At 38.3% G+C, this 71,536-nt stretch overlaps 1 protein-coding gene across 1 annotated transcript; it reads right to left on the bottom strand.

Annotated features, from left to right (window-relative positions):
* Window positions 1-31,048: 31,048 nt before the first annotated feature.
* Window positions 31,049-51,565, bottom strand: LOC102915637 (arylacetamide deacetylase). The gene is made up of 5 exons (XM_076574147.1): window positions 51,390-51,565; window positions 42,171-42,393; window positions 35,381-35,450; window positions 34,233-34,404; window positions 31,049-32,672 (listed from the first exon to the last, which is right to left on the bottom strand). Exons 1-5 carry the CDS (start codon window positions 51,522-51,524, stop codon window positions 32,076-32,078), a joined length of 1,197 nt encoding a protein of 398 aa, XP_076430262.1. The 5' UTR covers window positions 51,525-51,565; the 3' UTR covers window positions 31,049-32,075.
* Between the last annotated feature and the right edge of the window lie 19,971 nt (window positions 51,566-71,536).

Here is a 71,536-nt window from a genome sequence, read left to right as displayed (position 1 = left end):
CTGGAGAACATTTCTTTAGGACTCATTTTTTTTTGGGGGGGGGGAGGCGGGTAATACTGTAATTGCTTTTCACATTGATTTTGGTTTTGTTAGGTGGTATGGCCGTATGAACTCTTTCATTGTGTGTCTGATATGAGATACAAGCCTGCTTCCATTGAGTAAAAATTTGATTCTGTTTTTGCTGTTGCTCAAGCTTGGTTGATTTCAGATCAAGTATGAAGAGTTAGTAGGTCAGTCTTTAGATGCTCAATGTTGTTTTTTTATCAGAGTGATGAGTGTGATTCCAATTCAATGGAAATCAAGAAAGGTTCTGAATGTGGAACTCCTGCCTCGGTGTGCCGGGGCTAATACAGATGTGCTATCTGGGTGTGAGTCACAGTTTCCTTAGAGATTAAAACCTTGCATCTTCAATATAAAATTAAGACACAAGATGTTAAAGGGGAGGTCAAAATTACATTTTAAGACAATTTTACATGGAAGAGAAACAACAGAATACCCTAAGGGGAGATGAAACATCCCATTCTGAAGAGAAACTCTAAGAAACTCATGAAAACTCAGTGGCTTCAGGAAGTCCCTGAAACTAACCACATTCACTAAGTTTCTTCCTCCCAAACATGTGTACGCAGTAACGAGTGTTGAAAAACACTAATACAAGCTGAATTGTCTGAAAGAAGCTGAGACCAGTAGATGAAGCTAGAAGAGGCAGAAATGAGATGAGCTTCCTGGGACCTCAGGCCACCTGAGTTATATGGAAAGAATGTTTTGCATGTTGGGGTACCTGAAGATTGTGCAGTGAGCTTCAGGTTTCTAGCTTTCATCAGTTGTCACCCATGCTGGGGTGTGCTTTGATGATGCAACTGCCTTTGAGTCATTTCTGCTCCTGTAAGTAGCCTCTCAGCTATTTTTCTGTAAGTAGCTCTGAAAAGCTCATTGGTTCCCCAAGTTGAATTTTAGTGATATCTTTACATTTGTTTCTCTATTTGAAGTGAATCGACATTTGTTTACATTTCCCCAGGAATGGTGTCACATAACACCTAGCTAGAATTGGAAATGTGAAGTTTTCATCAGGGATCTTGGACACACTTCTCTGGACTAGCTCCATGGCCTAAGCTAGGCTTTCTGGGAGTGTGGGGGCATCTTGAGTAGATGGGAGCCTGGGTCACTCACCAGGCTGTGCTGGTGGGCATAACCTGAGCTAAACCTGAGACAATGTATACACTCAAGAAATTGAGTAAATTTTCTCACTAAAAAGTACCACAAGACCATCTCAGAGTAGTGGGTAAACAGACAACCCACACACAGCTCACCTCTATAAGGATATTTGCCCAGTTTCTGTGGTCCTTTACAGGGTAATTGTGATCCAAAATATTTCTTGTTTTTTTTTTTGTTTTTTTTTTTTTTTTCTGGTTTACAAGACAGGGTTTCTCTGTGTAGCTTTGCACCTTTGCTGGAACTCACTTTGGAGACCAGGCTGGCCTGGAACTCACAGAGATCTGCCTGCCTCTGCCTCCCAAGTGCTGGGATTAAAGGTGTGCGCCACCACCGACCGTCGATCCAAAATATTTCAATTAGTTCATTTTAATGTCTGAATACTGTTTATTGCAAATAACTCTGTTTCAGAAAAACATGTGTCTTAGCTCTACCTTTTCTGTTTTTTTTCAAAATTTTTCTTTCAATGTTAAATTTCCATAGAACACAATATAAGGGGGTTTTGTTGTTTGTTTATTTTAGCTAATATGTTGTTTATTAATACAAATTGAAAAGTCAAGTGACTAGAATTTCTCCATATATATCCTCTTAGATATGTGCATTAAAAAATAGTTAAATTGGTCGGGCATTATTCTCAGTGTATTGCACTTGCTTAGCACAAGCAAAGTCTTGAGTTTAATCTCTAGTGAATATGTCCATACACACACACACACACACACACACACACACAGAGAGAGAGAGAGAGAGAGAGAGAGAGAGAGAGAGAGAGAGAGAGAGAGAGAGAGAAGAACCAGCAAACTTCAATATAAAATTTTCAAGGCAATAGAAATTTAAAATAAATTACTAAATATTCAGAATTGACAAAACTCTAAACTTATAAAATATTTTACTGTTTTTGATAATGGTTCCTCCACTTGAAGTTCCAAGGTTCCCCAGCACTGTTGAGGAGATATAGTATGCCCAAATAACTCTTGGGAAACAGAGGCTGGCAGATCTCTGTGAGTCTGAGGCCAGCCTGGTCTAAAGAGCAAGATCCAGGACAGGCACCAAAGCTCCAAAGAGAAACCCTGTCTCAAAAAACAAAAAACAACAACAAAAAATCACTCTACACTAAGGAGTAAAAGAGTCTTTCTGTCTGAGTTGCTCCCTCTGTCCTTTGTATGTTGGCAATATAAACAGATGCCCTTTGAAACATTGATGTCTAGCTTTTAGTTTCATAAAGTCTCTATCATAAAACATTGCGCAATTACTCAGTACACATTTCACTGCTCACTTTGAATTTTCTTAGGAAGCACAGGAAAATTCTACTTCACAGATATACAAGGAAGAACTTTGCATAGGAAATAGCTCTTATCTGCAAGCTCTAACACACCAACAGCCTTATTATGTTGCTAGGCAGTTAATAAACAGACTGTGTGTGTGTGTGTGTGTGTGTGTGTGTGTGTGTGTGTTATCATTGGGAAGTCAGGAAGACCAGTATACACATCTAATAACAACATGTAAAAGATAATTTATATTTGCATGTAGAGCTACATTCCAAATATTATTCACTATTAATATTGCTTGAGATTTTTTTTTAACAAATGATCATATTCTACTAGAAAAGTTTAACTTTCCCTTTCTTAATTCAGAGACTTTGGTATTTTTGTCATCATGTGTATTGTGTGTGGTTCTCAGTATAATAATAAATGGAAATAATGACACATTTTTTTCAACCTTAAAAGAAAGCATTCAAATTTTACTACTTTGCATAATTTCATTTGATATTCTCCATAGACACTCTTATCAAGTTCTGAAAGTCTGGAAAATATTCAATATAATTTTGTTTTGAATTTGATCACTTTTTATAGTAAAGGAGAAAATTAGCTTTGCTTTAGAATTTTAACATGATTTTAGAAGATTCATTTATTTTTGTATGCAAACTAAAATTTGAATTATCTAAGGTAATTGCTAGTTGGTCAACATTTATTTCAAGTTTTTTAAATATGATTTGATGAGCTCATTTTTAATATATTTTGGTGCTCATATTTATTATTAATTTCTAATTTTCTTCATTATAACATTTTTGCGTGGTCATATTGTTGTGATATATTGAATGACAATGATTTGTGATTTAGGATTTGTTTTGTTTTTGTGTTTTACAGCTGTTTTTTCTTAATGTGAATCTGCATTATGTGATAGTAATATAACTGACCAAATTTTTTTCTGGTTAGTCTTTGACTCATGGGTCTATATTCATTTTTATATCATTGTCCCCATACTTTTGTACTTGAAGTGTTTCTCTTGAGGTGAAGAGTTGGTTCACCAATTAAGAGTGTTTGCTGCTCTTACAAAGGACCTGAGTTCAGTTCCCAAAAATCAAGTTGGGTGGCCCAGACCACCTGTAATTCTAGATCCAGAGGACTGGATGCATTGTGACCTCAGGAGGCACTCACACATTTGCATACACCCACACACAGGAACACTATGTACAAATAATTAAAAATAAAATCTTTTTTCTTTTTTCTTCTTATTTATTCTTTCATATAATACTTCCCAACCACAGCCTCCTCTTCTTCCACTCATCCCAGTCTTTCTCCACCTCCCCTCTCCCCCAGATCCACTTTTCTTTTGTTTCCCGTCAGAAAAGAGGGGGGGCAGGGATATCAACAGAACAGGGCATAACAAGATGCAATAAGACTATGACCAAATCCTCATATCAAAGCTGAATGAGGCAACCCAGTAGGAGGGAAAGGCATCTTTTGTCTCTGACAAAAGAGTCAGAGACACCCGCCCCCCAACTCCCAATGTTAAGAGCTCTTCCCACAAAAAGCTCAAGCTACCCAACCACAAAGTATATGCAGAGGACCTAGCCCAGACCCATGCAGGATCTCTGATTGTCACTTAAGGCTCTGTGATCCCCTATTAGCCCTGCTTAGTTGATACTATGGGCCATGTTCTCCTTATGTCATCTACCCCTCTGGGTCCTACAATTCTTCTTCCTACTCTTCCATGTGACTCCCTGATTTCCACTTAATGTTTGACTGTGGGTCTTTGCATCTCCTCCCATCAACTGCTGGAGAAAGTCGAGGGCTATGGGCTAGGCACAGATCTATGAGAATAGCAGAATATCATTAGAATATCTCTTTTTTTTCTATCCTAGGTCTCTAAGCTATATTTCCACTGGAATTCACTCATTTGTATTGATGGAAATTCCACTTACTGTCATATTTCTTCCATCTAACCACTTATCTGTGAGTGTTCAGCTGTAGATAGGCCATACATGAAACTCCCACAAGCCTCGGGGAATAGAATGAGAGGAAGGGTATAAGAGCTGACAAATGGGAAGGATGCTGTGAAATGCTGTCTTCTGGATATGACATGACTGTTGCACAAATGAAATCATATAAGCTTGGTTACCCTGCACAAGAGCAGCACAAGAACAATCTACTCAAAATTTTCAGCATGGATGGACAGGGGAATCCAAGGAGCTCAGCTTTGAGGTGGTATGGGTAACTGATGGCTGCTTGTGATAGGAGAGTCACTTTACTTTTGAGGTCGATACAGGATTGGTAGGTTTTCCATGTCCAGTAGAAGAATCTCTACGTAGTCTCCACCCATGTGTACAGAGGCAACACTATTCAAATTGAATGGGTTGCTTAAAAAAATACTTTTAGGGGGTTGGGTATTTAGCTCAGTGGTAGAGTGCTTGCTTAGCAAGCACAAGGCCCTGGGTTCGGTCCTCAGCTCCAGAAAAAAAATACTTTTAGGAAAGGAGATGTGTTTGAGAGTGTCCAGAGAGTGGGATAGATAGTGTATACGGGTAAGAAAAATTTCAAAAAACAACAATAAAAATATGAATATGAAGGAGGAGAAGGAAGAGAAGAAGCGAAGGAAGGAAGAAAGGGAGGGAGGGAGGGAGGATGGAAGGAAGGAAGGAAGGAAGGAAGGAAGGAAGGAAGGAAGGAAGGAAGAAGGAAGAAAGGAAGTAAGGAAAGAAAGAATGAAAGGGAGTAAGAGGCCTCAGTTGAGTGAATGCTCAGGAACATGCACAATTTTCATGTATTTGTATAGTTTCCAAAGCTTGTATTGTTACAAAATTTTAATTTTATGACAATGTAAACAGAAAAATTGATATGTGGTTTCTATTTTTTTCAAACTACTAACATTGATTACTCTTTTGTGGCCTAGACAATAGAGTGTCACCTCATACTGATGAAGATGGGTGAGGATGGGTCTTCAGCGATAATATAACACAATGGTCTGGATTAATTAATAGGTTTCATTATTGTATGTAAAAAAGAACTTTGCTTTAGTTGATCTTCCTCCTAGATTTCTATTCCCATTCCATCTTCCTTTCCTCACCAGTCGTCCTTCAGGTACATGTGTCCTATTACTCTGCACACTTGTCCTTCATAAAACTTCTTTCCCCTTCTCACTGTCCCTTCCTATTTTTATGTCTTATATACATATTCACATCCATATTAATATATGTATATAAAAGCTAGGCTTCACATGCAATGTAGAATCTTCATTGTCAATTTTTCTGGATTTGTGAGTATCCTCAGTTAGCTTTTACCTTCATGGTTTTTGGTATTGTTTCACTATTTTATTTTTGACATCTTGATTGTGATATGTGTAGAGAAATTTTCTATTTGGAGTTGTAAATTCCTCTAGTATTGGTATTTCCATCTCTTTATGTTTGGGAACTTTTAGGCTATAATTTCACTGAATAAATTGTCTCAGCTTTTAGACATCATCTTGGGTAAGGTTTCTATTGATGTGATGAAACAGCATAACCAAACTAAGTTGAGGAGAAAATCATTTATGTTGGCTTAAAACTCTCAAGTTACATTCCATCTATGAGGCAAATCCAGGCAGTAACTCAAGGCAGGAACCCAAAGGCAGGAACTGAAGCAGAGGCCATGGAAAGGTGCTGTTTACAGGCTTGCTCCCCATGGAATGCTCATCCTGCTTTCTAATACCATCCAGGATCATCCACCTGGGTGATCATTGCCCTTAAAGAGCTGAGTCCTCACAATTCAGTCATCAATCAAGAAAATATTTCACAGGCTTGTCCAGAAGCCAATATAGAGGCCTTTCTTCAGTTGTGTTCCCTCTTCTCAGATGACTCTAGCTTGTGTCAAGCTGACAAAATCTAGCCAGCACAAACATCTATCTTAGTTCTATGTTCTATTCTGATTCTTTGATTTTTCTCTTGAACGTATCTCAGAGTATTGTGAAGTTTGGGTCATGTTTGTACATTTTTAATGTATGTTTATATGTAATATTGCATCTATCTTGTTCTTCATTCTTGAAATTTATTCTTCTATTGTATTATGTTTGTTGGTGGTGCTTTTATTTTATCAATTGATTCTTATTTTGAGAATTTTTGTTTGAGGCTGTTTAAGCATCTGAATTTCTTGTACATTTTTTTCCAAGTTACTGTTTTGTCCACTTGGATTATTTTCTTATCTCAGTTCTGAATTGACTTCTAGCTTTCTTTTTTAAAACTTTATTGCCTTGCTCCATTCATTTGATTTTCCTCTATATACCATTTATAATTTTCAAGTAGGACTCTGAAATACTTTTCTGCCATTTCAGCTATCTTTGTTTTCAGTACTGAGAAGTTAATGAGCTTCTGGGAATGTCACAATAGAGGGCTGTCTCATTAAAAATGAATGTTTTTATATTGTTGTGTGCATCTGACAGTGTATATTTTCCAAGTGTTTGTAGGTTTTATTCCTTTCCCAGTGCTTTTTAAATTTTATTTTACTTGAGACCCTTAATAAGTTGTTTTCACTTGGATTTATGCTCAAAAGAATGATGATTCAACACACACACACACACACACACACACACACACACACACACACACACACACTTCATTTGTGTCCCTAACAAGTTTCAGAGGGAGCAGCATTAGCTTCCTGTCTGAAGTAAAAGTACTTCCGATGTTACTAGGGATAGGATGTTTAATCAGTGAAGTTGTTGAAGTCTAAGATGAGCATTTCCAAGTTCTTGGCTCTTACGGAAGAATGAAATAAAGCCCAAATTTATTGCAAAATATCAAAGAAATTTTATCCATAGCAAAGTTGTTGAAAGGGTCAGAATACATTGCAAGCGGGCTGCAGGCCACATAATGAATAGTTGCAAGGACTCCAGCTTACTATCCAGTGTCTTTGTACAACCACTTTGGAAATCAATATGGCTCTTTCTTAGAATATTGGGAATTGCCTGGTCTACCAAGTGAGTTCCAGGAAAGGCGCAAAGCTACACAGAGAAACCCTGTCTCGAAAAAACCAAAAAAAAAAGAAAATTGGGAATCAATCTCCCCAAGATCCAGCTATACCACTTTTGGGCATATACCCAAGAAATGCTCAATCATACCACATGAGCACTTGCTCAGCTATGTTCATATCAGCATTGTTTGTAATAGCCAAAACCTGGAAACAACCTAGATGCCCTTCAACTGAAGAATGGATAAATAAATTGTGGCACATATACACAATGGAATACTACTCAGCAGAGAAAAACAATGACATCATACGGTTTGCAGACAAATGGATCGATCTAGAAAAAATCATCCTGAATGAGGTGACCCAGACTCAGAAAGACAAATATGGTATGTACTCACTCATAGGAAGATGCTAGATGTGGAACAAGGATGACTGGACTGCTACTCACATCACCAGTGAGGCTACCTGGAAAACGAGACCCCAAAAAAAAACACGGAGAAATGGATGAGATCTACATGAACAACCTGGTCATGAGTGGGAATAATGAAGGGCAACGGTCGAGGGAAAGAGAGTGGGAGATCCTAGCTGGATCAAGAAAAGAGAGGGAGAACAAGAAATAGGAGACCATGTTAAATGAAGACCACATGAGAAGGGGAGGAAGCAGAGAGCTAGGGAGGCCCACGAAGATCCACAAAGATACTCCCACAAAAGACTGCTGGCAATGGTCGAGAGACGGCAGGAACTGACCTACTCTGGTGATGGGATGGCCAGACACCCTGTTAATTGTGCCATAAACCCCATCCAAGGAAGGTCTGAGGAATCTGGATGCAGACATCCACGGCTGGGCCCCTGGTGGAGCACTGGGATTCTAATTAGTGAGAAAGAAGAGGGTTTATATGAGGGAGAATTGTTGAAGCCAAGGTTGGATAAAGCACAGGGACAAATAACCAAATGAATGGAAGCACAGGATCTATGAACCAAGGGCTGAGGGGCCCCCAACTGGATCAGGCCCCCTGAACGGGTGAGACAGTCATTTGGCTTGATCTGTTTGGGAGGCAGCTGTGTGTTGGTACCGGGTCCTGGGCTTGTTGCATGAGTTGGCTGTTTGAATCCTGGGACCTATGCAGGGACGCTTGGCTCGGTCTGGGAGCGGGGGACTGGACCTGGCTGGACTGAGTCTACCAGGTCGATCCCAGTCCTCGGGGGAGACCTTGATCTGGAGGAGGTGGGAATGGGGGGTGGGGTGGGGGGAGGGGGAAGGGGGCGAGAGTGGGAGAACAGGGGACTCTGTGGCTATTATGTTGAACTAAATGATGTTGTAAAATAAATTTACAAAAAAAAAAAAAAGGAAAAGAGGATGATTACAAAGGGTGAAGTTTGATAGTTATTATTTTAATTACTAGATTAAGTTACATAAGCAGAGGCTTTTCTGTCCCACCTGATCAAAATAATCACTCAGAGGCTTAATATTAACTACAAATTGTTTGGCCTATTGTTCAGGCTTATTACTAACTAGCTCTCACAATTTAAATTAACCCATCTCTATTAATCTATGTTTTGCCACGTGTCTCATGGCTTTACCTGTCTTCTAATACATCTTGCTCCTCCAGCAGCTGCCTGTTGTCTACTCCTGACTCTGCCACTCTTTGCTTCCTTAGTTTGGTTGTCCTGCCCATACTTCCTGCCTGGCTACCAGCCAATCATCTTTATTATTAACAATAAGAGCAACATACATTCACAGCATACAGGAAAACATCCCACAGCAAAGTTATATAATCATTCCTCTACTGTACATGTTTCCTTTCATTATGCATCTGATATTAACTATATGCAAGTTTACGTATGCATATCATAAGATGGTAAACAGAGGATTCCCCTTAAGCACTAACTCAAGGTCACACTCATTCTTATTGTGCATTGTAGATGTACCCAAAACAAGTTCAGGATGGACTGGACTTTTTGGTCTCGTATCATACAGATGATATGATTTAATAGAATTTAAATTTGGTGGTCATTATACAATGGAAGAGAAACTTGTTCCATTGTTTATAGAGGGGTGTGTTTGCAGCCAGCTGCAGGTGAGAGTATTATGTTGCCAACAGGTTGCTAGCTATAAAGTGGAGTGTGCATACATAGTTTATGTAGGTGAGAATCTCAGCCAACCAATAAATGCTTTATTATCTGGAAAAAAAACACATTATCTGTGTGTTTAGTCTCAAATCAGGTGGTGTCCTCAAATCAGTTAACTAAATTATATGCTTATCATCATCAAAGTGGTAAGGGAATAGAAAACAGGAAGTGAAGACATGAAGTAAGACCTCAGACTCCATACACCTCTTCAGGTGGTTTGTCTTTGCTTTCCTCTTGGGAGACACTGAATGCAGCCTCAGATTTGGGTTTATGGTAGCATAAACTATGGCTGGCTCTCAGAGTACCCAGGCTCAGAGTCACTGAACATGCTTCCATTAGCAAGACCCAGCTCAGCTCTAGCACCTAGGCAAGGACACTAGCTAGCTGCTTTGGAGAAAAAAAAAATCCCATCCAGTCTTATTTCTGTTTTCTTAGTTTTTCTCTTATTTCTGCGTTTGTGGCTTTTTATCTTTACTTCCCCCCATGCGTTTTCATAGATTTGCCTTCTCATGTGCTATCTTCCAGAAGAGACCCCCACATGATGAATTTCATGCTGCTGTTGCTTGGTGGCTTTTCTCCCTGGGTCATTAACACAAGAGAGGTGCTAGAGTCTCTTCACAATTACTGTATTGATGTCTATTGCTCTCTTTTGCTTATTAATACTTTTATGTATTTAGGTACTCTGATGTTGAACATATATGCATTTATAACTGCTTTATTTTGCAAACATGACATCTTATATAATGAATTTCTTTACTTTTTATAGTTATATTTTATTTAAATTCTATTTCATTTTATATCAGCACAGGTGTTTGTGATATGTGTTAGATTCTGTTTGCTTAAAAAATATTGTTTCAGTCTCCTGCTTTCAGTGTGTGGTGCTTTTCACAGTAGACTTTCACAAATTCACAAGGTGAGTTTCTTGTCATTCATGCCTGTTTTCTTTCTCTTTTAAAAATGTGCTGAGTCACTGCATGTCTTTTAAGTGGATGACTCAATTCATACTTACTGCTGTGTAAGGCATTGCTATTGCCATTCCATCCCTCTTCATCCCTCCTCTCACCCTCCCCTCCCCATTTTGTTTCCTTCTTTCCTTTCTTCTCTCTCTTACTTTTTCTTGTGTAAATGATTTTTCTCTGGTGTTTTTTCTTGATTATTACTTTTAGATTTTCTGTTACTAAATTTTGCTTTTTGGTTGCCATGAGGCTTACAGAAATGCTTTTTTTTTTTTTGTATAACAAGTTATTTTAAGATGATGATATCTTAACATTAATCATAAAACCAAATACAAAGGACAAAAGTAACCAATAATAATAATAGAAATACCAATGCTTGATTTTTATCATTACATTTTTACATTTAACATTTGACATCCCATTTTACATATTCTATATTGCTAATGCATAGACCTACTTATATAGCTAATTTTAATTGATTTATTTTACTGTTCACACTAAAAATATAATAGAACTATGCATCATGTTTGTGTTAAAGCATCCTGAATTTGTTTGAATGGTTACTTTTCCAGGAAACCTTTTTTCTTTTTATGTTTCCCTGTCATTCTTGTAATCTCTTTCTCTCAGATGTCTTTTACCATTTCTTTGTATATGTGTATAATTTATTATTATTTGAGAATTTCATACTAAGGTGTTTTGCTCATATTTGCCCTCCTGTACCTCCTCCCTAATTCTACCCAGACCCAATACCAGTTTCTTACTCATCCAACTTTCTGTTCCCCTTTTCCAATAAAGGCTAATTTGTGCTGTCAAATAGTCTTGTATTTATGACCTTCTACTGGAGCATGCTGGCTTATAAAACGCTACGTTCTTAGAGGGTGTGGGGGAAGATCGTCCCTCTCCCAGCTGCTGCTAATTGCCTACAGCTCTTTGGATATGGGTGGGACTTAGGGCCCAACTCCTCTCTCAGTAGTGAGGTTTGGTCTGGCTTGCACTTGCTCAGGTCTTCTGCATGGTTTCATAACACCGGTGAGTTCATACATGTAGCTGTCCCGCTGTATCAAGAAGATACTTGCAATTATCCACCACCAATGGGGTTTACATCCTTTCCACCCCTTCTTCTGCAATGATCCCTGAGCTCTGGAGGAGGGTATGGTATGTATGTTCTATTAATGACTGAGAATCCCACAGTCTCCTACTCTCTGCACTTTGGCTAGTTGTGGGTTTCTGTCTTAATGGTCACCTGCTCCAAATAGAAGCTTCTCAGGTAAGGTTTATTGATTTAATAAATAAGGTAAATCTCTCAGGTTGAGAGACTCATTGATCTATGGGTATAATGATGTCATTAGGTGTCTGTTTAACATTATGTCAGTTTATCAGAATGATAGTAATTAGTTCTCTCCTAGGGCCTGTGACCTGTCTAGCCACAGATTCTTGGCCAAATAATGGTGCCAGGTAAGGGGTTTATCTTTGGAGTGGGCCTTAAATCCAAACAGAATTTGATTGGTTACTCCTATCACATTCTTAATTGTTTCATCACTGGGTGTGTCTTGTCAGGCCAGTCACTGTGACTGGTGTTCACAGGTGAGTAAGTCTGATGATTACTTTTCTCCTGTGTTGCAAGGCATTTGCTGGCTGGTAGAGGCCGCAGTCTGCCATAGCCTGGAAGCTTTCTCTGAGCTGGGCTCCCTCCCTCCCCAGCAAAGCTTCCTGCTCTCTACCTAGCTTTATCTGGAGGATATGGCTGGGCCTGGAGGCCTGACCTTATCTGAAAGCTGTCTCTAAACCAGATGCCTGATTTGTCTTTAGCTTGAACCCTGGACCAGATTCATGCTAGAAGACTCCCTTGCTGCACACACTAGGAGCCTTATTATAGGAACATGCCTCTTAATGCAAATTAGGTGATGCTCCTGCCACTTTCCCCAGCTTTTATATTCCCCGTTCTTCCTGGAATAAAGAGAGTTGTGACACTTAACCACTAGGAAGCCATGGGACCCTGCTCACTCGCCTTGGCTCTCCCCAAGCGGAGGCAGCCAGTGATCCCAAGGAAAAAGTGTGGAACCCCACTTCTGCAATGTGCATAGCACCTTGCAGCATTATGGAGGTTAGCCTGTAGGCATGAAGCTTTAAAGTCAGCACCAGTTATAGGACATGGAATACCCAAGCTGGTACTGACTTTAATAGAGCAGCAATGAGTTTGATTGAGTAGGTATCTTATTAGTAGAGTATAAACTCCTTTGAGTATATGCACAAGACTGGTATAGCTGGGTCATATGGTAGATTAGTTCTCAGCATTTTTGGGGGGGGACAACAATATTAATTTCCATGGTGTCTTCAAAATGTTTCATTCCCAATATCAATAAATAAGTGTTTCCCTTTCTCCACATCCACTCCAGCATTTGTTGTCATTTATTTTTGTTGTTATTTTTCAGTTGTTGTTTGTTTTTCTTAGTCTTAGTCATTCCAACTGGAGTAAGATGAATCTCAAACTAGTGTTAACTCACATTTCCCTTATGGATAAGAACATCAAACTTTATTTTTAATGTTTCTGAGCCGTTTTTATTACTTCCTTTGAGAAACTGTTTACTTCTATGTCCTTTTTTTTTTTTAAATTGGATTGTTTTCTTGATGATTAACATTTTGAGTTCTTTATTTAGTGTGTGTTATAACCAGGCATGTTGATAATAAGATATTTTTCTCATTTTGTAAGCTGCCTCTTTACTCAAATGATGGTGCACTTTACAAGTTTTGTAGTTTTCTATTTATTAATTGTGCTATAGAATCATGTTTAGAAAATCCTTGCCCATGGCCTTGAATCTAAGCATATTCCCTATTTTCTTCTCTATTCAATTCAAGACAACAGGTCTTATGTTGAGGTCCTTGATCATTTGGAGTTGATCTTCATGAAAGGTTAGATATAGAGATTGACTCTCTTTCTTCTATAAGTAGGCAGTACCATTTGTTGAAGATGTTCTTTTTGTTTTTCCAGTGTGTAGTAATAGCTTCTTTGTCATACATCATGTGGCTATAGGAGTGTGGGGATTTATGTGGACACTCCATACCATTCAATTGACCAATGAGTGTTTTTGTGCCAGTACCAAACTGTCTTTTTTACTATATAGGTCTGTAGCTCCATAAAATAATTTCAAATCTGGGAGAGTGATATGTCTAGAAGGTTTTTGTTGTTATTGTTCAAGGTTTTTTGGATATCTTTTTATTATTATTATTATTATTATTATTATTATTATTATTATTATTTTACAACACCATTCAGTTCAACATAATAGCCACAGAATCCCCTGTTCTCCCCCTCTCGCCCACCCCTCCCCCCAGCCCACCCCCCATTCCCACCTCCTCCAGATCAAGGTCTCCCCCCAGGACCGGGGTTGACCTGGTAGACTCAGTCCAGGCAGGTCCATTCCCCCCTCCCAGACCGAGCCAAGTGTCCCTGCATAAGTCCCAGGATTCAAACAGCCAACTCATGCAACAAGCCCAGGACCTGGCACCAATGCACAGCTGCCTCCCAAACAGATCAAGCCAAATGACTGTCTCACCCGTTCAGGGGGCCTGATCCAGTTGGGGGCCCCTCAGCCTTTGGTTCATAGATCCTGTTCTTCCATTCATTTGGTTATTTGTCCCGGTGCTTTATCCAACCTTGGCTTCAACAATTTTCGCTCATATAAACCCTCTTCTTACTCACTAATTAGACTCCCAGTGCTCCACCAGGGGCCCAGCCGTGGATGTCTGCCTTCAGATTCCTCAGTCCTTGGATGGGGTTTATGGCACCACTATCTGGGTGTCTGGCCATCCCATCACCAGAGTAGGTCAGTTCCTGCCGTCTCGCGACCATTGCCAGCAGTCTTTTGAGGGGGTATCTTTGTGGATCTCCGTGGGCCTCCCTAGCTCTCTGCTTCCTCCCCTTCTCACCTTCTCATGTGGTCTTCATATACCATGGTCTCCTATTCCTTGTTCTCCCTCTCTTTTCTTGATCCAGCTAGGATCTCCCACTCTTTCCCTCGACTGTCGCCCTTCATTGTTCCCACTCATGACCAGGCTATTCATGTAGATCTCGTCCATTTCTCCGTGTCTTTTTTTGGGGTCCCGTTTTGCAGGTAGCCTCACTGGTGATGTGAGTAGCAGTCCAGTCATCCTTGTTCCACATCTAGCATCTTCCTATGAGTGAGTACATACCATATTTGTCTTTCTGAGTCTGGGTTACCTCACTCAGGATGATTTTTTCTAGATCCATCCATTTGCCTGCAAACCGTGTGATGTCGTTGTTTTTCTCTGCTGAGTAGTATTCCATTGTGTATATGTGCCACAATTTATTTATCCATTCTTCAGTTGAAGGGCATCTAGGTTGTTTCCAGGTTTTGGCTATTACAAACAATGCTGATATGAACATAGCTGAGCAAGTGCTCTTGTGGTATGATTGAGCATTTCTTGGGTATATGCCCAGGAGTGGTATAGCTGGATCTTGGGGGAGATTGATTCCCAATTTTCTAAGAAAGCGCCATATTGATTTCCAAAGTGGTTGTACAAGCTTGCATTCCCACCAGCAGTGGAGGAGAGTTCCCCTAGTTCCACATCCTCTCCAGCATAAAGTGTCTTCAGTGTTTTTGATCTTAGCCACTCTGACAGGCGTAAGGTGGTATCTCAGAGTTGTCTTGATTTGCATTTCCCTGATGATTAGGGAAGTTGAGCAATTCCTTAAATGTCTTTCAGCCATTTGGGATTCCTCTGTTGAGAATTCTCTGTTTAGTTCTAAAGCCCATTTCTCAATTGGACTGTTGGTCCTTTTGATGTCTAATTTCTTGAGTTCCTTATATATTCTGGATATCAGTCCTCTGTCAGATGTGGGGTTGGTGAAGATCTTTTCCCATTCTGTAGGCTGTCGCTTTGCCTTGTTGACCGTATCCTTTGCTCTACAAAAGCTTCTCAGTTTCAAGAGGTCCCATTGATTGATTGTTTGTCTCAGTGTCTGCGCTACTGGTGTTATATTTAGGAAGTGATCTCCTATGCCAAGGCGTTCAAGACTATTTCCTACTTTCTCTTCTAGCAGGTTCAGAGTAGCTGGATTTATGTTGAGGTCTTTGATCCACTTGGACTTAAGTTTTGTGCATGGTGACAGATATGGATCTATTTGCAGCCTTCTACACGCTGATATCCAGTTATGCCAGCACCATTTGTTGAAGATGCTTTCTTTTTTCCATTGTACACTTTTGGCTTCTCTGTCAAAAATTATATGTCCATAGGTGTGTGGGTTAATGTCAGGGTCTTCAATTCGATTCCATTGGTCCACATGTCGGTTTTTATGCCAATACCAGGCTGTTTTTATTACTGTAGCTCTATAGTAGAGCTTGAAGTCGGGGATTGTGATGCCCCCAGAAGTTGTTTTATTGTACAGGTTTCTTTTAGCTATCCTGGGTTTTTTGTTTTTCCATATGAAGTTGAGTATTGTTCTTTCCAGATCTGTGAAGAATTGTGTTGGTATTTTGATGGGGATTGCATTGAATCTGTAAATTGCTTTTGGTAAGATTGCCATTTTTACTATGTTAACCCTGCCTATCCATGAGCATGGGAGATCTTTCCATTTTCTGAGATCTTCTTCAATTTCTTTTTTCAGGGACTTAAAGTTCTTGTCATATAGGTCCTTCACTTGCTTGGTTAGTGTTACCCCAAGGTATTTTATGTCATTTTTGGCTATTGTAAAGGGTGATGTATCTCTAATTGCCTTCTCAGCTTCTTTGTCCATTGTATATAGGAGGGCTACTGATTTTTTTGAGTTGATCTTGTATCCTGCTATGTTGCTGAAGGTGTTTATAAGCTTTATCAATTCCTGGGTGGAATCTTTGGGGTCACTGAAGTATACTATCATGTCGTCTGCAAATAGGGAAAGCTTGACTTCTTCCTTTCCAATTTGAATCCCCTTAATCTCCTTATGTTGTCTTATTGCTCTGGCTAGAACTTCAAGTACTATATTGAATAAGTATGGGGAGAGTGGACAGCCTTGTCTCGTTCCTGATTTTAGTGGAATTGCTTTGAGTTTCTCTCCATTTAATTTGATGTTGGCTGTTGGTTTGCTATATATTGCCTTTATTATGTTTAGGTATGTTCCCTGTATTCCTGATCGCTCCAAGACTTTTATCATGAAGGGGTGTTGGATTTTGTCAAATGCCTTTTCTGCATCTAGTGAGATGATCATGTGGTTTTTTTCTTTGAGTTTGTTTATATGGTGTATTACATTGATGGACTTTCGTATGTTGAACCACCCTTGCATCCCTGGAATGAAGCCTACTTGATCATGGTGGATAATTGTTCTGATGTGTTCTTGGAGTCTGTTTGCCAGTATTTTATTGAGTATTTTTGCATCAATGTTCATGAGGGAGATCGGTCTGTAGTTCTCTTTCTTTGTTGCATCCTTGTTTGGTTTAGGAATCAGGGTAATTGTAGCCTCATAGAAGGAGTTTGGTAATGTTCCTTCTGTTTCTATTATGTGGAACAATTTAGAGAGTATTGGTATTAACTCTTCTTTGAAGATCTGGTAGAATTCTGCGCTGAAACCATCTGGTCCTGGGCTTTTTTTGGTTGGGAGACCTTTAATGATTGTTTCTATTTCCTTAGGGGTTATTGGACTATTTAAATAGTTTATCTGGTCTTGATTAAACTTAGGTATGTGGTATCTATCCAGAAAAATGTCCATTTCTTTTGGTTTTCCAGTTTTGTGGAGTAGAGGTTTTTGAAATATGACCTTATAATTCTCTGGATTTCCTCAATGTCTGTTGTTATGTCCCCATTTTCATTTCTGATTTTGTTGATTTGGATTCTCTCTCTCTGTCTTTTGGTTAGTTTGGATAAGGGCTTGTCTATCTTGTTGATTTTCTCAAAGAACCAACTCTTTGTTTCATTAATTTTTTGTATTATTCTCTTAGTTTCTAATTTATTAATTTCACGTCTCACTTTGATAATTTCCTGGCGTCTATTCTTCCTGGGAGACTTTGCTTCTTCTTGTTCTAGAGCTTTCAGATGTGCTGTTAATTCACTAGTGTGCGATTTCTCCAACTTCTCTATGTGGGCATTTAGTGCTATGAATTTCCCTCTTAACACTGCTTTCATAGTGTCCCATAAGTTTGGGTATGTGGTGTCTTCATTTTCATTGATCTCTAGGAAGTCTTTAATTTCTTTCTTTAATTCTTCCTTAACCCATTGGTGATTCAGTTGAGCATTATTCAGTTTCCATGAGGTTGTAGGTTTTCTGTAGTTTTTGTTGTTGTGGAAATCTAGCTTTAAACCATGGTGGTCTGATAGAACACAGGAGGTTATTCTGATTGTTTTGTATCTGTTGAGATTTGCTTTATGGCCAAGTATGTGGTCGATTTTAGAGAAAGTTCCATGGGGTACTGAGAAGAAAGTATATTCTTTCTTGTTAGGATGGAATGTTCTGTAGATATCTATTAGGTCCAATTGGGTCATGACATCGGTTAAGTCCTTTATTTCTCTGTTAAGTTTCGATTTGGGAGATCTGTCCAGTGGTGAAAGTGGGGTGTTGAGATCTCCCACTATTAATGTGTGGGGTTTTATATGTGGTTTAACCTTTAGTAATGTTTCTTTTACATATGTGGGTGCCCTTGTGTTTGGGGCATATATGTTCAGAATTGAAACTTCATCTTGGTCGATCTTTCCTGTGACGAGGATGTAATGTCCTTCTTGATCTCTTTTGATTGATTTTAGTTTGAAGTCTATTTTGTTGGATATCAGGATGGCTACCCCTGCTTGTTTCTTAAGACCATTTGATTGAAAAGTCTTTTCCAAGCCTTTTATTCTTAGGTAGTGTCTGTCTTTGAATTTGAGATGTGTTTCTTGTATGCAGCAGAAAGATGGGTCCTGCTTTCGTATCCATTCTGTAAGTCTATGTCTTTTTATAGGTGAATTAAGTCCGTTGATATTAAGGGATATTAATGACCAGTGATTCTTCATCCCTGTTATTTTTGGTGGTAGTGTGTGTGTACTTCTCTTCTTTGGGGTTTACTGTTGTGGCTTTATCTATTGCCTGTGTTTTCAAGTGTGTATCTGACTTCCCTCGGTTGGAATTTTCCTTCTAGTGCTTTCTGTAGGGCTGGGTTTGTGGATAGGTATTGTTTAAATCTGGCTTTGTCTTCGAATGTCTTGTTCCTTCCGTCTATGATGATTGAAAGTTTTGCTGGGTATATTAGTCTGGGCTGACATCCATGGTCTCTTAGTGTCTGCATTACATCTGTCCAGGTCCTTCTGGCTTTCAAAGTCTCCATTGAGAAATCGGGTGTTATTCTGATGGGTTTACCTTTATAGGTCACTTGGCCTTTTTCCTTGGCTGCTCTTAATATTCTTTCTTTATTCTGTACATTTAGTTGTTTAATTATTATGTGCCGAGGGGACTTTTTTGGGGGGGTCTAGTCTGTTTGGTGTTCTATAGGCTTCTTGTATCTTCATAGGCATTTCCTTCCTTAAGTTGGGAAAGTTTTCTTCTATAATTTTGTTGAATATATTTTCTGTGCCTTTGAGTTGGTATTCTTCACCTTCTTCTATCCCTATAATTCGTAGGTTTGGTCTTTTTATGGTGTCCCAGATTTCTTGGACATTTTGGTTCATGACTTTGTTGGCTTTAGTGTTTCCTTCGACTGATGGAACTATTTCTTCTACTGTATCTTCAATGCCAGAAATCCTCTCTTCCATCTCTTGCATTCTGTTGGTTATACTTGCATCCGAAGTTCCTGATCTTTTACTCAGGTTTTCTATTTCCAGCATTCCCTCTGTTTGTGTCTTTTTTATTTTTTCAATTTCCCTTTTCAGTTCTTGGACTGTTTCCTTTGTTTGTTTCATTGCTTTTTCATGACTTTCTTTCAGTGCTTTATTGTTTTCTTCCAGGACTTTATTGTTTTCTTGGAGGGCTTTATTGTTTTCTTCTAATTTGTTTGCCCTTTCCTCTAGTTGTTTACAGCGTTCTTCCAATTTTCTTGTCTTTTCCTCTACACAAGCCTCTACCTTCTTCATGAAGTTACTCATAAGGCTACTTTCTTCTGCTTCTTCCAATTTTTGGTGTTCAGGTCTAGATGTTGGAGGCGAGCTAGGTTCTGGTGATGCTGTATTGCTCTTCATTTTGCTGTATGTACTTCTGCCTTGACGTCTGCCCATCTCCTTGTGGTTCCTTCTTGGTCTTATCAGTGTACTTGTTTCACAAAGAGCTGACAGATTCAGGAAGACTCTCTCTCTTGTCCAAAAGGGAGTTCTCTTGTCCAACTCTTTGGTCCAGAAGGGAAGTCAGGGGCAAGCTCTGGTCCAGAATGGCAGTCGGGGACAGGCTGGGAGCTGGGGGCCGGTCTCTAAGTCTCAGGAAGTGGCTGGGGTCTTGGGCAGATGGGCGTGGGAGCAGGGCGCGGATATTGCAGGGGCTTCCGGGGGGGCTGGAAAAGGAGATCCCTCCCGGTGGGGCTAGAAGGGGAGCTGTCCGGTGGCCAGAACCCGGCGCCAAGCTGTGCAGGCCTCCCCGGAGTGGCTGGTGCCCAGGGATGGGGTCCGGGTTGGACCCGGGTACTCACCTCTGGTCCAGAAAAGAAGTCGGGGGCAGGCTGGGTGCTGGAGGCCGGTCTCTAAGTCTCAGGAAGTGGCTGGGGTCTCGGGCAGATGGGCGTGGGGGCAGGGCGCGGAGACTGCAGGGGCTGTCGGGGGGCTTGGAAAAGGGGATCCCTCCCGGTGGGGCTAGAAGGGGAGCTGCCCGGTGGCCAGAACCCGGCGCCAAACTGTGCAGGCCTCCCCGGAGTGGCTGGTGCCCAGGGATGGGGTCCGGGCTGGACCCGGGTACTCACCTCTGGTCCAGAAGGGAAGTCGGGGGCAGGCTGGGAGCTGGGGGCCGGTCTCTAAGTCTCAGGAAGTGGCTGGGGTCTAGGGCAGATGGGCGTGGGGGCAGGGCGCGGAGACTGCAGGGGCTGTCGGGGGGCTTGGAAAAGGGGATCCCTCCCGGTGGGGCTAGAAGGGGAGCTGCCCAGTGGCCAGAACCCGGCGCCAAACTGTGCAGGCCTCCCCGGAGTGCGGTTTTTTGGATATCTTAAGTCTTTTATATTTCTATATATAATTTAAAATTGTTTTCTCAACTTCTGTGAAACTGAATTGGAACTTTTATGGGGGTTATATTTAACCATATATTGCTTTTGAAGAATGGCCATTTTCACAATCCTGCCTGTGGGGCATTTACCCACCACCCCCACAGCTCCCCAGAGTTGTCTTGAGTGCGAGCAGCAGGAAATATTAGATGGAAGGATTTATTGCGAATACTCTTGTGGAGATAAACAGATAGAAAATAAAGGATAGCCTCGAGAGGGCCTGGAACCTTTTCTAAAGGGCCCCAACTGTCTCTGCCCCAGAGTATTTATAGAGATGCCAAGGGGTAGAGCAAAAGACCTCCTCCCCCAGCACAGCCAAGTGCAGACCATCTCAGACACCTGCACTCAGGCCCGTGGTCCGAATCATCCTCTATGCGGACCTGCTGGATAAAGCCACAAGGAACCCAGAAATGGGCTCTCACAGCTACCCATTCATGAACATGGGAAACATGGGAAATCTTTTCACCTTTTGGTATCTTCTTCAATTTTTTTTTCAGTGTTTAAAGTTTTCATGTAAAAGCCTTTTACTTGGTTGGCTAGATTTATTCTTTTTTTTTGAGGCTCTTGTGCTTTCTATTTTGATGTGTTTGTCATTTGTATATATAAAGGCTATTGACTTTTCTGTGTTAATTTTGTTTACTGCTATTTGATGAATGTATTTATCAGCTGTAGGTGTTTTCTGAAGGGTGGATTCTTTATATATATATGTGTGTGTGTGTGTGTGTGTGTGTGTGTGTGTGTGTTACAGATTTATTTACAGATAATATACATTTATAAGTATCTTTATAGATAAGATAATTATTTTTATATATAATTTGAATAAAGATACTTAAACTTCTTTCTTTCCTCTTTGTATTCCATTTTTTTCTTTAGTTGTTTTATTGCTCTAGATAAGACTTCAAGTACTATGTTGAAGAGGTGAGAGAGTAGACATCCTTGTTTTGTTCTTAATTTTTGTGGAAATATTTTCAGTTTTTCTTTGTTTAGAATGACATTGGCTGTGGGCTTCTTATATATTGTACCTGCATTGCTATTTTCTCCATGAATCTTATCATCAATAGTTGTTGGATGTTGGATTTTGCCAAAGGCCCCTTTGTATCTAGTAAGAATCATGTGCTTTCTGTCATTTAGTGTATGTGGAAGATTATACTATCGATTTATATTTGCTGTGTGATCCCTGAATGTCTGTGATGAAGCTGCTGCATTTGTGGTGGATAATCTTTTTGAAATTTTATTGAATTTGGTTTGCATGTATTTTATTGAAAAATTTTGTGTCTAAGTCCAGTATAGATCAGAGATATTAACCTATAATTTTCTTTTCTTCTTGGTCTTTTTGGGGGCTCATGGGCTTTGGTTTTGCAGTCAGGGATAATGCTGCTTCATAAAAGGAATTTGGAAATGTTCTCTGTTTTTCTATGTTGCATAAGCATTAAGGAGCATTGCATTTAGTTCTTTGAGGGCCTAACAGAATTCTGCCCTGAATCCATCTGGTCCCAGACCTTATTTAATTGGGAGAATTTTAATTACCATTTTTTATATTACTGGATATTATGAATCTATTTACATAATTAAATTCATCCTGATTTTATGTTGGTACATTATATACATATGTAGACATTTATTTCTATCTTTTAGACTTTCCCAGTTTGGTGGAATATAGACTTTTTTTTAAAAAAAATTAATTTAAATATTTGTTTTACATTCCAGCCACAATTTCCCTCCTTCTCCTCCCAATCCAACCCCAACCCCCACATACCTAGCCTCTGTTCCCACCCCACCCCCAGTCCACTTCTCCTCTGTTTCTGTTTAGGAAATGGCAGGTCTCCCAAGAGTATCAGCAAAACATGTCATATCAAGTTGCAGTAAGACTAAGCACCTCCCCATGTATTAAGGCTAGGCAAGGTGACCCAGTATGAGGAGTGGGGTACAAAAAGCCAGTAAAAGTGTCAGAGATGACCCATGTTTCCATTGTTAGGAGTCCCACAAGAGGACCAAGCTCCTTGAGAAAAGAAAAAGTGTCTCAAAAAAAAATAAGAGAAAAGAAGAAATGGAATAGATAGGTATAAGATATTATGGTAGATTATTGTATATACTAGTAAACAAATTTAGCAAAATAGCAGCCTTAGATAATTTGCACTGTAATTTGCACTGTTGTGCATTCTTATATGTTGATACAAATGTAAACTATTTTTATATTCCTGTTTAAGATAATTTGCATAATGATACAAATACAGAACTATATTTGTTATAATGTACATATATTTCTGCTCTTATTTGAAATATTTGTATATTGATGCAAATGTAAATTTATATCTGTCATACTTTATGTGTGCTCTACTTCTGTTTAGGATATTCTGTATATTGATATGTATTTAAGATTATTGTCATATTGCATATTGCACTATATATCCCTACCTCTGTTATAAATATCTTGTGTATTGTCACAATTTTGAAGTCATCATTCTTTACCATACATTTGCTTATAGACTGTTTTCTTTGTTTACATGAAGCCTTAGTCCATAGGTTATTTCGGTAGATAAGACTTATAGATTTATAGTCACCTATGCTGTCATCTCTATAGTTACATTAGTTAGGTTATCTGGATTTACAGATACATAGGTCAGATGGACAGGTAATCTTCAAACACTTCATAGACCTAGAGAATATGGCATTTAAACAACTTAGAATTCTGTTGATGTGAGACACAATTGCTCCTGGCAGCACCAATTTGATCCCAAGAGAATGTTGGGCTTCTAAGACATTTCCATTTGGAAGTTTGTCTTCTTGGCACAAAATGCCCTACTGGGCAAAGAACTGCCCTTGCCTCAACTGCTAACAGTATGAATGCTGTCCTTTCTGGACAAGCAGGACACAAGGAAAGCGACCACTGTACTCTGCCAAGACAGGGTAAGATGGTCTTTGAGAATTCCTGCTTCTGAAAATGGTCTGTCAGATACTCTAGGCCTGTAGCCAATTTGAATACACCAACAATGCTAAGAAACATTAGGTGACTGTCCAGGCTGCCAGCTGTCTCTGTCTACTCTTGCAAGATTCCCAAAAGTTGCTTGCATCCATCTTCCATTTCTCAGGTACCATTATATTCCTTCTCAGGTCTTTGATGGGACTGAAGACTAGCAGTTATAGTTACAACTTCATATATATATATATATATATATATATATATATATATATATATATATATATTATTAGATAAAACATATTAGGTATTAGATTCAGTTTCTTTAGGATAGGACACCTTTTGGAATGATCTTTGTAACATACCATTTACCTACGCTCTAGACTTCTCTGGATTTTAGTGTGTGTTTCTTGCTTGATATTGTTCACATTGATTGTAGTTCCATCTTATCTAGGTCATTATCCCTCATTACTCCTGGACAATATTTGATAACCATTCCTTTGTATATAATCTTGTATTAAGTTAGAACCTTCTTATTTGGACAGAAGGGGGAGATGTAGTGAGTAGCCATTTCAGCTTTGATCTGGACGTTCCAACCTCCATTTTGGCTTCGGTAACTGTCACACCTACAAGGCGGGCCAAGAGAGGACCTTGAAGACCCGAGATCCAGATGTGGTGCCTTCTCTTTGTTCCTGGACCCTGAACGCTAGAGGTAGACCAAGCAGAGTTCTCCAGAGAACACTGCCGGACGGCGCTATGTCTTCCCCAGACCCTGCAACCTACCTATCCCTTCATTTGTAAGTTACACCACTAAATAAACCTCCCTTTTAACTACATGGAGTGGCCTTAATAATTTCACCAATAGAGGGAAGAAATTAAGTGGAAATTAAAACATTCCCAGAATTAAAAGGAAAATGAAAACACAATGTTCTAATTTTAGTTAACTTGACACAAGATAGACTTACCTGAGAAGGAATTTCCAATGTTCCCTTCCGACTGGCCTATAGTCAAGCCTGTGGAGCATTTTCTTGATTGATGATTGATATGAAAGAATCCAGCCCACTGGAAAAAAAAAATGTTTGCTGAGGAAAAAAATGGCTGCTCAGTAAAGCTTTTTACCTCTGAGCATAACAATCTTCCTTTGCTATTTGTAACATTTTGTCTTTCTCCTTATATTTCTTTTGTTTGGTTATGGTGTGCCTTCATTTCCCTTCTGATTATCTTGGTTCAGACATATGGAGTTTCCTAGATTGTGATTAAATACTTTTCATGAATCTTGTGAAAAGCATTCGGATGTTTATACAAATTGTGAGAGTTCTAGTATATTTTCAGTTAAGAGATCCCAGTTGTCATTTACCTCTTGCCAAGGACCTATAGTTTACTGACATAAACTATAATGTGTAATGTGCTCACACTTCGGTTCAATGCTCACTTCCACTCTCTCTTGATTTGCATTTAAATCTGGGTCCAAATCCTAAAGACACTGACATGCACCAGCACTTACCAAAGAAAGCATCTACGAGAGTCCGAGTAGTGATCAGTCTCCAAACCATCCCTTCAAGAATGATTTTTAAAGTTAATTTTAAACGATGGTTTTAATTTTGTCATTTTTTTTGCATATTTCTGTATCAGCATATTTTGTCTGCCATTCTTTCTCAATCGCTGCTATTCTACATCTTCCACTCAAATCGTCCTTTCTTTTGCTTTAAGGTCACATATATTCCACTACCCTCCCTTGTTTTTCCTTCCCCTACTTTTAGCTAGATTTTCCCCATTCATTTTCATGTCTTATGAACATGTGCACACCCATGTACCCATGATGTGTAACCATTTATCTGAAATTAAATCCAGACTTCTTTATTTGTCCGTAACTAAGACTTTGACGTTTTGCAAGAACATGATTGTAGCTGAAAATTCTTATACAAAGTAAAATGAAACAGACACAAAAAGATAAATATTGAATATTGTCTCTCGTATGCTTGGCTTGTTTTATACCTTTTTCATGTTCATAAATGTTTCTAATAATTCAGTGTAGAGAAGTGATTTGGGCACTTCCCTTGACATATATCCAATGGCAAACAGGCTGCACACCTGCGCTTCTGTAGTTGCACAATGGACACAATCATTTGGCCCATACATTAATGGAATATATAGTCTGCACTAAGCTATATTTAGAAATATTGTTGATTATTCTATTTCTTATAATATTATTATATTTCTTGTAATAATATTGTTGATTATTCTATTATTCTATTTCTTATAGTTTAAATAATTAGAATTTCCATCCCCTTGACAATCATTTGAATCAATATAGTCATTTTTTTTGAAATCTGACCAGTTTTTTCCCCCATAAATTTTATTATTAAGGAAGCTTTTTTCTTTTTTAAGGTTTATTTATTTATTATGTATACAGTGTTCTGCCAGAAGAGGGCGCCAGATGTCATTATAGATGTTTATGAGCCACCACATGGTTGCTGGGAATTGAACTCAGGACCTCTGGAAGAGCAGCCAGTGCTCTTAACCTCTGAGCCATCTCTCCAGCCCCCAATATAGTCTTTTGTTTCCTCCTCAGAGGAAAATTATTCTATTATTGCTAACATGAAAAACCAAATTTCTGGAACCTACAGAGCTTATAAAGGACCTGTGTTTAGTTTCCAGTACCCACATCAACAGTTCATAGCAGCCTATAACTCCAGCTTGAAATGTATCAAATGCATCTGGCCATGGTGGACATTGGCACATGCATGCATACACCCTCACACACATACACATAATTAAAAAATAAATTTTAAATAAAACCCACTATTTTCTTCATGCTCACCAAGTCAAAATTGTCCTTAACACAGTGGCAACAATGTGCTACCAGGCTCCTATTTCCCTGAGGTCTTCTATAATCAGATAGCTGAATCCTGTCCAATGAAAACAAGCCAACAGAAATTTGCCTAGTTGGAAAACCAAAACCAAAATGCTATGGGATGGTCTTTCTGTACACTGTGAATATGTGTTGCTTACATTGTTTAAGAAAGAAGCTGTGTTGGTCTTCTGCTCAGGCTTATAACTACTTGGTTCTTACATTTAAATTAACCAATAATTCTTGTCCATGTTTAAACATGTAGCTTGGTATCCTTTCTCAGTCCAACGTTCTCATATTACTTCCTGTGCCTCTCTTCTTCCCAGCTTTCTCTTAGTCTGGTCACCCTGCCTACACTTCCTGCCCAGCTACTGTCCAATCAGAGTTTTATTAAACCAATAGGAGTGACTAATCATTACAGTGTACAAGAGCATTATCTTACAGCATTCCCCCTTTTTTTCTTTTCAGAAAAAAAAATTCTGAAGCTAATCTCCTTTGTTTAGTTGTCTTCCTGACCATTATCCATAACAACTTATAACCAACTTTCTAAACAAAGACAAACATCCATAATCCATTTTTTGTGAACATGGATGTAGTTTTCCAGGTTACTTTCTGCTGATTGGGGGCACTGGTAATCTTATGAGGACCCAAAGAAAATTTAGGATTTTGGTCAAGTCCTGACTAGAATAGTCTGTGAGGCTGGATCATCTCAGCCAGCAGCTTTGAAGCCTTTCTGGATGCAGAATTCAAAGGAAACTGCAATAGAGGTGCCCTGAAATGTTGGATCATCTGGGCCATCTGTTCCCATTGGAGATTTTTCAGAGGGGTCTTGCTTGATCAAGTCATATTAACCTGGAAGCAATCCCAGGTTCTTATCTTCTGTGGAAACAAAAACAGAACCTCTTTTCCAAAGTAACATATCCTGGTTTCCATTCTGAGGTCAACACATCTTTGAAGTACACAGGCTGATTTAGCTCAGTAGTTTTTTTTCTATAGTTCAATGTCTCTCCACAGCTGTTGTTCCTTTCTCATTAGCATAAGAAAATTCAACGTTAATAAGGCATTATGCATGCTATATTTGGGGGTTTTATTTCTTCCTTTCTGTTTATTAAGCATTTCTTTTAAAGTGTGGTTAGATCTTTCAACAATAGCTTGTCCTGTAGAATTGTGTGGTATGCCTATAACATGTTTTATATTATAACATGCAAAAAGGTCATTTTACTGAAGGCATATGCTGGAGCATTGTCAGTCTTATTTTGTACAGGTATACCCATTATGGTCATGACTTCCAATAGGTATGTAATTATAGAGTCAGTCTTTTCAGAACTCAAAGCAGTTGCCCATTGAAATCTTGAAAATGTATCTATTGTATGGTGTTCACATCCTAATTTTACAAATTTTGCAAAATGAAACACATCCATCTGCCAAATTTCATTTCTCTGTATACCTTTAGGATTACTTCAAGCAGGTAAAGGAATTTGGTTATAGAAGGAACAAGTAGGACATTTTTTCACTGTTTCCTTAGCTTGTTACCAAGTAATGAAGAAAACTCTTTTTTAACCTTAGCTATTGACATGATGTTTTTTATGAAATGATGAAGCTTCCAGCACCCTTCCTATTAATAATTGATCCATTTCATCATTACCTTGTGCTAGAGGACCTAGCAGACCTATATGGGATCTGATGATATATATCCCTATTTCTGATCATTTACTATAATTGTATAAAGAACTAAGCTAATTCTGCTTTATCAGGAATAAATTCAGCAGTTTGAATATGTAAAATAACTTTCTGCATACTAAGAGTCAGTAACTATGTTAAGAGGTTCTGTGAAGTCCATTAGTACCATAAGAATGGTATATGGATTCTGACTTTTATACAGAATTGTAAGGGCTTTGAACCACTTTAATTAAATCTCCTCATTTATATCCTGCCTCTCCTGATTTATTTGCATCCTTATAGAATGCAGGGACTCCAGAGATTGATGTTCTCCACACAATGTGAGGAAGGACCCAACTGATTTTTTTTTTTTTTATGAATTTGATTCTCCCAAAATCTAGGGACTATTGTTGTCAAAATTATATTTTTCCCCATACTTATTCTTGAGTCTTTGGAACAACCTTTCTTTAGATATAGTGATATCCTAAAATTTAAACTTTCCATTTTGATATTAATAATGTTTAACTTTTCCACAGTGAACAAAAATTTTCCTAACAGTGATCTCTGAAGTCTTCAGAAGGAAGATGGGGCACCAAAGAACAATTCTACCTGGTTCATAATAATGCTGTTGAGCCGATAAACACCACTAAAAGATTGGCTATGGACTACCAATTGTTCAGGACAGTTATAAGGTGGCTAACTAAGATAATCCATCATCTTACACCTCTAGCCAGAACTTCAGATAAGCTTTACCTATTACTCTAAGACTGGCACTACAAATGTTACAGCTAGTCCTTATGAGATTTAACCATTGTTTTAGCTTTCTTTCTTTGTTTCTTTCTTTGTTTCTTTTTTCTTTCTTTCTTTCTTTCTTTCTTTCTTTCTTTCTTTCTTTCTTTCTTTCTTTCTTTCTTTCTTCCTTCCTTCCTTCCTTCCTTCCTTCCTTCCTTCCTTCCTTCCTTCCTTTCTTTCTTTCTGTGTGTTGAGACATGGTTTCTCTGTGTAGCTTTTGGAGCCTATCCTGGAACTCGCTCTGTAGACCAGGCTGGCCCCAAACTCACAGAGATCCGCCTGCCTCTGCCTCCCTAGTGCTCAAATTAAAGGCGTGCGCCACCATCCCACAAAGATAACACTGCCCCCTAGGCAGCAGGAAGCAATTTTAAGAAAATGACACCTCCTCTCCCATACGAAGTTTGTCTTCTTGGCAAAAAATGGCCTGTTGGGTAAAGAAGTGCCCTTGCCTCAGCTGCTTACAGTAAGTACTCTGTCCATTCCATACAAGCAGTACACAAGGTGACTATTAACCTGTAATTCTTATCAACCTAAATAAAACTTAAAGACTAAGCCTTCACATTATAAAAAATAAACAATCTGGAAACAGATGTATAGTATAAGGTTATTGTTTTTATATTGTTCCCAAACTCTGCTAATCTGTTTATGTATTTTCATAAATCTATCAACCTTTACTGAGTGATCAAATTCTTTTTTATTTAAATTTCTTTCATTTTACATACTAACCACAGTTCCTTCCCCTCCCCTCCTCCTGCTCTTCCCCCTATCCATTCCAGAGAGAGTAAGGCCTTGCATGGGAAGTCAACAAAGCCTGGCACATCAAGTTGAGGCAGGACCAAGACCCTCCCTACTCCATCAAGGCTGAGCAAGGTATCCCATCATAGGGAATGGGCTCCAAAAAGCCAGTTCATGCACCAGGGATAAATTTTAGTCCCACTGCCAAGGGCCCCACACACAGACCAAGCCATACCCTGTCACCATATGTAGAGGGCCTAGTTTGGTCCCATGCAGGCTGCCCAGCCATCAGTCCAGAGTCCTTGAGCTTCCACTAGCTCATGTCAGCTGTCTCTGTGAGTATCCCCATCATGATCTTGACCCCCTTGCTCATATAATCCCTTCTCCCTCTCTTCAGCTGGACTCAGGAGCTCAGCCCAGTGCTTGGCTGTGGATCTTTGCATATGCTTCCATCAGTAAGTGGATGAAGGTTCTATGATGACAATTAGGGTGGTCACTAATCCGATTACAAGAGAAGGCCAGTTCAGGCACCCTCTCCACTATTACTAGGGGTCTTAGCTGGGGTCATCCTTGTGGATTCCTGGGAATTTCCCTAGCACCAGGCTTCTCCCTAATCCCTTATAGTTATTTCTTTCATTGCTATCCCTCTCTGTCCCTCTCTGTACTAGACCATCTCCTCCCCTCTATACTTCCCCCGGTTTACCCAGGATTTCTTATCTATTTCCCTTTCCTAGGCAAATCCATGCATGTCCTTCTTAGGGTCCTCCTTGTTACCTAGCTTCTTTGGGGCTATGGATTGTGCTTTACATCTAATATACCCTTTTGAATGAGTAAATACCATGTTTGTCTTTCTGGGTCTGGGTTACCTGAGTGATCCCGTTCTTCTGCATTTTCTTCTAGCTATAACACTCTGCTTTCTACATGACACACTGTATTTTTGAGGCTTCCTACTGAGGTTTGTATTTGGCTTCCTGAGTTTTTCATTTCCAGCATCAGTTCAGTTTGGATTTTCTGTAGTACTTCTCTTTATTGAATTCTACTTTTGCATCTTGGATTGACTTCCTTGTTTATTTCAGTTCTACATTTTTGTTCTTTTTGGCCATAGTTAAACCTCTCTTGAGCTGTTTAAACACAGTTACAATCATTATTTTCAATTATTTTTCTGATTATTTTTCCAGGTCATACTCATCAGATCCCTTATTATCAGATTTTGAAGGAGTCATGGCACCTTGAATTTTCATGTTGTTATTGTTTATGGGCTAGGATTGAATGTCTAAAGTTAACTGGTTGAGTAAAGGTGTAGGTTAGGTGTTGGAGGTCTGTGGACTTGAGGCTTGTCATCCTCAGAGCTAAGTGTTCTGAGAAAATGTAGATTTGGGTCTCAGGGTCCAGGGACCTCCTTACCTGAAATACATTTTTATAGTTTTGAATATATTACACAATAATTTCTCATTCAAAACTTGATTTAATTTATTTGCCACCTAATCCTATTACTGGTGCATCACTGCAGCCATTTTACTGGTGCAGGAAATAGATATGTATACAAGCTCATACAACCAGTAGAGAAGAAAGTCAAGAGTACAAGAGATTAGTACAATGTATTGAACTTAACCACATATACAGAGCATTTTCATTGACTCAATGGAAACAGAAATCAGAGATATCAGAAATTAAAGTTACTGTTTTGTCCTGAGAAAAAGAATGCCACATGCAAAATCTCATTCTCTAAAGTATAAGAGTAGAAACACATTTGCTACAAGCACATGGATTTTGAACTAATAAGATGAGGTTCTCCTCAGTATTAATGAATTGTTAGAATGTTATCAACATTAAAATAATTTAAAGTAAGCAACAGGTGGCATGATACTTCAGAAACTATATACATTTATACTATACTTGTGTTTTCTTTTGAAACATAGTTTAAAGTATATATCAAGAGCAAAGGGCAATTATGATGAAATTTAATGACCATGATGAAGTATAAAATGAAGTTTAGTTTCCCAAATATAAATCCACTGGTGTTGACATACCATGTACTTGAGTATCAGTCTTGCAATTGGTATCTAGATTTAGAACACATGTTATTATTTCACTTCTTTAAGCCCGAATTTTCTTATATGTGTAATAATAATGCATAGTAAAAGTATACTGTAGAATTGTGATGAATTCTGGCCTGGAGACATAGCTCAGCTGATAAAGTACTTGCTTCACAAGCATGGGGACATGAATTTGTCAGCACCCACATAAAGTGCTGGTTTGGAGGTGGGTGTGTGTCTGTAGGTAAATAAAGGAAGAGTGATAACATAGAAAAGTGTCTGTTAATAATAAATAACAAGAACAAAAGATAAAGGCTACCAGCTCCTTAGGAACAACAGAAGTTTAAACAGTATACATACGAAACATCAAAACCATGATTTTTTTTTTACTAGTTTATTTCTTATATATCTTTAACAGATCATTGTATAGGATTTGCTATAGATTTTTCATAAGCCAACTCAAGTACTGATTTTGCATCTTGTCTGCAATTTTAAAACGATGAAGGGTGAATGCTCCATGGAATCCATCCTCAAAGTGGTGATGAGTCACATGAACTCCAACATTCTGAAGCCGCCTGACATACATGAGTCCATCATCTCTTAGGACATCATACTGACAAGTGATGATATAGGTCAGAGGTAAATGACTCAATGTGTTGTCATTGGCCAACAGAGGGCATGCCTTCACATCTAGAAACCCTGGGTATTTTTTAGCAAGCTCAGAACTACCAGGAGTGGGGCTCTCATAAAAGTGACCTGTCTTATATCTCTCAGGGAGCAAGGAACTCCAGTTCACAAATTGGAACAGATGGCTGAATTCCATAGGTACATGTTGGTTGAGAAGCATGGCTTTCTCCAGAGTTCGATCAGTACTAAAGTATTCACTCCAAAGCCTGCCCATCAATGAGGTGGTTAAAAATGGAAAATTTGAACCTTCTTGGTATGAAGGTAACTTCAAATCAAGAGCCTGAAGGGCAGGATATACTAAGGCCTGGACCTTAAGTTTGGTCTTGACATCTGGATCCTGTATGACCTGAAAAGAAATTAAAATTACATTTGAATACATATTTTAATTAGTAGTTCTATTTTCTGCTGTAGAAATTAGATAAATTCAGATAATCAGATACAACAAAAATATCTCACAGAATTTTCCAATTTTCTATATTATCAGTGTCTACTCTCTAATACAATTATTGTCATCATGTAGACGTGTTTTACAGAATACTCAAGATTGAATTTCAAAAAAACCAGTGGAAATAATATGCCATATTTCTCCTGAAAGGGCTTTTATAATTTTGGTAAGTCATGTATTATTAAACATACTAACTTCAGCCAAAATCAAGGAAGATGATTAGAAGCATAGCTTTAACTGTTATGAACATTGTTTTGCTCTGACACTGAGAGCTGATCATTTCAGCATATTACAGAGGGGGTAGTTTATGCATGTCCTCCTATCCAGGAGCATGAATGAGGGGAGGTTCTTCAATTTAGCCTCACAGCTGTAACCCTGAGAGGGTACCAACACTCATCTCAGACAAAAGGGTTCCTTTAAGTATTGCATATATTATGGAAGATAAGACAACAAATGTTAAGGTTTACTACATGGAGCTTTTTTTGTCTTGAAAATGTCTTGGTCTAGGAATGTTCTGTTTCTTTTTAGTCTGTGATGGTCCATAGCATATTATATGGTATTTTATACAGATATTAAATAATTATGGATCAGAATTGTTTAAAAACTACAGAAGCTCTAACATATAAAAGAAGGGTTTATAATATAACAGGGAAAACAAATGTGTGCTTAGAGAAATTAGGAGAAAATGGCAAGCCCATAGTCAGATACTGATTTAGTTCCAAAAGTTCTTGACTCTTGAGGTGTATCTCATGTTTACCATGCTGCCTTCCAGAGAAGTAAGACACAATCAGTGTAAAATTCAAACTCTGGAATATACTGTACATTTGTTTTACAGGATATTAGAACAAACCACAGAATGTGTAGCTTCTTTTCTCTGGGAATAAAAAAGGTACCTTAAATGTAGCAGTGTGTGGCAAATGAAATGTACTCATAGTAGCTAAATACCCTGAAATTTTATGAACAATTCAGATCTGAAAATTATCAATCCTTTCTCAAACAAAAGGTTGCTATAAACCTACTAATTACTTTCATAGTTTTCTGGAATAACTTTTTCCTTTGGAAAATTTCATTATTCTGATACCAAGAAATATTATATCAGTTTTGGCATCCTCCAATTGTGTATACTACAGTTACCATGTTCTCAGTTAGGATAATCAGTTTCATTGATCAACTTTACTAGTACAACCCCTAATATAACAATAAAGGATATTACATAACTGATTATAATAATCATATTCAAGCAACAGTCTAGAAAATGTGTTCTGTCATAGTGTATATAAAAAAGAAAATGTTGACATAGAACAATCTTAGAAAAACTATATAGACAAAATGTTTTCTGACATCAGTCCAGGTGTTTCTGTAATATTTTAACTTGGTACTAAAATAGCATGTTTTCACTGATCTTTCAAATGTTGAAGCAAATGTAATTACATATAGGGTGTTTTAAGCTCCCAAACAAACCTGTTGGGTCACAGCTGCAGCTAAGTTCCCACCAGCACTGTCCCCAGATACACCAACTCTTCTAGGGTCTACGCCATATCTTTCAAGAATATTTTCTTGTAAGAACCATCGCAAGGCACTGTACACATCTTCAAACTGATGTGGAAAGTGATATTTGGGGGCTAAGCCATAGCTGTGTGAAGAAGAATTATTTCAAATGAATGAAATTAAAATTTATATGGTATCTCTCTAAAATAAAAGTCTAATTTTACTTTAATAAACAAATATTATTGCTAGCTATATACCTGCAGACATATTCCATCCCAAAACCTTGTCTGATTTCATTATTATACTAGTAAATACTTGAGTAAACCAATTGAATTCACCTCGAGGCAAAAATAAAAGAATGAAAAATATAGCAGATAATACATTTCCCAGCTATTGGAAATTAATCAATGACAAAAAATCTTATTAATTTCGTGTTTGAACCTTACCTAGTATCAAATCGGTATGTGATCACTATGTTTTATTAGTTACTTCATTTTTTCTTTTCATTCCGATTGAATTAATTGTTTATCAGTTATTGGCTTAGTATGCTATTTGCCTGTTTCCACATGTAGCTTGAGGACTAATTGTTTTCATTGATGATTATGCCATGACATACAGTAACCTTAAGTACAGTTTACCATGTAATCTTCAGAAAGACCATATTGTGTAGAAAATATATGATTCTCAGTTCACATATGGATAGATTAGACTGAATTAATAATATATGACATGTATAGAGACTCAAGACAAAATTTCAAACCTTATTTGCCTGTGATTCTCTAAGTACTCACTCTGCTGGAAGAAGCTAAGCTATGATTTCCATGCAGGTCATTGATGTGTGTATTGCACCAGTGTTAATGTGTTCTAATGACTTCAGAACTTTCTATTTTGGTTCCTGGTTGATTTAAGTGTTTTGTTCAGCTTTCTTGTTTTGTTATCTCTGATTCCATTCTCTCCAACTCAAGTTCACTTTCTCTTTGCTCACACTCTTAATTTCAGCTGAAATATTCCAGGAGTTACCAAAACAAACCAAAACAAACCAATCCAAATGGCCAAGAGTGTTGGCTTCTTTCCACACAAAGCACATGACTGAACACGGAAGAAGCAAACCATAGTCTTACTTGGTTGACACGACAACAGCATCCAGTCTATCAGCTATCTGTCTTGTCAGAAGGTCATAGTTAACAGAAGCTGAAATTGAGAAAACAGAGTGAGAGAGCTGCAAGCCACCTGCTGGAGAAGCTTGCCAGCAAAGGCACAACAACGCACATTGCTCCTCGCAGAGAAGACGGTTTGCAATGGCTTCTGCTGTTAGCAGCCCATCATCATCAATGTAGAGAACACATCCTGAGTGGTTTCACATAGACACAGTCAAGGGGCTTGCTCTCTTAGCTTCACACTGCCTGGTCTAAACCACTGTCATTCTCTTCGAGATCCATGTGTTTCCCTCACATTTAGCAGATTTCAGGTGTTGAAAGTACACATGACTATTCCCCGACTTGGAAACAGAAATGGGTTGATGTCTTTGTCTCTACCGTCTCCCTTGTCTCTGCAGTCACCACCCTTATGGTCAGACCTCAGAATATACCTCTGAGCTCTCTGGTCACAGATTTGTGTTAACAAATGTTTAGGTGTCCTTTTGGTGCAGAAAACATTGAAGATGTTTTTTGGTGTTCTGTTTTATTCAAAAGCTGTTTCTAGAGTTGGGGTCTGGCTCTCTCCATCTCTAGATTCCAGCACGTTTAGAAGTTTCCTCTATGCCCTGTGTCTGGTTGAATCTCCTGGCACAGAGAACAAAACAGAACGACCAAAAAAATTAGACTTGATTTATGTAAACATTCTATACTTCAAGATTCACTTTATTGGATGTGGCTAAAATTCTGTTAAACCTATAAAAGGGGTTAACTTAAAATTAGTAATACATGGTTGATAGTTAAACTTCTATACATAGGTAATCTTAAAAGAGACCATGTGCCTTGATCCCATTCTAGCATATAACTAACACGTGGCTTGCTGACATCTCTAAAGAACCACGTGAGTGGTCATCATTTTTTGCTAGGGTTGGAGAAGATGAATGCCATGTGGCCTTACCACCATATAATTTTTAAGTGACCACATGGAGAGGGCCTACAAAGGAGACTATAATAGATCTCCAACCTATTTTATATTAGCATAGATTTTTTTGTATGACAATTCCTGTCCTAAAAATAAAGTTTATAAATAAATCTCAAATACTAAATAATCTACGTTCTTAGAGCTTGTTTTTACCTTATGTGGATTATGGTTGAGCCCTGCTTTTTCCCTCTTGAAGTAAAAAAGGATACCTTGTTTTTGAAAGATCTCAAACCTTTTTAAGAAAGAAATTTAAAATTTTACATTTAAATTACAAAAATGCTAGATATGCTTTAAAAAACAGCTTTTAAAAATATTTACTATTTTTAAGGCTGTAGAACATCTTAAGTTCATGAAAGGTTTTATTATAATACAATCTTGATAAATAAGTGGACTTAACAACAAGCTTCCATTTCTTTTCCCAATGCTTCAGCTTCCTTCTGTCATCTTTGTGTGTAAAATTCAGGCCACAGGCCTCAATTTCCTAGAGCTACTACTAGGTCTAGACATGGTTTACATTGTTATCAGACTCAGAGATATGAGATTAATTAACAAAACAGGCATCAATGTAAATTTTTCCTATTCTTTTATTTAAAAAAATTTACTCTACTATACCTTCCCTTAGCAATCAATCACCTGTGTCTCCTGGTAAATGATTAGATAGGGAAAAAAGGGTGTGATGTTTAAACTTTAAGTTGTAAGGATCTATAAAAATGTTTTAGAGTCTAAGAAGATGCATTAATGTGTGTAAATGCAAGTTACAGAAGTCTGAGAACATTAAGACCTGGGTTGTGAGGATCTAAAAGTTGTTTTAAGATAAATGGGGGATACAATTTGTAAAGATATAAAGATGGCTAAAGGCATATAAAAATGTTTCAGAATTCTTTTCCCTTCTATGCTATTGTTACACTAACATTCCAAAATTTCAGAGTTTTACCATTAACCAGTGGATTTCTGACAAGCTATAATTCTAGCTCTAAAATTAGTCACAAGCTTGAGATTTTGTTTCCTTTGGTTGTCCTCTAAATACAGATGTAAGGGTGCTTCCCATCAAACTGAAGACATTTCTGTCTAATCTATAACTCAACTGGTTTCTACTTGGTTGACAGTCACCATCTAGGGAGCACCTGCAAACTTCAAACTGCTGAGCTCTGGACTTGCTGAAAATTGGTATGAACCAGTCCAGCCAATATGAATGTTCCTTGTCCCTCCACCGGGAGCAGATAATCCGATGCTTCTGACAAACACCCATTGCCCAGCCTTTGATTAGCCTTCCTGGAGCTTGACAACCCATTTCCCAGCTTAGCTGGGAGGAGCTGCAGAAGAGACGACATCATCCCTGCCCTGGTAAAAGTTGCTAAATAAGGCTAAGTCAAAAGAAAACTCCCTGACATAGGGGACAAAATGACTACTTATAATGTTGATGGATATATAAAAATGGGCTCAGGTTTATCAACAGGTAGATTCACTAATTAAAATGGTTCTATAATATGATAGAACACCTGGTCTGCTTTATGCAGAACAAAGAGATATTGTCAATCACGGGGCCTTTGGCCATTCTGTTTTGTTAATTACTATTGGCTCTTACATCATTAATGTAATAACTAAATGATAGTTTCTGTCTTGGTGTCATTAACCTGATTGTTATTAGATCCTAAAGTAAACCACTTCCCATCATAAAGTCAAATATTTGACCCAAGATACTGCTGCACAGGGGGAATGTTAGACCTGAAGTAACCTATCAGCCCCACCTGCCCAAAGACAGGGTAACTTCCTGGAATTCTGGGACTTGTACTTCTTAAAAAGATAGCACCTGTTAAGAGATTAAGTAACTTCCTGGGATTGTGGGAATTATAGTTTTTAGAAAAATAACACCTGCCCAAGGTCAGATAACTTCCCGGGATTCTGAAATTTGCAGTTCTTAAAAAAGCAACAACAAAGCCTTATAAAAAGGTATGTGGCATATGGTCTCGTCCATACAAGTCCCAACAACACACATCTTAGGGCCACACAGCAGATGGTGGTCCTGACCAAATTCCATCTTGGTCAGTATTTAAAAAATTTAAGCTAATTTTTAGCTTTACTTTTTTAATTTTTATCTTTAACACACACACATACACACACACACACACACACACACACACACACACACCTGGGACAAAAGGCTGAGGTGCCTATTTAACATATCAAACCTGGATTTGGCTGCCATGTTCTCCCAGTGTCCCTCAGTCCCTACCAGTTACAGGCATGGCTCACATACCCTGTCCTAAATTAAAAAAAAAAAAAATCTAACAATGGTCCTACTTTTGCCAGTTCCCAATTCAAGGCCTTTGCTTATAATGGGAGATTGCCTACCACATGGGGATTTCTTACAATCCTCAAGGCTAAAGGATCATAGAAAAAAACACATCAAACTCCAAAATGCTCAACTTAACAACAACAACAAAAAATGAACATCTACACCTCTAACATGCATTTGGCAATGGCCCTGGTTACCCTAAATATATTAATATCTACAAAAACTCCAAATACCTTTCCATCTTGGTATGATGGAGTTACACCACAGATGGAATGTGGAAAGGACCTAACCCCTTCCTCACAACGGGAAGAAGTTTTTTGCTTGTGTTTCTTCCACAAAAAGGACCAACTGAGGCCTATTTGGGTCCCATCCAGAAATGTCTGACATCACCTGATGACCAGAAAGATTGCCAACTTCTCACTGACCAATCAGGGACAGTGGATATGGGAAAAGTGCCACCTCTTAAAAAACAACTAAAATCTCCTGAAAGGACATCCATGACCTGATAGCCACTGTCAACGCCATATGTTCCTCTCCCAAGCATCCCTCTCTGCTCTTTTAAAAACAATTTCTGGTCTCTTTTATATTACAGGCCTGTCCTGCCTATGCTCAGCCCCCTAATTACCAACACAACACCCACTACTGGCATTTTTTCCCTTCAGGAAATCTATGAGGGCAAAAATCCAGAAGGTTGGGTCCTTGGACTGCCCCAACCAAGGATGCCATTTCTGTTTCAAAACCTAAATAAACATCTCACCATTATCACTCCTGGAATGGAAGATGAAAAACAGGAGTCGTGGGAAAACCATTTCCCGCAGGTTATGCTGAGCATCCCTCTGCTGATATTCATATTTCTTATCAGCTGCTGTGGACCTTTTCATCCACACTAGCCCGCAAAATATTCTTAAAACAGGAGACACAACTCAGAAGCATTGCTCAGTCCATGCTGGCCACAGTATGCTCAATATGTTATTGACTTTTGCCCTTTCACTACCCACCCTAATGCCTCTAACTGTTTCTTTTGTGCATCCAGCAATAGACCTCTGCTGACAGCTGTACTGCTCAATACTGCTGTGGATATCGTTCTATATAAATAAAACACTGATGGCCAGTGACCAGGCAGGAAGTAGGTGGCCAGGCAGGAAGTAGGTGGGACAAGGAGAGAGGAGAATTCTGGGAAGCGGAAGGCTGAGGGGAGACACTGCAGCCACCGCCAGGACAAGCAGCATGTGAAGACTCTGGTAAGCCACCAGCCACGTGGCAAGGTATAGATTTATAAAAATGGGTTAATTTAAGATAAAAGAACAGTTAGCAAGAAGCCTCCCACGGCCATACAGTTTATAAGTGATATAAGCGTCTGAGTGATTATTTTATAAGTGGATTGTGGGACTGCGGGGCTTGAGGAACCTGGAGAGAAGCCCTCCAGCAACACAATACCACTCTCCTTTCCCCCAGGACCACAAAAGATTCCACTGGCTCTTGCCCATCCAATAGTCTCCTATTTGACTAGCTGTCCAGTTTGCACGTCCAGTCTGGACAAGCCTACTCATTACCAATGTCTCACTACCATCACTCTTTCCAGGCTAACACGTGCCGCCCCTCTCCTTCTTTGGAGTAAGGGAAAGATAGCCTGCAAAGACACACCTCTGCCAGCGTTTTGCACCCCCACTGTGATTGTTCCCCAGGTCTATCCTTACAAGGAGGAAGAAGCAACACTGCTGCTACAAACCAAAGATGAGAGCTAGTCCTTCCTTTACTGGTAGGAATAGGAATTGTCATCTCCCTTGGATCTGCTGGGGCTGCAACAACTGCCATGCTCCAGACACAACATTTGTCTTGGGACTTCAGAAACAGACATAATCAGGCGATGACATCCATGACTGACAGCCTTGAATCCCTCTAGCAACAGATGCACTCTCTTACTGGGCTTGTGCTCCAAAGAGAAGAGCACTGGATCTCATAACATGTTGAACATGGGGGGACTTGTTTGGTTCAGGGGGAAGAATGTTGCTTCTACATAAATGAATCAGATGTTGAAACTAATGACAACACCCTCAAAGACCTGCTCTCAAAATTCTAACCCATAGAGCAACTTAGCTGGTTCCATAAACCCCTTATTTTCCTGGCTCCTACTCTTTATCAGTCCCCTGATTATACTGTGTTTTATTTTAAAGCTTGTCCCTTGCCTTATTCAATTCCCCCTGTGATAGACTACTACCATTGCAAAAATTATCACCAATCAGGTCATGCTTCACTACCAGGCTGTGGACCCTTCTCATTCAGATGACAGGTTCCTCAGAGCTTACAATGACACCTCTCCATTGTAAAAAAAGAACTGGGGGAGATGTTGGGAGGTTCTACTGATAAGAGGTCGCAGTCTATCATGGCCTGGCAGCTTTCTCCAAGCTTGGCAACATGAAGGACTGCCTCCCCAGCAAGGTTTCCTGCTCTCTACCTGCCCTTATTTGGAGGATGTCTCTAGGCCCAAATGCCTGATTTGACTATCTCAAGGATGACCCTTAACTGAATTCCCTGCAAATGCTCTTCCCCTTCTGACCACATAGTAATTTAATAGCATGCTCTGGGTTTTATCATAGGGCCATGCTTCCACTAACCCGGATTTATGATAGGAGTACGCTGTTTACTGTAAATTAGGTGATTCCTCAACTACTGTCCCCAAACCTACATATTCCATACACTCTAGAATAAAGTTGAGTTGTCTCACAAAGTCACATCTTTGAGGGCTATCTCCATCATATCCACAGCTGTCTGAACCCTGTTCCCCACTTCTGCTGCCTCCAACCTCATGGACCAGTGGCTGATGATCCCCAAGGAAGAAAGAGAAGCACAATTACCTCCCATTGTCCAGGCCAAATGTACTTAATCCCTTAATCACAACTCAAATTCCAGAATACCTCATATGCCACTATCTAAAAATCAACTTATAAAATTTTCATAGCCTCCTCATGTTATTATGAAATGTATACATTATAAAATATATAAGATATATTGGGTATATTATTTATATTTTATATATTTAAATTCAGTAAAGCAAAATTATAATAAATATAATTATATGTGGTAAATATTATATTATATAATCCATATGTAATAAGGGAAATATATAATATCAAATAAAAATAGCACGTTCAGTTCTGTGCTTTTCACACCTAACATCTTTGTTCTTTTTTCCCTCATTATAAAAGAGCACAGTCACCATCTCTACTTGCTGCTAGCTCACCCCACCTCTGTTCTCCCAGCATTCTGCAATAATAAAGCCCAGGGTTCTAGAGGCCCTTTCTCTTCTTACCTGAGATTTTCTACAGTTCTTAGTAATCAATCCCCTTTTCAGAGGAGAATACATTTCAAACAATCAAAGCATTATTACTTCTTATATATCACTTACTTATGTTATTATTACTAACATATATGAGCTTTTAATGTGAAGCAAATATCACATTTTATCAGACAAACAAGAATGCTCAACAAAGAGGACATACCAGCACTCCCCAAACACCAACCACCGCCATGAATAAAAAACAGGCCCCTCCGGAGCGCCTCTGACTTCCTTTTGGGCATGTAGATGCGAACAGGAACACCGTCAAAAGTTGTCTCAGTCACAGTGACATTTTCATCAGAAGTGGCTGGGACTTCTTGAAATCTCATAAGGAACTGTACTGAGTCCATCAAATGATTGATTCCCAAAAGCTCAGTAAAAGAAAACTAAGTGAAGAGGAGAAAAATGATTAAAATGTGTATGAGAGAGAGAGAGAGAGAGAGAGAGAGAGAGAGAGAGAGAGAGAGTGTGTAAATACAGCCTGCTGAACTCCTTTAGTGTTGTTCCTGTGTATATGTTTTAGGGCTCACTGCTCGTGATTGCATAACCTATCAGAGTCTCTTCCCTTGAGACAACTGATTCTCCATCTCTCATCAGACTTAATTCCCTGTAACTCTTCAGCTCTGGTTGGGGTCTTGTGAATTTTTGCCATCCTCACTGGAATGTGAGCTGGAATTGCCAGTGTGCTTGTCTTGCTTAGGTCACCGATTTTTGAGATTTCCTAGGTGCAGTTTCCATGGTCACCTCAGACATCCTGGTCCTCTGGCGCTTACAATCTTTCTGCCCCCTGTGTGTGATATTCTCTCAGCCTCAGGTATAGGGAATGTGTTGTAGACTTATCAATTGATGTTGACACCCACATAGTTAATTTATGTATTTTAATAATTGTACGTCTTTTAATTTTTTGACTTATGTGCATTAGTGTTTTGTCTGCATTCATGTTTGTATGAGGATGCCAGGTACCCTGCAACTGGAGTTACAGACAGTTGTCAGCTTTTATGTAGATGCTGGCAATTGAAACCAGGTCCTCTGGAAGAGTGGCCAGTGCTTTTAACTACTGAGCCATCTCTTCAGCTCCTAATTTTTAGTTAATTTTAATTTTGTCATTTGTTTCTTTGAATTATTTTATATTCTAGATCTCAACCTTCTATCAAATATATACCTGGCAAAGATTCTCTCCCTCTAAGAGATTCCTCTTCACTCAACTGAGAGTTTTCTTTGCTATTTTCTTCAATTGTTGACCTTAATTTCTGGGTAAAAGGTGTCCCATTCAGAGAGTCCTCTCTACATCTATATTCATGTAGGGTACTGCCTGTATTTCTTTATAGCCATTTCAGCATTTCAGGTTTCACATTGAGATATTTGATCGATTTGGAGTTGGTTTTGGGGCAGTATGATAGATATAGCTTTCTTTTACATGTTCACATGCAGTTGTCCCAGTAGAATTTGTTGAAGATCCTGTCTTTTTTCTAGTATGTGCATTGGCATCTTTGTGAAATATGAAATAGCTTTACAATGTTAATTTACATTTGGGTCTTCTCTTCTATTGGTTTACACGCCAGTCTGTGCTACTACCATCTAAAACACTTTGTGCTTTTATAATTTTGTCATCAAATCATAGCACACATTCTTTTAATATTTTTCATATATGGAACTTCATATTAGTTAGAATGTTTTACTTTTAATAATCATATTGGAATTTTTATTTAAAAGTGTTTTTCATATACTGTATTTTGATTATGTTTTTCCCTCCTCCAACTCAAAATCCTCCCCAACTCCCTACCCACCCAACTTTATGTTCTCTCTCAAAAGAAAAAAAAAGCACACTAAGACAAAAATCAAAAACTATCAAGCAAACAATTAATAAGATAGTAAAATGCCAAAACAAAACATAATTATACTCTTAACAAAGGCCCAGGAATAAGGTAACATTAAATTGACCCCTACACACTGTAATCTATCAAAACATGTTTGTTAATTGTCCCAGATACATATATGACAAAATTTTAATTTATTTATGTCATAATAAAACACCCACATTATCTGCATATTCATATGGTTAGACACCAGGATCATTTTGACAGCCTTGAATCCTTAAATACTGGCTTAGTACCAAAATGAAGTTACTTTTTCAATCCCAGGTTTTAGAATTCATTCTTAAATGCATGCATTTCATTTAGGCCCAGTTAAGGAAAGGATGTTTAATAGCCAATTTTTCAAAAACAGCAGAAACGGAGCAAGACAGAAACAATGAAAGAAAGGAGCAGTAGAAAAAGAGGGGAGGAAAGAAAAAAGAGAAGAGGGGACAGAACTTAGGCTCAGAAGGGAGGGAGGAATTATGCAAAGGAGGATACTAAAAGTGTATACACAATCACACTTATCAACATTTTTACTTGGACAGGTCACAAATAGTAGTTTAATTTTGTAACGACTTTTAAAAAATGCTAAAATGAGGCAAACTTGGGGACACTATTCTGTAGCTGAAATTTTCCTGTGTCCTGGAACAAATCTCTCCTACTCTCGTCCCCCAAGTAAACACACAGAGACTTATATCACTATAAACTGTATGGCCATGGCAGGCTTCTTGCTAACTGTTCTTATATCTTAAATTAACCCATTTCTATTAATCTATACCTTGCCACGTGGCTCGTGGCTTACTGGTATCTTACATCATGCTTCTCCTCATGGTGGCTGGAAGCATCTCCTCTCCTCAGCCTTACACCTCCAAGCATTTTCCTCTCTCCTTGTCCCGCCTACACTATCCTTCCTGCCAGACTACTGGCCAATCAGCATTTCATTTATCAATCAATCATAGCAACATATATTTACAGGATACAGGACATCCCACAGGACTATTCAGTTATTTTCAGTAATTCTACACATTTTTTTAGACTTCTTTATTAGAGGCTTATTTTGTTGTTGATGCAAGAATTCATTATTGGGGTTTGTTTTGGGACAGTAAGAATCATTTTCTGGTAGAAGATTTCTCTTGTAAGTATTAACAACATCAGATATCCTCAGTGCATCACATAGAATGCCCCCAATAACAAGATCTCTGGGTTATCTTATGGTACTAGGTAGACAATCCTTATGTATACCTCACAAATGAACCATTAGAAGTACCAATCCAGGAAAGCTCTGACTGTTTCTGATGTGTTCTTATGAGACTGTTGTATGTCGTAATTCAGATGCCCCCAACACATTCATTAGTGCCCAAGTCACCCAAAGTCACCCCAAACAGATACAAAGAAGCACTTGGCTCTTCTTTCAGGAACTCAGGAGTTCCTCATATAGATGAATTTCAGATGGTGCTATTGCTGTAACCATCAGATTATAGCTTCCCTTAAGAAAATTATAATTGACACAGACTAATATTTTAATACAAAAGTAACATAAACACAGTGAGATAAATACAGAATACCCCTGGATGAATTATTCCTTTGCTCTTTTAAGTCATAGTTTTATAATAATTCAACTACTCAGACAAATATTTTATTAAGTGGAATATTGGAATACAAACAAGGATCTTTTTCTAATATCTGACAAAACAGATTTCAAACAAAAAATTAAGGAGGAGAGATAAAGATGTCTTTAATACTTCATTCTGATCAAGGGAACATTCAACCAGAAAGATAGTACAACCCTAAAAAAACCAAAACAACAACAACAACAACAAAACAAAACAAAAACCCACCATAAGCACAGATGTCCTCACAGCAGAAATTTAGAATGGCTCAACATACTTAAGCCAACAAATCTAATAAATCATACAGACTTTACAGAGAAAAATTATAAATCACACAAAATTATCTTACAATAACCAGTATCATTTCTATATCCCAACAACAAAAATTCTGAGAAATAAATAAAAAAAACCCCATTCCCAATAGCATCAAAATTTAAACCTCGTAATAATTCTTACGGAGGAGTTAAAAGACCTATATGACAAAAATTTCAATACTAAAAGAACAAAAAATCAAAATAAACACTAGAATATGGCAATATTGTCCATGATCAATGCATTAGTAGAATTAATGTTGTAAAAACATCCTAACAAAAGGAATTCACAGAGTCAATGCAATCCTGATGAAAGGGAGGAGCTGGGGGAAGAAAAACTGAGGTCAGAATATATTGTATAAAAAATTCTCAATTAAATTTTTTTTAAAAAAATCTAATGATATTCTTTACAGAAATAGAAAGAAAGGGCTTAAAATCCACACAGAAGCACAAAATCTAGCAGATGGCTAAAGCAATTTTGAACGTGATTAGAAGAACCAAAGTGAAGCAAAACACCACTATTACTAGTACTACCAGTAACAACAACAATACTAATAATGGTGATGATGCTGTAGGATTTGCTACATTTAATCTCAAGATATACTACAGAGCCATACTAGTAAAAAAAAAAAAGGTAATGCCACCAAAACAAGTATGTAACTCAGTTGAACTTCAGTCTCAGATGTACATTCATGCAATTATAGCTGCTTGTTATTCCACAAAGATGCCTTATTTAAATAGGGGAGGTTAGCACAGAAGCTCAAAAATGACCTAAGTGCAGAGAATTAGTTTTGTGGAATGCTCAGCCATAAATGGAACTTATATCACACTGTCTCCTCACAGGGCTCAAAGATCAAAAAGTACAATAGAGAAAAAAGACTGCTAGGGCTGAATGTCAGTGGGACTGGAAACCGTGTCTTATGGACATGTCGGGACTACTGGACTCAGGAACTCACAGCAGCTTTGACTATCTGCATAAGACTTATAGCAAGTTTAAGCCAAACAACACTGCCATGGAAAAGTGAAGAGAACATGAGTCCTCACAATTAACTGAAGAGCTACTAACAGCTGATGCTTTTGAGAAAGGGAGAATCCATTCTCTTTAAGAGTGTGGTCCCTGTAGAATCAATCCACTGTGGAAGAAGGCTTTAAACTCATGAGTATATAGACAGCAGGAAATAGACTGAGTTATGAAGAAAGAAAGAAAGAAAGAAAGAAAGAAAGAAAGAAAGAAAGAAAGAAAGAAAGAAAGAAAGAAAGAAAGAAAGGAAGGAAGGAAGGAAGGAAGAAAGAAAGGAAGAGAGAGAGAGAGAGAGAGAGAGAGAGAGAGAGAAAGAAGAAAGAAAGAAAGAAAGAAAGAAAGAAAGAAAGAAAGGAAGGAAGGAAGGAAGGAAGGAAGGAAGGAAGGAAGGAAGGAAGGAAGGAAGGAAGAAAGAAAGAAAGAAAGAAAGAAAGAAAGAAAGGAAGAAAGAAAGAAGTGGTTTGAATAAGAATGGTTCCATAGACATATATATTTGAATGCTTAGGGAGTAGCACTATCTGTTGGAGTAGGTGTGGCTTGATTGAAAGAAGTGCATCACTGCTGGGATTGCGATATCAGAAGCCCGAGCCAGTCCCAGTTTTTTCCTCTTCCTCCTGCCTGTGGATCCACAAGTATAACTCTCAGCTACTTTTCCAAGAATATGTTTGCCTGTATGCTGCCACTTGAACTAAACCTCTGAAACCGTAAGCAGCCCCAATTAAATGCTTTCTTTATAAGGACTGCTATGATCATGAAGTCTGTTCACTGCAACAAGACACTGACTAAGATAGAAGTTGGTACCAGGAGTGGGGTATTGCTGTGACAGGTCTTACCATGCTGCTTCTTGGCAGAATGTGAATTTTGGGACATTGTATTCAGAAAGCTTAATGGGCCATATCAGTAGGAGCATGGAAGACAATGGTGTTGAGAACAATGTAGATTATGACTATCCAGCTGAGGAGGTTTCAGAGGAAAAGAAAATTATTAAGTGGCCTATAGACTGTTCTTATGATATTCTGGTGAAGAATGTGGCTGCTTCCTACACTTGTCCTAGAAATCTGCCTGAGGCTAAACTGAAGAGCTTTGGATTAATGGCCTAGGCAGAGACTGTTTCAAGAGAACCTAGTATTGACCATGTGTGGTTTTTAGTGGCCACTCATATGTTATGTAGGTCTATAATGAAAAGGAGCAAGCTGAGCAAGGAATCATAGAAAATGTAAATGAACAGTTTGAGGAGAGAGGGATGACCAGGAAGTATAATGGAGCCAAGTTCAGTGCTCCAGGAGATAAGAAGTTTAAAGAAAATTCTGATAATATATGGGCAAGGCCCACTCAGATAAGCTTCCAACTTGTGAAAAGGAATTAAAGAAAAGTATAAGCTGTGAAGGAAACCATAGGAAACAGAAAGCTGGTGAAAATAAATATGCCTGAGAAGGCTGGGTTTCAGCCCCAGAAAGTAGAAACACTTGGCAGTTTTGGACAGGTGGTTCTGGATTTAATGTAAAGGATACAAGAAAGAAGTTGTGGAATCCCCTCCATGGCTATGGAAAGCCATTCAGGCCAGGTGTGTGTTTTGGGTGTCCCTGCATAGAGACTCAAGACAAGCTATCGTGTGAAGCTGTGAAAGTGGAGCCTGAATTTCATTGGAACACCCAAGATGTTGGAAATGCCAAAATCATGAGATACCTGCCAAAAAGAGTTACTAATGGGGTGTGGAAATCAGCCCAAGTGAAAGAAATGTTGCTGTCAACCAAGCAGAAAGGAGTTGGAGATCTGAAGAACACTTTGCCATCAGACTTGGAGATGCAGAATTTGTTTGCCCTGCTGGTTTTCATTCTTATTTTGGTCTAATATTTCCTCACTTTCTGTCTTTCTTCCCTTTGGGAATAGTAATATGTATGTTGGATGTGTGGGATCTGTTTTTCTGTTTTGATTTTACAGGGGGTTACTGTTAAGAGATTGCATTGAGTCTCAGAAGAGACTTTAAAACAGTGTTGAGACTATTATAGACTATGTGGACTTTTGAAGTTGGATTGAATGCATTTTTGCATTACAATATGACTACAAGCCTATGAGGCAGGGAATGGAATGTGGTGGTTTGACTGGAAATGGCCCCCCATAGGCTCACAGGGAGTGGCACTATTAGGAGGTGTGGCCTTATTAGAGGAAGTGAATAACTGGGTATAGGCTTTGAGGTTTCAGAAACCCAAGTCAGTCTCAGTTTTTCTCTCTTCCCGCTGTCTGAATATATGAATAAAGAACTTTCAGGCTGGAGAGATGGCTCAGTGGTTAAGAGCACTGGCTGCTCTTCCAGAGGTCCTAAGTTCAATTCCCAGCAACCACATGGTGGCTCACAACCTTCTGTAATGAGACCTGGTGCCCTCTTCTGGCCTACAGGGACACATGCAGGCAGTATACTGTATACATAATAAATAAATCTTAAAAAAAATATAAAAAAAAATCTTTTTAAAAAAAAAACTTCCAACTACTTCTCCAGCAACATAACTGCCTGCATGTCATCATGCTTCCTACCATGATAATGAATTACACCTCTGAAACTGTGAGTAAATTCCAATTCAATGCTTTTTTAAATACAAGTTTCTGTGATTATGATGCCTCTTCACAGCAGTAGAACACTGAGTAAGAAGACTTTATACATGAAATGTGTATATATATATATATATATATATATATATATATATATATATGTGTGTGTGTGTGTGTGTGTGTGTGTGTGTGTGTGTATAAGTATGGAATAATATATATGGAATTACTCCACAAAAGTAAGACCCTACAGAAGCTATAGACTATGAAACAAAATGCCCAGACATGTGATACCTCCCTTTGCATTATTGGCCAGGGAGTTTGAAGAGACTACATCTCTTTTTATATTTTAAATATTGCATATATTTGTATACACAGACATTACAGCATCAAGATTCCTTACATTTGAAAATTGAATAAAACTATTTGACTGTATTCTCCAAGACATAGTTGAAAACTGTCCATGAAAAACCATTGCATTATAATGATAACAATACAAGAAATGTACACATACCATTCGAGCAAAATGATATGTACTATAAATAAATAGTGCAAGTATTTATAAAGAAAATGTCATCACAAATATAATAAAACAATATTATACTCGACTTCAGAAATGAATTCTTAAAATATCATAGACTATTGGAAAGCAGAATCATATGAAATCAAGGACTAGACAGAAAGATATTATAAGATTATTCCTAATCAGAAGGGAGAAATAAATAAAATACACTGCTATCAGCCTTCATGTTTTGAGAATTAAAAAGGAATAAGAATAAATGTCAAATTAACTTCACCAAAAATCAAACTAAAACTCAAAATATTACATATTATATAAAAAAATCAAAAGGAAAGAGTATTATAAAAATAGTTGAGAAAGAATGACAAATGATAATATTTTTTATATTATTCATTGAAGGATCATGTATGTATAGCACAGCCAAACAAACTATTTGCACAATTTTATATACAATTTAGAAGCTAGTATTGAAATGCTGAGCAAATAAGCAAACCCATATCTAATACCAAATAGATATTCTAGCAAAGTAACTAAATAACTAAATATAACTAAAATAAGGTCAAATAAATAAGAAAATAAAAATAAAGCACATTACATTTTTTTCAGAGTTACATAAAATGAAAAAAAAATATAAAAGCCTTGTTGGAGGAAGTATGTCACTGGGGGTGGATTTCAAATGTTCAAGCCAGGCCCAGTGTCACTTTCTCTTCTTCCTGTATGTATGTGTATATATATATATATATATATATATATATATATATATATATATATATATATATATATATATATATATATAAATTTAGGCTCCTTCTCCAGCACTGTGTCTGCTTATGACTTTCTCTGAACTGAAAGTCAGCCCCAATTAAATGCTTTCATTTATAAGAGGAGTCATGGCCATGGTGTTTCTTCACAGCAATAGAATCCTAACTAAGACAATGTGTGACACGTTTGATATTCAGGCTGCGTCATTGACTGGTGTCTTTTGCTCCATAAGGATATTTTCTACAGAGAAGGCTAAAGGACACGTGCATGATTTTATTTCTATGTACTAATACTCACTAGAAAAGAACTAGCTGTGAACAACTATAAGCAGCAAGCCAGGTGACCTCATTCTCCTACAGCAATACACCTGCTCCAATCGGGAATCATATGTGTTGCTTTTTTATTTTTATTTTAATCAGTTATTCTCACATACTGTGCTAGAAAACATGTGTTTTCATGCCTGATTCCAAGAGTACTTGCACAGATTTCTGTAATTAGACAGAAGACTATTCCATTCTTCCTTTCCTGAAGTTGATCCTTCTAAAGATCTTCACCTGGCAGTACTGTAAAACACACACCCTCCATCCTTGCTCCCTCTTCTTTCTCCCCAGCCTCTTCCCTGTTGCTGTCTATACTGGGATTAAAGCAAGAGACTGAGAATGATAAGAAACTTCTCAACCACTATTTTCTCTCTATTAAATTGTACAGTATTCATAAGGCAGATGAAGTTCAGAACTTACTGTTCACACAGAACTTACCAAATCCATTATTATTTTTAGAGTTGTCGTTTCAAGTAACAGTTTCCAAGGCTCCTCAATATCACCTGGAAGAGGAACATAAATATAATAAGCTACAAGGACCACAGCGACAAGAAGCAAAATGGTTCTTGCCATGTTTCTCTCTGTTCGGTTTACTTTAGCAACACAGCAGATGCAATTGTTTTCAAATCTTTGGAGGTTGAATTTTAACCTGCTGTAAAGTGTTACCTAACTTATTAAGTACAAATACCACCGCACAATCTCTTACTGCGTAAGCACTCCAAAATCCTTTGTCCTTTTCATAATTCACACACAAAGAAAGAATTTTCAAAGCAGAATTGTTCTCTCCAAGTTACTTCCAATCTAGGAACCAGATCCTGTTTCTATGCCAGTTTTAAATGAAACGTATCATAACAAAAGTATTATCTACAGACTCTCTTCTCTGTATGCAAAGGATATTGCAACATACAGGAGCCCAGGGTGTGCATCAAGTTTAAACAAAAGAAGATTAACAGCACCTTTAAAGCAATGTGTACTTTTAAAAGGAAGTCCCTTTCTCTTTATTCTCTTTGTGCCTTGATATGACCCCTGCTGAGACACTTCAGCTTCTTCTTCTTTTTTTTTAATGACTATTCAATTGCACTGCTTAGGAAATTCTTTCCTTTTTATTTATATTATTTCTTTTATTTTGAGATGAAGGTGAAATTACATCCTTTTCTCTTCCAGTTTACAGCTCAGTTGATTCCAGTCTGTACAACTTGCTTGTAAAACCTGTTTCCTCTACTCAGTCTAATATTATAATTAAAACTTGATGTCTTTGTTAGGCTGTTAGTTTATAGTTGCCAGCAGTAAACCCACAGAAAAAAATAACATTTTTTTCTAAGTCCCATTTACTTGGATAGTAAATGGCTCAAAGTTTGAATGACTGAATTCTGTTTTATTAAGTACCAAGCATATTCCATGCCAAATTTAAACAGCTAACTTAATTTTCTCAATAAGTTCATTACATCTCTTGATCTCCCTATCAACACTGGAGTATAAGGAAGAGTATTACCAGACTACTTTTTAAAGAGTGAACATAATTACATATTTTAAAGCTAATATTTCATTTATTGGATCCTCTCCTTCACGGGGATTTATCCTAGAGCACTATGAAAACAAATGTTAGGTGGAAACTCTGGTCTAGTTTTGTCTATTATTATACCATGACTATCTGGGGTATTCAGTGAGTTTTTTTCACATGCTATGAGACAGGATTGGGGGGTGGATGGTCTTATAGAAGGGATCAGTGAAGGTGAAGTGAAAAAGAGGACATGATTTTGAAGGAGAGCATGGAAAAGTATATGGGAGGGCTTAGAGGGAGGAAAGGAATGTAAGAAATGTAACTACATTATAATCTCAAAAATAAAAAAGAATTCTGCATCTGGAACTTCATCTAAATCATTTGAATGAGTAGGTCATTAGAATTGATTTGATGATTTGGGAGGGGAAGATACAAATTATCTTTTTTTTTTTCATGCCCCCTGTGTTTTTTCATGGCTATCTGCCCATTTGGGCTTTGATCACTGGTTCAGAATAATTTTTCATTTTATTCTTTTACTTCAAGTTGTTTCTCTTCTTCCCTTTGACAGTTTTGTAATGTTCAGGAAAGTCTAGGTTATAACAAGTTGTTATGACGTTTTTGGCTATTGGACTGGCATTCTGGGCCCCAAGATCTATCTGTAGCCTATCCTTACAGGCTGACCCCATTGCTGAAGACACCAGAATTAGCTGCAGGACATAAATAACCCAACACCAAACTGATGATGATGAAATTGTTTTTCTCCCAGCTAGGTTTATCATGCGGGGAGGGTCTATGCAGACTTCAAGGGGAGAAAAGGGTTTCAGTGGCTTTGTACCGCTCCGGATGGGATATGTTGCAATACCAGTCTCCCAAGAGGATGAGTGAGGTAGTGGCTCAAGTTTGGGTAAGTAACCCCCTTCTGGTTAGGTTTGAGGCCTTCTCCACAGGAGTGGATGTCATACACAGTACTGTTAAGCCTGGTTGCTGCAAGCCGCAGGAAAACATAATGGAATTCAGCTACTATCACAAAAGCTACTACTTGGAAATGTCAAGGACTTCTCCAAAGGTGAAGCCATGGCTTAAGAAGTCTATATATATTAGCTGGTTCCTAAAATGATTTTCTTGCATGCTTTCAAAAACTCCATTTTATCTAAAATGCCTATGAAGCATCCAAGGCCATACGAGACAACAACACCTGTCCCCTAGGTCAGGCAGATAGGTTTATTTCTTGTGCAATTTGGGGTGAGACCCTCCTTTCTTATACAACCTTACTAATAAACCCCTAACTTCTTTTTGTTGTTGTTGTTGTTGTTTGTTTGTTTGTTTTTCGAGACAGGGTTTCTCTATGCAGCTTTGCGCCTTTCCTGGAACTCACTCTGTAGCACAGGCTGTCCTCGAACTCACAGAGATCCACCTGGCTCTGCCTCCCAAGTGCTGGGATTAAAGGTGTGCGCCACCACTGCCTAGTGACCCCTAACTTCTTACCTAACTACTTCTAGGAATGTAGAGTGAGCACATAGATTCCCCTTTTGATATACTAACCAGTCATTAGCACTCAATCTTTCACCACTCCCATTATGGATTGGAAAAGAAAGCCTGGTGGTCACTGCCTGAGGAAAATTTTTACCTACCTTTATATCCCCGTAGAATTCAAGCCTGGTGACCTTGCTTGACCAGGGGATTGCTATTGGTTAAGTTCATAACTGGACTCCTGAGAGACTTGGGGAGGATGGAGAGATGGTGAACGGAGTGGGATAAGGGGGATTCTGACAAGAGAGTACCTGTGGATGAGATGGAAGATGAGGAAGAGTCAGATGGGGAAATACTAGCTGGGTAAGAACAAGATGAAAATGACATAGACGAGGCAAAATTAAGGTGAGAGAATTAAGATAGAACTTAGAGGGAGCAGTAGATAAATACAAAGAGAAATCGGGCAAGAAAGGAGCTAGGCACAAGAACAGAACTGAAGCTGTATAAATAGGATGTTATCCCAGAGGAATTAAAGCAAGTGAACTATAGAGCTTGGTGTGCTGAGATTCCATTCCCCAAAATAGTCTTTGCTGTTAGTAGTTCTCTCTCCTGAACCCCTGGGATGTATAATATTAAGGCTAGTCCTTATAATATTATACAAGACCTGGTCAAAAGCCTGTAGCTTGGATGGTCAGAGGCCTTAGGGTAGAATATGTTGTTTTTCTGAATGGTTATGCTGTTAAATTTCCTTTACATATTTATGATTATAACAACCAACTTGAACCTCTCTATCTTCATCAGGCAAGATTTTTTTTCAGTATACAGCAGTCAATGGAGAAATCCATAATTGTCACAGTATTGAGAATAAGAGACTCAAGTCAAAGCTTTAAACAGGACATGTGTATCACCCCCACTATACAAAGACTCTGGAAACATCACAAATGAAAAGGCACAAAGAATGTTACATAGGCCGCCGGGCGGTGGTGGCGCACGCCTTTAATCCCAGCACTCGGGAGGCAGAGCCAGGCGGATCTCTGTGAGTTCGAGGCCAGCCTGGGCTACCAAGTGAGTCCCAGGAAAGGCACAAAGCTACACAGAGAAACCCTGTCTCGAAAAACCAAAAAAAAAAAAAAAAAAAAAAAAAAAAAAAAAAAAAAAGAATGTTACATAGGGAGGATAGAGAGGAGTGCTGTGAATGCTATCTTCTGGACATGACATTACTATCTCAAGCATGATCCCACAGTAGCTGTGGTTACAAACACAAGATTGAAAAAAGATCAAGCCAGACAAATCCAAGCATAAGTGAGGTAAATTGTTTTGAAGCTCCACCCTTACCGAGGAGCTATTAGCAGCTGATAGTTGCTGGAATATGGAGAATCATTCTTTATTGAAGATGAGGCCTCTAATAAGTTTTCCATTCTCCACTGGGGGAATCCATACCCATCCACTTAATAGTAGTTTGAACTAGACTTAGTAGAATATCAAACACACACACACACACACACACACACACACACACACACACACACACAATGCTGAAATGAATGAAGTTGAGAAGGGGGGTGTTGGGATGTTGATGGAGTTGGATGAGGAAATGGGGGTTATATATGACCACAGTTTATGATATACCTATATAAAATTCTTAAAAGAAAAACAGGTTTATTATGGGAGTTGTCTCATTTTACACTAACGTGGATGTTAAGCAAGTCCTATATCTTTCATCAACAAGCTGGTAAAATAAGAAACCTGGATCTTCTGTATCCAAATCAGGAGAAAATGGCTGTTCTAGCTCAGAAAGAGAATTGCTTTCCTCTGTTATAGCCAAGGCTTAAATATATTGAGTAATGCCAGCACACATTATCAGGTTTAATTATCCTTACTAAGTGTGAAGATTTCATTACTACTCTCTTCTGGAGACAATTCCAAAAAAAACATACCCAGATATACACAAACAATAAATATACCTGATGCCAGTGGTCATGTCAGAGGAGCAGCAGGTGGCAATTGACTTCAGGGTGTCAGACCACCAGGGGGAAAATCCCTGATGGGTGAATCTCAGATAAGAAAGGCTCTGAGATCACACACCTCAGAGTGTCTTTTGCTTCTGATGTGCCTTTACATGTTTGCTCCTGTCATCTTCCTCTGGTATCTGGCATGGTGTGAATGGGTGTGGGGAGATTCCCAGTGCCTATAATGAAGTGTATTTCTCTCATGGAAACATACCATTCTACCAAGCATTTTTACCTGCGGATTATTATGAAGATGATTTCTCCCTAAATTGTCTAACTGATATTAATAATGTTAGTGTATACAGAGTTTTGATGAACAAAAATAAAAACAACAAAATGTTACACAGCTAAGGCCTATGAGTTTCACCCAAAGGGCTGCATAGATGACAGTTCAGGTTAATGATTAAGGAAAACAATTGAGACTCCAGGAGCCAGGCTGGCTCTAATTCTCTTAATGCTGAATATGCGTCACAGGTTTCAGCATGCATCATTGCTGAAACAAAGCCATAAAATAACTTCAGGTTAGATCAGATGTTTTGATAATAGCTTTGAGATGAAAACAACCTAAAGTCCACAAAGACACATAGCTCAATTATAGACTACAAGTTAGGTTAGGGTAAAAAATACAAAGCAGTCCAATTGTTTTTAGTTGATGTACTTTCCTTGCTAGGTTGGTTGATGATCAAAGGTGATGATTAATTTCTTATACCCATTCTTACCCTCAATCTCCTGATATAAGAAACTATTGATGTATGGTTATGTAACCTAAAGATTTAAAGTACAGCTGCCTAACTGTCTTTATGTATAAAAGTTTAAGTTTGTGATTCCTTTAAGATTCCTTATAAGATTACCTTTCAAGATAAATAACAAAGTGCCTGATTCTTTCTTTGTAACTGCAATATGCAGCCTGCCAACAAATGAGTTGGCTAAGAAGATATACTTTCTTCTTGTCCATTAATCTGTTAATTTTGCTCATTACTCTGTTAACCTTATTTTAAAAGTTCTGACTTTCATCTACCAATCAATGAAAAGCAAAATCCTTACTACATGGTAAACCTGAAGCTGTAACCATATGAGTGGAATATATAAAAGCATGTGCATTTATTGTATTGGACAAATGTTTTAACAGAAATAATGCTAAGTTTTCAAAGTCTTCCTTAAACTTGTCAAGAGTGTTTGTACACTAGAAAAAGAAAAAAAATTAAAAGTAGATGAATGTATCTTAATTTCATCTTATGCATGAATATTGAGGGTTTTTTTTTGCAATTTTAGCAAGGCACATTAGCTAAAAAATTAAAAAGAAAAATAAATAAAAAAGAAATCTCATTTTTAACAACCTCAGTTAGCCTGTAGAAACATATGCTAAGTGTAATAATCCAGACACTAAAGACTATATGACTTAATATGTTGCCAAAGAAATCAAACTTTTAGGAGCAGGAAATAAATAGGATGATGGGTTCCAGGAGCTGGATAGAGACACTGGGGTAGGTGATGTACACGGAGATGTTGGTCAAAGAGTGTATTTTTTGGCTAAAAATGAATGAGTAATAGGATCCAATGTGTAGCACAGTGACTATAGATTTCTCTGATTTTTTTTAAAAATTTAAAATAGATATAGTAGATTTTCTGAGTACTTGTCCCCCTCATACACAAACAGGAACCATGGCTAGTGATGAATAGGTTGATAATAACAATCATCCTACAGTGTGTGCACATGATAATAACTAAGTTTAGACCTGAAGAATATGCAATTTCTACCTGTAAATTATACCTACTTTTAAATGGCTAATAATATCAGTATTATCTGAGACTATCAATGAAAAAATATCTATAATCCAGTGATGAACTCAACAGGTGTGTTAATGTATTATACATCTAAAACCTCAAAATAATCTCTGAAAGAAATTATAGATACAAATAAATTTAATTAGCAAAGCATAATATTATTATCATTTCCAAGCAAGTTAGTTGTAAGTTCTATGCAATCCTCAGCTCATATAGGCTGTTTTTTTTTTTTCAGAAATTGGTATGCAATTTAAAAGAATATTATTTTAATGGAGAATGAGTAGAAAACTGACCTTTCCTAGTTAAATATTTCCTATGCAGCTATAGTACAAATACAGTTTGTCCTTATGTATAAAAGCATATGCATACTCCCGTGAATGTGGCTGTAGAATAGATGTCATGCATACAAGGAGAGTTGATTTTGAGAAAGCGGCCAAGGAAAGGCATAGAGGAAGGCTAGTCATTCTACTAAACTTCTGCCATCAATACCACAGCTGATGTGACCTCTGATCTATTTTTAGTCTTGGTGAACACTGAACCCTCTGCCATTGTTTAGGCAGTTTGTGAGTTTTTCCCTGGCAAATATCTTGGTCCAGAAATTTCTAGCTGCTTTAGTGTCTAGTGCCTCAATCTATGGAGTCACTTTTCCTTAAGGCACAAGCAGGAAGCTTTGCTGCAGGAACAAGCTGCTGTGTAGTCAACATCAACATCACTATCTCTGCAGGGAGCATCTTCTGGCCAGGAATCACCTACCATAAAGTGATTGCCTCCTGCCTCTTTTCAACCACCCTGCCCATGGAAAAATATCTAATTTAATTGTAATTTGCAATTAAAATTCCTTTTAATTGCAGTGGTTAGCCTATTCACATTAATATAATCTTTGGTTGAGTTTAAATCTATCATCTTTTTGTATATTACCACTTTTCAGCTCTGTTCTCTCCTTAACATTTTTTTTTTCCTGGTGAATCTATTTTTTCTTTTTGAAGGCTTATTAGCTGGGTCTTTCTTTTATTAGTGTGGTGATATATTATTTGTGCTGAAATGTGGTGATTTTTATTTGTGCTTTGATAAATAAAGCTTGCCTGGAGATCAAGGGGGAAAGGCCATCTATTTTAAGTAAACAAAGTCAGGCAGCACACACCCTTAATTCAATCACTTATCAGACAGGGCCTCTGTGTGTTTAAGGCCATACCAGGGAACAGAGCCAAGCGTGGTGACACACACCTTTAATCCCAGTACCAACCATAGAGACTTGGAGGTCTGTACAGATAGGCAGTGACAAGGAAGTGAGGTAGCTGGGCTAAGAGCCAATGAGAGGGCAGAAAAGCAAAGCATATAAAGGTGTGGGTAGACAGGAAGTAACTCATATTTGGAAGCTGCTGAGTTGGTGAGGTAAGGTTAGCTGGTGGCTTTCCCTAATTCCCTGATCTAAGACTTTTGCCCCTATATTTGGCTCTATGTTTTTTATTTAATAAGACCATTTGGAAATTTGTCTACATATTATTGCTGTTTATAATGGTTTGTAATAGTCATTTCATTTTTATCAAATTCTCTTCACAGAGAATATTATTCTGCTGATGTATTATACAACTACTATGAAAAGGTCATTTCTATTAGCTTACCAAAGTTTCTGTACAATTATTGTTTATCTCCATTACACCTATGTTATTAAGCCTACTTTGACATAGCCAATTGCATATGCATTGGTTGTATACAAGAAAATTACTTCTCACAGTTAGTCCCATGTTACCACTTTATGAAGTCAAATAATTGAACTGAAACTGTTAATCAAAACAAATCCTTCTGATATTAAATTGTTTGTCTCAGGTATTTTTCATGGCAATGAAAAACCTTACATAGATAAATCTCCCAACAACTACAAAGATTGTGTGCAGTCCTTTGTGCAGGAGGAAGCAGGGAGAACTACTGTTGGTTGTTTTTGATCTTTTGGGGTCCTGCCACCCAACTAACAAATAAATCACACAGGGAGGCTTATTCTTAATTATAAATGACCGTCCTTAGCTTGGCTTGTTTCTTGCTAGCTTTTCTTAAATTATTCCATCTACCTTTTGCCTCTGGGATTTTCCCATTCTCTTTTGTCTGTACATCTTACTCTTATTCCTTGCCTTGCTGTGTAGCTGGCTAGCTGGCCCCTGGAGTCCTCCTCCTTCTCTGGCTACTTTTTCTTTCCTCCAAGATTTCTCCTTCTCTATATTCTCTCTGCCTGCCAGCCCCATCTGTCCTTTCTTCCGCCTTGCTATTGGCTCTTCAGTTCTTTATTAGACCATCGGGCATTTTAGACAAGCACAGTAACACAGCTTCACATGGTTAAACAAATGCAACGTAAACGAAAGTAGCACACCTTACAATAACATTCCACAATAGACAACAAAAGAATCCTGGACAGAGCAAAACTAAAAAAAAAATGCATTCTTCAAAATTGTAGTTACAGATTTTAAACAGCACTTATATCTGGTATGGGTTCTGCCCTCTAACAGTGCTGAGCACAAACTATCTGAGACTATATGTGAACAACCTGTCATAGGCTATTCTGAGTTCTACTGTTTCTCAGCACTCACCAATAGAAGCCTTGACCAGGGAATTATTTCATACTGAGAAGAAATGTCAGAGAGCAGAATTTACAATGACCTGCTCATGGGGTATGAAGTAGAGCAAATCATGGGAAGAGAAGGGAACATCTCATAAGAATATTTAAAGAGGAGCTCCAGAGCCACACTTGGAAATATCCCAAATCATTGCCTGTTTCTAAAAGCTAAGAAAATAATAGAAATGGAATATGTCATTCAGAATAAAACTAAGAACAAGCAACAACACCCCTTTGTAGACAATAAGAACACACAGAGTGGAGAGAAACTACAGACTGATGCATTGCAATTACCCAAATCAGTAAAAGCAACGACCCCCAATTGCAAAGAATCCAGAAATCACTAACCAATGCACTGTAAATAATTATTCAAAGTACAGCAGATGACATGCCTTTAATCCCAACTACTGGAGTATCTGAGACAGAAGTATGACTCAAGTACATAAGTACAAGAAAAGTTTCAGAGATACAGAGATATTCTGCTACAAACCTTAGAGAAATAAAAATGTTTCCTGAATAAATGCAAAAAGAGTATGGAATTTCAAAGGGAGCATATTAGAGTGCATTCAGGGCTTGGAGAGTAGAAAAGTTATAACATAAAGATAAAAACAATACAAATAATATCATAAGGGATGCATAGCATAAGAATGTAGAAAACTGTAAAGCAAAAGGCTATGCTGTTCTGTTCTGCATAAAATAGTCTAGACAAAGTAAATGTGTGGAGAAAATTGTCCTGCAGCTGTTAATATTGGGATGAAGGGAGGTTTCAAAGGGGAAATGGAAGGAAGTGCTTGAGGTGCTGGAGCTATCTTGCAACTGAAATGTGAAGAGATTTACCTGAGGTACACATTTATCAAAATAAATAGGACTACATACCAAGTATAATGCACTTTACAAAAAATATATAGAAGATGACTGCAAAAAGAAATTGGTGATAAAATTTAACTATTTTTTGTCTTTTTGCTATTAGTATTACCTTATTACAGTTTCCTCTCCCTCTATTCCTCCCAGTTCCTCCCTACCACTCCTCCCATCCAAATCTGCTCTTTGTCTCCCATTAGAAAAGAACAGGCTTCTAAGGGATGACAAGAAAACATAGCAAAATAAAATAAAATAAGATAACACAGAAACCCTCACACTGAAGTAGGACAAGGAAAACCAAGAGAAGGAAAAGAACCACCAAAAAAGTTCCAAGCATTGAAAACCCACTCATTCACACATTTAGGAGTCCAATAAAAAAACTATACTGAAAGCTTTAGTATACACAGGGGGCCTGGTGCAGACCCTGGCAGGCTCTGTGCTTGCTGCTTCTGTGTCTGTGAGTTCATATGAGCTTTTCTCAGTTGATTTAGAGAACCTTGTTCTCCTGTTGTCCTCCATCCTCTCTAGCTCTTAAACTCTTTTTGCCCCTCTTCTGAGAAGTTCCCTGAGCTCTGGAGAGAGATATTTGATGGAGATATACCATTATAGATCTGTGAGTTCCAAAGTCTCACTCTCTGCAAAATGTCTGGCTGTGGGTCTCTATATTTGCTCCCATCTGCTTCAGGAGGAAGCTTCTCTGATGCTGGCTGAGAAAGGCACTGATCTATGAGAATAGTAGAGTGTCATTAGGAGCAATTTACATTTGCTTTTTTTTTTTTTTTAGACCAGTAGTAGTTGGTTTTACCCTAGGTCCCTGGGCTATTCAGTCTGGTTTTGTTGTTGTTGCTGCTGTTGTTGTTTGTTTGTTTGTTTTTTGTTTTGTTTTGTTTTGTTTTGTCACCCAAGCAGTATGAGGTATAGGTTCCATCTCAAAGACTGGGCATTAAGTCAAATCAGACATTTGCTAGTTTCTTCAACAAATTTTGGGCCACCATTGCCCTCACATACTTTACAAGCAGGATAGATTTTAGATAAAAGGTTTTGTGGCTGGGATGGTGGTTACATTTCTCCTTTGGTAGCCAGTAGGGTACTTTCTCATACTAAAGATACTAGAATGTAGGAATGAAGGTTCTATGTAGGCACCAGAACACCCTCTCCATGTTCAATGAGTTGTGTGGGTGTTGTCTTCAGCAATGGATCTAGCTACCAGTTTGTGGAGAACAACCTATAGTGTTGACAACAGCCTGAGTTGATTGGGGATTTCCCTGGAACCCCTTTGGACAACAACTCAATTGGATTACATCCAATTGGATGTAACTCATTAGCACAGAATGCTTTCTGAACACAACACAGGTAGTACAAGTGCTAAGATCAATGATTAACAAATGGGACCTCATGATACTCAAACACTTCTATAAGGCAAAGGACACCATCATTTGGACAAAGCAGCAGCCTACAGAATGGGAAAATAGTTTTACCAACTCCACATTTCAGAGAGGATTAATATCCAAAATATATAAAGAACTCAAACAACTAGATACCAACCCCCCAAAAAAAAATCCAAATTATTCAATAAAAATTGGGGTACAAATCTAAACAGATAATTCTCAATAGAGGAAACTCAAACATCTGAGAAACACTTAAAGACATATTCAACATCCTTAGCCATTAGGGAAATGCAAATCAAAACTACTTTGTGATTCCACCTTACCCTTGTCAGATTGTCTAAGATCAATAACGCAAATAATAGTTCATATTGGCAAGGAGGATGTAGAATAAGAGGAACACTCATCCACTACTGGTGGGAGTGAACACTTGTACAGCCATTATGGGAATCAGTATGGTGGTTCCTAAAAAAGTTGGGAATCAAGCAACCTCAAGATCCAGGTATACCACTCTTGGGTTGTGGGAGCCCACAATTGACTCAGTTTCCCAGTTTGAATCTGAAGTCTATTCTGAGTCAATAGAGTTCAGGCTTACTTGCTCCAGGGCCGTGAGAAAGTCCTGATTAGGCCACAGAGTCAGTCCCCTTAAAGGGCTGTGAGAAAGTCCTGATTAGCCCACAGGAAGGAACACACTATCTAGCTAGACACAGGCTGCTGGTGCCAGCTGGAGGTACATCAAGTTACAAAATGAAACAGCCTGCTCCTTGACCTAATACAGGATAGATAGTGGTTGAATGCCTGTGCTGTGCATTGTTCTACCTCTGTCCTTCAAAACTGTATATAAGCTGGCTGTGAAATAAACTCAGGGCTGTCCGGCATTGACCAGCAGACCTCTCGACTCTTTTCTGTCTTCTTCTTTGTCTCTTCAATCCACATGCCTCTACCCAGCTACCCAGCTGACTATCGGCAGGCTCCAATATTGGGTATATTATATACTGAAAGGATACTTCATCCTACCATAAAGACACTTGCTCAAACACATTCACTGTTGCTCTATTCATAATAGCCAGAAACTGGAAACAACCTAGATGTCTCTCAACAGAAAAATGGTCAAAGAAAATGTGGTACATTTACCCAATCGACTCTAACTCAGTTGTTTAAAAAAAAAATGACATCATGAAATTTTCTGGCAAATGGATGGAAGTAGAAAATATCATCCTGAGTGAGATGGTCCATATTTAGAAAGATAAATATGACATGTACTCACTTATTTGTGGATATTAGCCATTAAATAAATGATAATTATACTACAATCTATAGACCAGAGAGGTTAGGCATAGAGGAAAAGACTGGAGGCAGGGGCATGAATCTCCCTGGGAAGGGGAAAATAGAATAGATTTGTATGTGTTCACACAGCTGATAGAACTGAGAATCATATATTTTCTACACAATATGAGCTTTCTGAGGATTGCATGGTAAACTGAACCTAAGGGGTAAGTTTACTGTATGTCATGGCATCACCATCAATGAAAGCAATTAGTCTTCCAGCTACACATGGAAATAGGCAAATAGCATACTAAGGTAGTAAGTGATAAGAAATCAGTTAGATAGGAATGAATAGAAAAATGAAGTAATTAATAAAACAGAGTGGTCATATACTCCTTTGATATTAGGTGAAGTTCAAACATGAAACTAATATTTGTTTGTCATTGATTAATTCCAACAAAGTATAATAGTAAAAATAAAATGCTGGGAAATATATTAAGGAAATGTATTACCTGCTATATTTTTCATTCTTTTATTTTTGCCTCAAGGTGAATTCAATTGTTTTATTCAAGTTTTTACCAGCACAATAATGAAATCAGACCAGGTTTTGGGATAGAATATATTTGTGGTTATTGTAGTTAGCAATAATATTTGCTATTTATTAGGAAATAGTAAGTATTTCCTAATAAAGGAATATTGGACTTTTAATTTAGAGAGATATCATATAAAATTTAATTTTGTTCATTTGAAAAAATTCTTCTTCACACGGCTATGACTTAGCCCCCAAATACTATTTTCCACATCAGTTTGAAGATGTGCACAGTGCCTTACGAGGAAATATTCTTGAAACATATGATGTAGACCTGAGAAGAGCTGGTGTATCTGGGGACAGTGCTGGTGGGAACTTAGCTGCAACTGTGACCCAACAGATTTGTTTGGGATCTTAAAACACCCTATATGGAAAATATATTTGCCTCAATATTTGAAAGATCAGTGAAAACATGCTATTTTATTACCAACTAAATTATTACAGAAACACCTGCACTGATGTTAGGAAACGTTTATCTATACAATGTCTAAGCTTGTTCTGTTTCACAACTTTTTTTATATACTACGACAGAATACATTTTCTAGACTGCTGCTTGAATATAATTATTATGGTCAGTTAGGTAATATCCTGTACTGTTATATTGAGGGTTGTACTTGTAAAGTTGATCAATGAAGCTGATTACCATAACTGAGAAGATGGTAACTGTAGTATAGACAATTGAAGCATGCCAAAACTGATATAATTTCTCATGGTATCAGAATAATTAATTTTCCAAAGGAAAAATGTTATGCCAGAGAACTATGAATGTAATTAGTAGGTTTATAGTAACCTTTTGCTTGGCAAAGGATTGATAATTTTCAGATCTGAATTGTTCATGAAATTTCAGGATATTTAGCTACTATGAGTACATTTCATTTGCCACACACTGCTACATTTAAGGTACCTTTTTTATTCCCAGAGAAAAGAAGCTACACATTCTGTGGTTTGTTCTAATATCCTGTAAAACAAATGTACAGTATATTCCAGAGTTTGAATTCTACACTGATTGTGCCTCACTTCTCTAGAAGACAGCATGGTAAACGTGAGATACACCTCAAGAGCCAAGAACTTTTGGAACTAAATCAGTATCTGACTATGGGCTTGCCCATTTCTCCTAATCTCTATAAGCATACATTTGTTTTCCCTGTTACATTGTAAACCTTTCTTTATATGTTCCAACTTCTGTACTTTCTAAACAATTCTGATCAACAATTATTCAATATCTGTATAAAATAACATATAATATGCTATGGACCATCACAGACTAAAAAGAAACAGAACATTCCTAGACCAAAACAATTTCATGATAAAGAAGCTCCATGCAGTAAACCATGAAGTAAGACTTCATTGTCTTACCTTCCATGATATATGCAATACTTAAAGGAACCCTTTTGTCTGAGGTGAGTGTTGGTACCCTCTCAGAGTTACAGCTGTGAGGCTAAATTGAAGAACCTCCCCTCATTCATTCTCCTGGATAGGAGGACATGCATAAACTACCCCCTCTGTAATATGCTGAAATGATCAGCTCTCAGTGTCAGAGCAAAACAATGTTCATAACAGTTAAAGCTATGCTTCTCATCATCTTCCTTGATATTTGGCTGAAGTAAACATGTTTAATAATACATAATATCAAAATCATAAAAGCCCTTTCAGGAGAAATATGGCATATTATTTCCACTGGTTTTTTTTGAAATTCAATCTTGATCATTCTGTAAAAACACGTCTACATGATGGCAGTAATTGTATTTAAGAGTAGACACTGACAATATAGAAAATTGGAAAATTCTGTGAGAATTTTTTTATTTTATTTTACAATACAATTCAGTTCTACATATCAGCCACGGATTCCCTTGTTCTCCCTCCTCCTGCCTCCCTCCCCTTCTTCCCAGCCCATCCCCCATTCCCACCTCCTCCATGGCAAGCCTCCCCTGAGGACTGAGATATTTTTATTTTATATGATTATCTGAATTTATCTCATATCTACATATTATTCCCAGATGAAAATATACCTACTAGTTAAAATATTCATTCAAATGTAATTTTAATTCCTTTCAGATCATACAGGATCCAGATGTCAAGACCAAACTCAAAATTCTTCCCAGAACCAACCCTTCCTTTCTCATTTAAATTTGTCTTATTTACCCCATCAGGCCAATTTGGAATGATCTAATATTTTTAAATGTTTTTCCTTCTACTAGAGCAGTGGTTCTCAATGTTTCTAGTGCTCTGACCTTTAATGCAGTTCCTCATGCTATGGTGAACCACAACATAAAATTATTTTTGTTGCTATTTCATGACTGTAATTTTGCCATTGTTATGAACTGTAGTATAAATATCTGATATTCAGGATATCTTATGTGTGACCCCTGAGAAAGGGTCATTCAACTCCCAAGGGGGTCATGACCCACACATTGAGAATCAATGCACTAGAGCATCATAGATGTATCAGGGACTATTCTTTAAGAGAAAACTTATCCTACTTCTCCCAGAGGTAAGAATCATGAAAATTTCCTTGGACTTTAAGTCCAACTCTCCTCTCCATGGTGGGATTGGTCTGGATTAGGCTCGCATGGGTATTGTGCATACTGTCACAACTACTGTGATTTTGGATGCGTCCAGAGGACATTTTTTTTAAAATATAGTGAACCATCACTTCTGTTTTTTTTTCTTTTTATATTTTTTTTCATTTTTCTTTATTAAGAAATTTTCTATTCACTCCACATACTATCCACAAACCCCCTCCTCCCACCCTCCAGCCCTCTTTCCCAAGCCACCCCGGAACCCCACATCTCCCAAATCGAGGTCTCCCATGGGGAGTCAGCAGAGCCCAGCACACTGAGCCTAGGCAGATCCAAGCCCCTTCCCACTGCACCAAGACTGTGCAAGGTGTCACACCACAGGCACCGGATTCCAGAAGCCTGCCCATAGACCAGGGACAGATCCTGATCCCCCTGCCTTGGTGCCCCCCAAACAGTTTGAGCCAAACAACCATCTTCTGTATCCAGAGGGCCTAGTCCAGTCCCATAGGGGCTCCACAGCCACCAGTCCACAATTCATGGGCTTCCACTAGTGTGGCCGGTCATCTCTGCATGTCCTCCCATCATGATCTTGATGTCCCTCACGTGCAGTATCTCTCCTCTCTCTCATCAGTTGGATTCCCAGAGCTCAGTCTGGTGCCTGGCAATGGAACTCTTTATCTGCCTCCATCTGTCACTGGACAAAGGCTCTATGATGACAGCTAGGTTATCTGCTAGGCTGGTCACCAGAGTAGACCGGTCCAGGCACCCTCTGGACCACTGCCAGCAGACCAAGGTGGGGTCAACCTTGTGGATTCCTGAGAGCCTCCCCAGCACCCTGCCTCTTCCTATTCCCACTCTGGACATCAGTATGGCGGTTTCTCAGAAAATTGGGAATAAGTCTTCAATAAGACCCAGTTATACCACTCTTGGGCATATACCCAAGGAATGCTCAATCTTACCACAAGAACACATGCTCAACTATGTTCATATCAGAATTGTTCATAAAGGCAAGAACCTGGAAACAACCTAGATGCCCCTCAACTGAAGAATGGATAAAGAAAATATGGCACATATACACAATGGAGTATTACTCAGCAGTAAAAAAACAATGATATTGTGAAATTTGCAGGCAAATGGATGGAACTAGAAAATATCATCTTGAGTGAGGCAACCCAGACTCAGAAGGACAAACATAATATGTACTCACTCATAAGTGGATACCAAATGTGAGGGAAGGGATGGCCAGACTGCAACCCACATCTCCAGAGACGCTAGCTAACAGGAAAGACCCTAGGAGGGGCACATGAATGATCCTGTGAAGAAGTGGATGATATCTACATGAGGGAACTGGGTGGGGCGGTGGCAGAGGGTGAGGAGTGGGAGAAGAGAACATAGGGAAATGGGAGGGTCAAGCTGGAACAGGGACAGAGTGGGAGGGCAGGGAGGAAGATACCATGATAGATGAGCACTTCTGGTTCTTACACTCTTTCTGCCCCTCTTCTGAAATTGTCTTCTGAGGAAGAAGTGACTTTTTTCCTTTTAGTCATTTCGCAATCCTTTAATGAACAGCATTTCATCCATCAGAGAATATTTCATTTAGCCATTATCAAATTATCACATCAAAAATACTTGAAGGCACTGTGCTGGCTAGTCTATGCCAACCTGACACATAAAGTAGAGTTGTCTGAAAGGAAGGAACCTCAACTAAGAAAATGCTTCCATAAGACCCAGCTGTAAGGCATTTTCTTAATTTGTGATTGATGGGGAAGGGCCCAGCCCATGGTGAGTGGTGCCATCCCTTGGCTGGTAGTCTTGGATTCTATAAGAAAGCAGGCTGAGCAAGCCAATAAGCAGCACCCCTCTATGGCCTTTGCATCAGCACTTGCCTTCAGTTTCCCGCCCTGTTTGAGTTCCTATCCTGACTTCCTTCAATAGTAAACAGTAATATGGAAATGGAAGACGAACCCTTTCCTCTCAAACTTCTTTGTTGTTGTTGTTGTTGTTGTTGTTGTTGTAATATGTTTTCTTTCAGAAATAGAAACCCTAACTAAGGCAAGTTGGTACCAGCACAGTGGAATGTTGCTGTAGCAGACTTGACCATGTTTTGGGGAGGACTGTAGGACTTTGAAACTTTGGGCTAGAAAAGACATTGAGTGTGGTGATGTTAGTGAGCTATTCTGCATAAGCTTGGGAGATAACATCACTGAGAGCAGTGCAGAACATGGAGACCTGATTTGTGAAGTTTCTGAAGGAAGTTTATAGGCTCTATCAGGGCTGCTTGCTATTCTGAATAGAGATTCTGTCATTCTGGCCAGCTGGGGGTGAAGAGACCAGCATCACTGAGGAAAAATCTTATAGAAAATGCTTACCCAGGGTCATCACACACAAGCTATGCTCCAGAAGTGGATAAGATTATTGGCCGCTGGAATTGGTAATGTGTAAGAGTCTCCAAACTGGTGACCAATAGAGGCTTTTGGTAAAGGTGCAGCCTCACTGTCAGCTGAAGGCCCAGGACTGAAGGGGTCATGCAAATGTTGAGACTTGGCACCATGAAGAGAGCTTATGAGAGGCTACTGGTGAAAGTGTAGCCCCCTTGCAACAGAAGACCTTAGCATCTTGGAGATGCCAGTACCATGGGATAACCACTAAGAATAGCAGCAGCAGGCAAGTGGAGCCACCTGAAGCCTATAAGACAAGCTGCATGTGCCACAGAAAGCAGAGCTGCAGAAGTGACTCAAGCCCTTTAGAAGAGTCCAGAAGATCGAGAGTGGATCACAGACATTGCACAGTTGAAGTTTGATTTTGCTTTGATTCAATTATGACTGTTGAAGTAAGTTTTTTCCCTCTTGAAGTAAGGGCGTATGTTACTGGAGTCCACAGTTGAGAGACTGAATTTTAAAAGATGTTGGATTTTAAAGAGATTGGCTATTTTAAAGAGAGTGAAATTTTAATGTGTTTGAATTTGTAAAGATTGGAACTTTTAAAATTAGTTATGTTTTTAATGTGACATCTTGGGGATGAATAGAAAGGAAAGGTTTGGCTTAACAGTGATGTGTCTGTGTGTTAAGTTGACAAGCGGTCAGAACTAAATACATACACACCACATTGTCAGTGTAAATGAACATCATAAAGTCTACTGAATGAGCCACGATAAAGATTAGCTTTTATATTGCATAGTAATCTAACCAACAAATTAGGATTTATACAACCAGATATGTACTTCTATATATCTTGTCTACAAGAAACTGACTACTCATAGTTTTGAAGCAATGACTTGATTCAAATTTCATCTCACTCCTAAGACACTATTTCATTCCAGGTCATAATTCTCTTGGCAAATTATATCTTATCTTCTAAAGTAAACCTGTAGTAGGGAGTCTGTACATCAATATATCAACACCTTTATAATTTTCAAATTTTCAAGTAAATATCTTTATCAAATGCTTATCTTTTTTTTGAGACGGGGTTTCTCTGTGTAGCTTTGGCTGTCCTGAAACTCTCTCTGTAGATCAGAATGGCCTCCAACTCTCTGAGATCTGCCTGACTCTACCTCCCCAGTGCTGGGATTAAAGGAAGGTGCAACCACCATCCAGCAGATAATTATCTTTCTGAAAATAGTATTTTTATTAACATTAATGAACATTTTTACAGTTTGAACAAAATGCAAACTGTTGCTAATTACTGTTCTTCCTCTCCTGGAACCTTACCCTGGCATGTGTTCTATAAGGACACACAAGAAACCCTCACTGTAGCTTCTGGTTAACTAAAAACTGGCAAACCCACAAAGAAGGTACTCTTTTTATAGATGCATGAGAAACAGTCTTGTGAGAAGCTCCTTCTAAAATATACAGAGAACCACACATCAATTATAACTATGTAAATTAAAAGATTCTATAATAGGCCTATATGAAACATTTCCTTAGAAATTCTTAACAATCTTAAGTTTTCCCTATATCTGAAAGATAAATTTACTGATTTTACTATACTCTCCCTTGTTAAGAAAGTAATCATTTTAGTTTCACTAAGATGGGCTCTGAAACTGCTGTGTAAATGTAATAGACCAGTGGTTCTCAACCTGTGGGTCCAGACCACTTTAGAGGTCAATTGACCTTTTCAAGGGGTTGCATATCAGATATTTGCACCACAATTCATAACAGTAGAGAAATTACAGTTATTAAGTGGCAACAAAATAGTTTTATGGTTGGGGGTCACCACAACTTGAGGAACTATATTAAAGGGTTGCAGCATTAGAAACCAGCTGTTGAGAACCACTGTAATTGACAATAAATATTTACTTATGTACCTGTTGGTTTCCTAGGTAAAGAGCAAAGTGAAAACACTTTTCTTTATCCTCTCTTCACCCCCAAAGACAGAACTCTGCAAGTGGAATACTGGGAATTCAAGAAAAAAGCATCCTTAAAGTAGACTTCAAAAGAGAGGGATGAGCCAGGACTTCTGATTATATACATAGGATCCTTTTTGTTATTCATGAACACTAGTTAAAACCTCATTCAAACTTTCCAGCCCTGCCTCATCTGTGCTATGGGATGCAAGACACAGGCTATATCATGAGCAGTTCAGATTACATGGGGACA

This window comes from Peromyscus maniculatus, chromosome 6 (assembly GCF_049852395.1).
Source record: "Peromyscus maniculatus bairdii isolate BWxNUB_F1_BW_parent chromosome 6, HU_Pman_BW_mat_3.1, whole genome shotgun sequence".
NCBI classification, from domain to species: domain Eukaryota; kingdom Metazoa; phylum Chordata; class Mammalia; order Rodentia; family Cricetidae; genus Peromyscus; species Peromyscus maniculatus.
This window is presented reverse-complemented; position numbering and strand designations above follow the sequence as displayed.

What these genes read in the sequence shown, in the direction of transcription:
- LOC102915637 (XM_076574147.1), bottom strand. Translation starts at nt 51,524, where the DNA reads ATGGCAAGAACCATTTTGCTTCTTGTCGCTGTGGTCCTTGTAGCTTAT. An exon ending in TTGGTGTTTGGGGAGTGCTG is followed by an intron (nt 35,451 to 42,170) that starts GTATGTCCTCTT and finishes TCTCAATTTCAG; the next exon opens with CTTCTGTTAACTATGACCTT. An exon ending in GCTGTTGTCGTGTCAACCAA is followed by an intron (nt 34,405 to 35,380) that starts GTAAGACTATGG and finishes TTCTTCACACAG; the next exon opens with CTATGGCTTAGCCCCCAAAT.